We start from the raw sequence: 72,089 nt of genomic DNA on the forward strand, positions 1-72,089 counted from the left end.
TTCTAAAGAAATGCTGCAGCTTTGTAATTAATTTCAGATTGGTAAAAACATATTTTTACTTGACAGTTTTGTTACACTCAGTTTTTTTAACAGTCCTGCCTTTTCTGGTTTTGAATATTTCCAATCAATATTATCTCATTATTTTATTTTAAAGAGTTCTCAGTTTTGATGGTTTTCAATGTCTGACTTGGCTAATCAATTAGAAATACACACTGACAAGAAAGAAAATCCATCAGAAATGAGATAAAAAAATAACAACAGAAAATAGAAAACTTAGAAAGGAAATAAAATTTCATGAGATACTATAAGAGCAGCTGAATTCTAATAAGAAGCAGTCCTTGCAAATATTTCAAAATATTCTGAATTAAATCGGAGTCAAAGTAAGGAATGTTTATTGCTGAAGTGGGAGAAAAGATGTTCTGGACCAAAGGCAACATCTGACTCATGAATTTTTATGCCTTCTTTAACCCATAGAAGCTTCTGGTCAGTGTGGTACTAAAAATTACTTGCCTGTAATAGCAGTAATATATGTATCAAGGTGATGGGGGCTTTGGCAATCATCAAAGAAAACTTTAGAGCCATGCCTGCAAGCCACTAGAGCCAATCAGACCATATGGCACATGCCAGGTGATGATCCTGAGCTGGAAATGGTACCGATAGTATTGGACTGTCAGACAAATCTGTTGGCAAGGCAGAGGGAGGCAGAGAGGTAGCAGATGCTTGCAGTAGTTGCATAAACTCATGGAGGAGGTGATGGTGAAACTGGAAGTGAGGTGTTGGAGGAGTGAGATAGCGTAAAAAGGCATTTTAGGACAATCATTGCTTTTCGTTTCAAGAAAGGGACCATTTGTGGACCTCCAGGGAAGAGCTTGTGGCTGTTGACCTGAGAGAAGCAAGATGCTGTCCTGCATTATTGCATACAGGGTTAAAAAACCCTTTTGCCCTCAGCAGCTCACCACTTACTGTCTGGATGTTTCTCTGAGCTGGATTTTCTAAGGCACTCATCTTTCAAGAAATTACATTAACCATCATGCTTCTGCTTGGGGCTTTACCTTCAACCCTTCCCTTTCCTTTTTCAATGAAAATAATTTCATAGAAGAAGTAGCAGAAAGTAGCAGAAAATGTAGGCTGGGATTAAAAAATGGTCAATGTAACTTGTTCTGGGGCTTCCAGATCCATTTCTTTCCAGGTTGTGTTCAAGATTTTCAGCTTGTGTTATGAAACCTACTATGCAGACATGTGGACCAAGACAAGCAAAGCACTCATCCTGCCTGGGATTTTCAGACCAATCTGACACTTTCCAGATGAACACAGCTATGCCAGAGTGGTTAGAAAACAGGAACAGTTTTATTACAGTGTTAATTTCCATGGGTTATATTTCGCTTTCTTGTGGGTGAAATGAAATCGATTGACTTTTTTTTTTTTTTTTTAAACTGAACTTTAAAAAATTGTATGAGTTAATCAAAAGTCTAATTGCTTTTGTTCAAGTATTGATGGAGCTGTTGTACTTGTGGATGGGAATTCTTACCCAACAATGCAAAACAAAACCAAGACCTATTTCTGGTATGATGTTTTTTTTTTTTTATTTATTCAGTGTCTTTCACTGGATGATTTAACATAAAATACTGTAGATAGTAAAATATCCATGAACTTAAAAATTGTCCTGACAACTAATAGAAAACTATTCTATTGAAATGTCAGAAATAAAAATAAGTAACCTTTGGTTTAGGAATGAAACTGAGTTGCAAATGCTTACGTACTGGGAGGGTATACCAGGGAACTATTAAAATACATTAAAATACGTTGCACTTTCCTTGAGCAGCCTCATCTGTATGGATTGCAGTGTTGGTGTTAGTCAAGAGTTATATGCTTATATTTCATCTTTTTAAAAAAGTTTAATAAGGCGGTTGCAATTGTATCCAGACCTTACTGTTATGGCTTGTACTGTCCTTCATGGAACAGAAGTGATATGACTTAGGTTAAGTGAGCATAAAGAGCTTTTCTTGTTGAAGCTGCAGGACACAAGCTGCAACTTATGAGTTTCTGTTTCTTTATGACCTTGAGTGAAAGCTAAGTGCACCTCTCTCTGATCAGGGCCACTATTCAGAGTTTTCGTTAAATTCTGGTATATGGAAGAGAATAATGAATAGATTCACAGAATAAGTCAGTCTGGAAGGGAGCTCCACAGGTCTCCAGTTCAAACTTCTGATCAGAGCAGGTCTAACTTTAAAGTTAGACCAGCTTCCTTAAAGATTTACTTGCTTTCAAGTTTCGAATATCTCTGAGGACTGAGATTTCATGATCTCTCTGGGCACACTTCCTAGTGCTTAATCAATTGGAATTTATTTTCCTCTTGTAAAAACAGAAATGCTCCTTCTGCAACTTGCATCTGTTGCTTCTTTCCCTCATACTGCCCACTTATTAGAAGCGTTGGGAACCCTTTCAGGAGTGGAAGAAAGCACTGAGAGTCCTTTTTAGCCCTCTTTAGGCTAAAAACCCCATCCCGTTCACTTCAGCCTCTCTCAGCAGTGGTTTTGATAGGCATCTCATTAAAAGATAAACTACCCCTGCACTGGGTGAACCAGCTGGATCCTTCTCACAGGCAACATTGAGCATTATTACCGTGCCTGAAGACATACGATACAGCATGAGACAAACATGTTGAACTATTACATTGCAGAGGCAAACAGAGATACTGTGATCTAACTGCCTGTGGTTGGATCTGGTGATATAATTTGTCTGTGAAAACTGGAAGGGATGAAGGTAGATAAGCAGCAGAGGCTGCTCTGGCTGTTTTTACAGATTGGGTGAGGTGGGAAGCACCCTCCCAGCACTGATCTGAACTGGCTGCAAAGTATTTGTGTACATTTTCAGTCTGTCTTGATAGTGCTACACTTGGTATTCTGTAGAAATGGAAACAACACTGATAGCAATCTCATGGCAAATCAAAATGTTGATTATAGCATATAGATCTCGATAGGGTTTTTTTTTTTTTGTTTGTTTGTTTTCTTAGCTGGGAGCTTTGTAATTGAAAAGTGTCCATAAATTAACACCAATACCAAAATTTAGTAAGTAATACACAGAAATGTACTCAGTTTGGCAAAAATTTCACTTGGAAAGGTTTCTCTTGGGTGAGATGTAACTTTTTTTAGGAGTAAATAAAAGTAAATCTCACAGCTTTAATGGGGGCTTTCAGTGTTGAGGAAAACCTCACTTGAAGTCTATGCTTGGGGCCAGGTAATGTTGCAAAGTATGTGAGGTCTCTGAATTTTTTATGCCTGGATCACTGAATTGATATATTTGCAAGTGCACATCTCTCTTTTTCTTTGTGAAACAGTGCAAAAAGCCTCTCTTTTGTCTCCTGCAAAATTAATCCAGATAGTGAAGGCTCAATAGTTTATGCAAAACAGGATTATTCTTCCCTACTTGACTCTGATATTATGCAGTTCCAGGTTTCCAGTATGTGTCCACAAGATACAAGTGAATAATTTCCAGCAACAAATCAATGTCTTGTTATTTGTCATTTTGTTTCAGTTGTTTATTTTAGAAAATATTTTTTTTATAAGTGTCTGTTTTATCCCCTCAAAACTGGATGAAGCTGCTTGCATAGGAATGATAGAACAGCTACAGGTCTTCTAGTAAATAAAGAAGAGCTTAAAAAATTATTCTTCTGTTAGGAAAGCTGCATTAAATTAAGCTTTTATCAACAATAAATGGAAGTTTCACAGTCACATTTCTTTCTCCCAGATTTACTTTACCTCTAGATCAGTAGAATATTTCAGCTTCCAGTGCTAATAATCTGGAATCTTTCCTTATCACTTATATTCACTTGTTTATGCAAAGAAATAGGAAACAGGCAAGGCATGCTGCTGTATTTTAATTTTAATTACAGCATTCAATAAAATTCCAGTTCCAAGACTGAGATGAAGCACCAAATTACACTGGCCTTATGTTTCTCTATACCTCCTGTTACTCCTTGGCTTTTCTGAATTCTCTCACCTTGGCAAAAATGGAAGATTTGATCTTTGACCATAATTAAATGTGAACCGTGTAGAGAACTGCGTTGCATTTATAGGTCTTACATTTCTGAAATCCATTTTCCTTCTTAGTGTGAAAGAAATCACGAGTTTAAAAAAATCTTATGTAAACCATGTCTGATATTTACTTGTCTTGATTTGATGATCTGGAGGTTGTACTTTGATGGGATGGGCTGTACTGAGAAGCAGGAGACCCCAATTAAATGAAGCCCTGTACTATGGAAGCCCTCTGTGGATGATTTTCCAGGGCAGCTCCTGTTCATATTTATCACACTGCTATTAAAAATGACCTTTCTGCTAGAAAACTTATGTTTTCTAGTGCTTATAAAAATGCGTATTTTCTAGTGCTTGTAAAATGTGGGGCATCAGGGTGTATCCTGCAGTGTTTTGAATCAAAATTGATGGACGACTGAGTGCATGTTACCATCCCCTGCATCCAGTGTCTCATTTTTCACAAAAGATTCAAAGGTATTGAGGAAGCTGATGATGCTGAAAGCTGTTTAAAGAAAACACTTTCACTGTTTTTCCTGAAGCTGGGTCACATAAGAATTCAGCTGTTGCTAATTAATTTTTCTGTTAGTCTTCTGTCACATCCAGCTTATCACATGATGGACCTTAACTGTCAGTGCACATGCTACTTTGCACTCGACTGTGGATCTCAGCAACTTTATGCCCAGTGTCAGGCATCTTTATTAGCATCTTTCATTTACTGTATGTACAGTAAGCTGGATCATCTGCTCTGACATTATCAGATAAAACCTGATTATAGTGCCTGCCTCAGAGGTGACCTGGCATAAGAAGCAAGGCATCGTTCAGCCATGCAAGTGGTAATTTTACTTAAGTTATTAAAACAAAATAAAACAAAACCCAAAACAAATCCAAACCCAAAGAAAACCCCAACCCAAAAATATCACCCTGAACCAGTGGGCTTTCCTGGAGCTTGTGTGTTGTCCTGGGTGTGTAGCTGTACAAATTGCGTGCTCTTTGCTGTCTATCTAAGAGGGGAGGGATATATAGACATGTGTCTTCACTGGTAGCACCTTAAATTCCCTTTTCATATAGCTACTGTCTACCTCACTACAGGTCAAACTGTAGTGAGGTAGACAGGCAGCATGATGAGGGACCCAGCAGAAAGAAGAATATTTCTGACCATTTTTGGCTTTCACGTAAGATCTAATTTGGTCGTGTACGCATGTCTTGGTTGCTGTTAGAGAAGTGCTACACCACCTCCTGCCCAGACTGCAACTCTGGGTTATGACTCTGCCTTCTTCTGAATATGGTCACTGCAATGGTAACACTGATATCATCTGCACTGGACCCTCATCAGCATGACGCCTAATCACAGCCCTGGTAGAGCAGGTAAAGTTCTCCCTTGATTTATGGAAAGGCTCTCTGAGATTTACTGCCATGTGTTATAACAATTTCACTGTATTTCATGGTGCAAAATGAAGATATGCATATATTTTGCTGTAAATCTTAGAGGACCTCAGAGAATAGCACAGTCTTCGATTTGTTAGTTACTGGCATGATGGTAAAGTCCATTTTTGTAACAGTAATTGAAGTAGAGTAATTGTAGAGCACCTGTAGTGGAAAAATTACCCTTTATTTGTTTGAATAGCAAAGACTCTGGGCAATGTATTAGATCTTCTTTTGAGGTCTTTTCCAGCTTATATTTCTAAGCTTCTGAGACTCTATTGGGATGACAAAAGCTAAGGACAAAGATTTGTCTCCTCAGAGCTTACAGTAATTGCAAAGCAATTGCTGAATATGATTCTTATAGATGAATTTTACAGCTTTCGGACAATGGGCTGCTCAATTCAACAACTTTTTTCTTGTACTTGGTACTATTCCTTATTCTTGATAAAGTGCTCTCTTGGTGGTGCATAATATCATGTTTCATAAGCAACAATTGGAGGAGCATTAAGTGCATAATAGAAAAGGCCTGATCTTGTTCCCAGAGTGGTGTGGGTAAACTTCACAGCTGACTTATGTGTGAGCTGAATTTGGCTCCAGGGACAAGATGTCTCTGAGCAGAGACCAGCAAACACTTGTTCCATTGCTCAGACTTGCACCGCAGAGTGTTATTCAGCTGCACATGGGGCAGAGTGTGCATACAGATCCCACCCATGGGACAGCAGCCACCCACGTGCAGGGTGTTGAGCGGAGGAATCACTGAAGTACCAGTGTTGACCCGATAATATCAAAATGGTATTTTCTTGTTATGGGCCTGTCCATTTCTTCCTTTTTTCCTCAGACAGGCAGTTTTGTGAGGTGCAGCCCCTCACTGTGGAAACAGGGCTCCTGCCTCTCCTGTTGAATAACTGCAGAAAGCGCCAAGTTGGTTCCTTTATCAGCCCCATATCTGCCATGATAAGGCTTAGGTTTTCTGTTCTCACTCTAGCTGTGGGACACTGTCAGAAACATTCTTGACATATTTCCTGTGAACCTGGAGCTACCCCTACCCCAGAGTAAATACCCGAGAATTATTGTCTAGTATTAACTTGTAGACGAGTTTCCAAAGATCAATTTAATTTCAAAATAACTTTGCCACAGAGAATTTGGAGACATTTCCATCTATCTGGCATTCCTTCCTATGTGTTGCCATGGAAGAGTCCTCCCCTTCTAACTGCAAAGTGAACATAGGTCTTGTTAATTGTCTTATGTTGAGTTCCTCACTTGATTCCTGAAGAACAGGACTGAAAATTGACTAAAAATTCTCCAGGGAACTGAGACTGTCAGGATGAACCTAAATTTTAGATTAATGGTGAAACAATCCTGCTGGAAGTAAATATCTCAATTTCTTGAGTAGACAGTGTCTTGCAGGATCTGTCTTTGAAGGCTTGTCTTTGTCCTGACTGACATCCTTCGGCACTGGCTGCTTAGGCAGGTGCAATGTCTTGCTGGAGATCCTTCAGAAAGGTTGGTTTTCCAGGCACCAGAGAGCAATTAATCTTGTATGCTTGTATTTCAGGATAGGATAAATTACCCTCTACTTCTTTATTTTCATTAAGAGCACCATGATCTAAATCCTCAATCTAGATGTCTAGCCTTTAGAGGTCAGAGACCTTCTAATGAGGTCAGAGGAATCCACATCTCCTGAACCCCAGGCTCATCTACTGAGAGAAACTTGAGGCAAACTTTTATTGACAGGCATGTTCATAAGCATCCTTTAATAAGGTTTAATACCTTCCTTCCTTTTCTACCCAGGTTTTGTAAGGCTTATACAAAATTATATCTCTTCCTTCTAAACAGTTCTGCAGCCAACCCACCTGCTCCTGTGCAAGTGGGACCTGCTTGGCTTATCTGATGTTCTTCCTTCCTGGCCTGAGAGTCTATATCAGATACCTGATTCAGTGTAAAGAATTTGGTCAGTCATTGACCAGTTTAGTGATCTCAACCAGAATTGCAGAATTCTTCTGCAGGCATTTTTTTTCTGAACTATCCCAGATCATATGAAAAATAATTATCATTAAATAAAAAGCTGAATAAGAATCAGCCACATGCCACAGATCCTTTCGTGTGTAAGACTCTTGTTATGGTTTCCGTTGTGCATGTTGATGTTTTAATTAACTTCAGGAGTGTTCAGGCACAATACTAACATTGAGAAGAGCATGTCTGTCATCTCTACTTAGTAAAGTTTGGGAAAGTAAAGGTCCATGTATCATGAGTCCATGGACAAATAAAATAATCTATGAAGTGCTACTAAGGAAAAACACAAATCTTTTTGCTCTCCCTCTTCTCTCTCCTATCTCTCTCAGACACACACAAAGTCATTTGCATAATTTATATAAGGTATATATATATATATATAGTGAAGTGCCTTGTAGTGCAGTCTGGAAGCTATGCCTTTCCCCTTTAAAGTTTAATGACAAAATCAACAATATATAGCATAGATTTGTTACATCTTTGTCTTATTTTCCAGTCAAAACTGAATACTTGCTTTATGCTGAAAAAATATTGGCCCTCCTTAACAATCAGTAAAATTTGTTCCATATAAAATTATTTTGGAACAGACTGTGATATGTTGGGCAATGTGATATAAAAATGAAAGAACTGATTCAATTCTTTTGCAGGTCATGTGTGGCTGTGATGTTTCAGGCTGCTTGAACAATAGACTTGCTTCTCTATATTTTCGTTTTGACTTTCACTCCCTGCAAACCTTCAGGGGACCATTACTGCTGAAATAAAAAGTGAGCTGGAACTTCATTGACGTTTACCTTTAAAAATAGCATATGTGATGAAGTAACAAGACTGCATTGTTTTTCAGCCTAATCTTTTATTTGTCATAGTCATCAGCTTCTGTACCTGGAGGAAGAAAAGGCAGGTGTGTTAACCAGATGGACAGATGGAACAAAATGTCACTGAATTGTGCAGGCATGAAAACAGAAAGACCTAGGACAAATGGCATTTTGGATGGAAGGTGACCCAGTCAGTCAGTTGTAGGTAAATTATTATTAATATTGAAAGAGACTTCTAGAAAACAAGTTGTAAGATGCAGGGAATTCTGCTGAATATTTGTTACTGTTGTGTTGGAAAAAGCAGGGGACACAGGCAGGTCTAAAACTGGAAGCTTAATACACAAAAAACATATTGGAGATCATCCTCAGAGAAATATGATGCTATTTATTTATTCCCTTCAGCCACCTTGGCTTAACTAGGATATCACTTTTAGTCATTCAAGACCTTTGGGAAACACCCCTCATTTCAGAAGAACTCTGTGAATATCAAGGATATCTTCATTCTCCTTTAAACTCTAACCTTTTTGGACCCAGTTCTTCTACTTTTCCCTCCTTGACTACAACAGCTCATATCCATATGCTGCTTCACAGGTTCTTATTCTGACCCGTGATCTGGAGTTGAGGGGTTTTTTACCAATAACACAAAAACTGCCTAGCTCATGGCATGCAAGAATTTATAATAATGACTTCTCTATTATTACTGCTGTGTGCAGGATTTTATAGTAAAGGCCTTTTCAATTACTACTGCTGTATAATGATTACAATGGTAGTCTGAAAATAGCAACTATAGTGAGATTTCCATCTTGGCTAGACAGCAGCATGGAACATGGCATTCTGGCACTCAAATTGTTGTTTCTGGGAGGCCACAGAGACCCTACAATTGGTTGTTTTTCACTAGAATTCTAAAATCTATTTTTTATAGACATAATCCTTGAAAAAATCATATAAAATATAAAATTAACCTCAAATCTTTCAATGCCAAGCACTAAAAATAGATTATTTTTTTCCATAATTAAAATGAAAAAATAAGTAACATTGATGATTTGGTATTGGCCCAAAAAAGAATAAAAGAAAATGTGTTGGTCTTGGTCCTTTTGCAAAGTGATCATCTGCCCAGTCTGGCATAATTAAACAGATATGCACAGAAACAAGCATGCTAAATAGCCTCAATTTTCAATTCAAACACATGGATGCAGTGACTGAGTCAGAGCAGAAGCCCACAAGTGACTGGACTGTAATGAACTATGAATATAAAGAAGGCTGTTCTACAACTTGAAATTCAGACCAAAGGTGACAGAAAATACAAACTAGCAGCTCGGCACATATATGTAGATTTCATCTTCATTCAGTTGGATCCATTTGCACTTTAAAAGCAATTTATATTCATACAACTGATTGGGTGGTTTCTTGGGTGGTGTTTGTTTTTTTTTTTTTTTTTTGTTTTTTTTTTGTTTTTTTTTGTTTTTTTTTGTTTTTTTTTGTTTGTTTTGTTTTGTTTTTTTTCTTTTTGTAGCTGCATTTCTTGATGTAAATTTATTAGCCAAATGAAAGACTTTTCTTCTGTATTTGTACAGAACATTTACAATGAGAAGGTTTATAACTTAGCATGGAAAAAACATTGATTAAGGTATGTATGTTGTGTGTGTCATTAAACAAAAAGCCACTTTTATTCCTCTTCAGGAAAGTGGAACAAATGATTATCCATTGTAACTACTATTGATAATTTTTACTTACTTCATCCCATTTAATAACCCTTAACTTTTTCAATGCAACTTTTATGTTCAAAGACATTAGTGAGATAGGACCACATAGTTATCTTGTAGTCATTTAAGTGTAAAGTAAGTGATCTCTATTTTTCTGACAGCTTTTGGAGGCTGCAACACAAGGTATTGTAAAACTCTAAGATACCTATTCACACTTGTTCTTTTTCCTGGGGGTTTCCATCCCCTCAGTGGTGTTCAATGTCAGTATCAAACTTTACGTGTGTCTACTCTAATTATGGGAGATGGGAGGCAGGAAGGCAGAAGCAGCTTTGGTGGCAGGGAGAAAATGGTAATTGCTTTTTCACTTAGATAGAAAGTCTGTCAATTGCAATTCTAGGGCAAGATTAAAAATCCTATTTTGTAATAGGCTGTTTCCAGTCCTGTTCCTGTCTTCATGTGGATCTGCAAGTTGGCACTGATGACCATCCTGACTGCTCACAGTCATCTGTTATGGGCTTCAAAAAACGAGTTTCTCAAAAATATTAAGAAAATTAGCTTTCATGTATTTTAGGGGTAGGCATACTTCTACATCATGGACCTTTCAAGCCAGGCATATCCTGAAACAGCCTGTTCCTCTCATGATTCACTTAATAAGTTAAGTTTAGCATTGTCACATTGTCTGGTGTTCCTCTTCCCTCTCTGACAGGGAGTCAGTGATTAGGTGGAAGCTGAGGTTATTTCAGCAGATCAGAAAGGATAAAATCTACTTTATCTTTGGGTAAAATCACCTTCTACAACCCAAACTCTCCTTCAGCTGGTTCCACTACCTATAAAAATGGCATGGGCCCAATTTTGAAACAGTCAATGTCAACGATGTTATAGTTATTAACAGGGACCATCCTCTGTCAGCTGAAATAGCTGAGTTCCTTTGGGACAAAGAAGTCTCTGAATCTGGAAAGAAGACTTCCGTGCTTTAATTTATACTAGTCCAGGTAAAGAGCTCATTTGAGGTCATGTTGTCTGAGAAAGGATTTCCAAGGTAATTAACAGTATAACTAAAAACCCCATTGTTTATGTAGAGCTGACCGGGATGAAGAAATGGAAAACAGTGGAGGGCACTAGTAAACTTTCTATGTCCCTTGCTATTTGTACATATCTTTTAAAATTTTCCCAGCCCGTAAAGCACTAATCTAACAGACCTCAATAAATTAATTAACATTAAGATGGATGTCATACTCCCCTGAGTGTATCCCAGCAGGCCTGGAGAGCAGAGAACAGGCAGAAGAGGCTGAAAGACATTTTCAGAACGAGAAGAAATTGTCCTCAAGCTGCATCAGGGGAGATTTAGATTGGATATTAAGAAAAATTTCTTCACTGGAAGGGTTGTCAAACATTGGAACAGGCTTCCCAGGGCAGTGGTTGACTCACCATCCCTGAAGGTATTTAAAAGATGTGTAGATGTGTTGCTTAGAGACACGGTTTAGTGGTGGACTTGGTAGCGTTAGGTTTATGGTTGGACTCGATGTTGTTAAAGATCTTTTGAAACCTAAGTAATTCTATGATATTGAGAGCAACAGAGGAACTTTGAGATGGAGGACGTGATGATACACTGTGGTGGTATGCTCCCCCCCTTCCTGTATTTCTCATATTCAAGTATTTCAAGTGATAACCACCAGTGGCAGTTGTAATCTGGTCGTGATGGCTGCATTCTGCTCAAAGTGGATTTGGGGGAGACAGATAACAATAGAATAACCAAGGGATAATTTGAACAATGCACCCACCTAATCATGGTGCTGGTCAATGTCCGACTCAAAACATATTTGGAACTTCTGTAGTTGGTATGTAAATATGACTATGAGTCAATTATCTTACTCCATAAATAGTGGACATCCCAGGGCAATTAACTCTCCTACACAGCAGCAGGTTGCACACCAGGATCTCCCCTTGAGTAGGGACACCTCTCAGGGTTACTCCTCGAGGTTGAGAGAGTCACTGTCACAGCAGATTCTTGGTAAGTGATTAATAGCATGATAAACTTTGAATTTCTAATTAAGTGATATAAAAAATTGATTGCGCACATATAATCCTTTAGACAAAAACCATTAACCACATCTGGGACTACGAGTGGATCCAGATGCACCTAGATTCATCTCTGAGAAAGAGTTTAGAAAGCAAAATGGTCCACTCTGAACGTCATAACTCAGTGGGAAGGTCTCCCTGACAGTTTTGTCTGACCCTGTCCTCTGTGCAGTAAATATCAAATGAACCTTGCCACCAAATCTTGTTAAACCACTGTTGCATTTACTATTAAACTTTGCTAAATAGCAGGTTTATATCAATAAAGAGAAACCCTGACCAGGCAAACCAGCAGAACCTGGCTGGAATGTCTTTGAGGGAAAGGGAGAAGATGACCTTGTTTAGCATGCCAAGTGTCACAACAATGGGATGTCCCTGTCCCAGGGTGAGAAAATACAACAAAACCAAACACCTTAAGAGGGTTCAGGAGGACTTAGAAGTGATCTGTCTATATTAGGTTATAGGGAAACTTCTTGCTTTCATAAGTTCATTAATGGTTAACCCTCATTCCTTTATTCCTCATACACTGTTTTCTGTTCCCAAAAAATCTTCCCACCTCTCCTCAATTTTCCATCCTTATCTTTGGGGAGGGGGAGATAGTTCCTGAGATGGAAGTTGTTAGATTTATGTTTTTGTCTTTGATCCTCTGATCTTGTCACTCCCTGCCAGACAGTGCTATTAGTACTGAATTTCTTCAAAGACAGCAGCAGTCTGGAGAAAACACAGTGAGGAAACATTAAGGACAGGTAATGAGAAACCCAGATGCTGGGAAAAATATCCCAAACATCCACTGTCATGGGGGAGTCCTGTACATCCTTGAAGAGGGACGACATTTGAATTACAACATGGGGGAGAAGCTGGATTTGCTTCTGATTTGATTGGGAAAGTATTTACTCTCACATCTCTACTAGTAAACTATCCAGTGCCAGGAGCTGTTGTGGAACCTTGAGGCCAGCCAGCTCAACCAGGTCGTGATGTGCCATTCACCTCCCTCCGACATCCAGTGGTTGATGGGAAAGGTTCCTGGTCTGAACTGAGTCCCAAACTGTGATCGGGAACCAATTATTTGGGAGGCTGCTGGCTGGTCTGGGCCAAAAGCAGCTAAGGGATTTTTTTTCTTTTTAACATCATGGATGTTGAATTCCTGCACCTGTACCCTGGTGCTTTTAAATTTACTGCTGCAGAAATAGACAATGGCAAATGAAGAAAGATGATCAGACTCTGGAGGGGATCTAATATAACATTCCAGGGGTGCAGGAGCAAAACTGCAAATATATATATTTTTCTCTCAATCCTGAGAGAGACTGTATTTAATATCAAGTGCTCAGTACCCCAGTAAAGGTCTCTTTCTTCAGTAGTAGCAATACTGAAAAGAAAATACAGAGCAAACCTCATAGTCCTCTGTGGTTCACTGTTCTAGCTAAGCACTACAATGCAGGCTTCTCATTTTTTGGGGGCCACCTGCCCATCATTTCAAGGTGGGAACACAGAATGTGAAGCACTAGGAAATCATGCTGCAGCACCTTTGTTTCCCTTGTAGCTCTAAGGCAGTGAAAAGAGGACACCAAAAGTCTCTTCTCACCATGCTTGTATGGATTTGATATTCTTTAGTGTTATCAACAGACAGGAGAAAATGCTGCAGGTGTTTTCATTGACATTGAAGTGCTTTTTATGATTGATATCAAATGGATATGTAGGTGCTTAGATTTCTATGATTTCTATTCACACTGTTTTTTCTCCACAAAAATACCCAATAAAATAAAACATTTAAAATTCCTGTAGAACGTACTGCTTAATAACTGATTACATTCTGTGATGAGAAAACAAGAGAAGAACAGTGGATGTTTGTCTTCAATTTAGCAAGGCCTTCAGCATGATCTCCCACGGTAAACTTATGGTCAAATGTAGGAGATAAAGTCTGCACGAATGGATGACAAAGTGTGAAAAATTGTCTGGACCACTGGGCTTGGGGAGTGATGTTCAGTGGTACAAAGTCCAAATGGAAGTTGGTTTTATGGGCAACCCTGAAGGCAAATTACTGGGGTAAATACAGCTTAATATCTTCATTTATAATCTGGATGATGGGGCATCACACTGTCTGCAATTTCATGGACAGTATCATATTGGTGGTGTGGTTGATATATGGATAGTATGGTTGCTATACTGAGGAACCTAGACAGGTTAGATAAAGGGGCTGACAGGAGGTCTGACTGAGAGAAATATGAAGAGAAAACATTGCCTTTATAATTTGATAATGGATGATCTGAGACCAGTCCATGTCACATTACAGTGTGGAACAAAAGCCATCTTTAAAACATCAAATTTGGAGTGAAAGTTATGAGTGTTCAGACCAACTGAGTAAAATAAGAGAGAAAATGTTACGGATCCTAGCATGGAATAGGTAACTCCAGGGTTACAGGAGATCTCCTTTGTATTTGTAGCACTACTGCTTAGATCTTACACTTGCAGATATTGCATATTTTTAGCAATAGAGACACTGGGTTTGGAGTGTGATATTATTTTAATGAAAAAAGATACCATGATCAATTTGTTGTCCTTCATAGTTGCCTGACATCTCAAAAGAAAATATTCAGATATTTGTGGAGGTATTGGTGATTTCTGGAACAGAATTCTTCATGTGAACAGTACTAGGAGGTTTCTATTCTGATACTCATAATTTGATAATCTCCTTGGTCAAGATGCAAAACCCATTTAATTCAATGGATATCCTTCACTGTCTTCATTAGGATTTAAACCAGGCCACTGTTTCAAACACTGAATGAGGGGATATAGATAGCTGTGTGATCCTGTGCATATGATGATTGATTGAAATGGATACTTTACAAATCATACGGTTATTACTAGAAACTATGATTTGTGGGTATTTAAAATTCATAAGTATGTTAGATGAGAAGTCAAAGCTTCCTGTGAATGGTTCATTAACTGGAAAGGCATCTAAAGTCAGTTATGATCATAGACCAACTGAATTTGGTCTTTCTTTGCATTTTAATGATTTACTACTATCTAAAGCAGAATATTACATTAACTGAACACAGACTCACATTGATGAGATTCAGCTCACCTTATTCAGGAAGGGGACTCCATCCTTCTGGTTTTGTATGTCTGCAGTGTAGATGTCTGCATCTGAAACAGTCATCTTGGACACTTTATGCATGATGAAAAGCGATGGGCTATTTTATCTATTTTAGCTGTCTTTTGTTAGAGTGAAAGAAAAGGACTTTAAATGGTTATACTATCCATTGAGATCAGAGTGAGCCTCCATTAAGTTTAGAGACTGGACAATTGGATCAAATATTGATATTTACTTTGTAAATATCAGCATGTGACCAAAGGAATCAAAAGTGGTATCTGTTAGTCCAAGGTCCCTATATGATCAAGAGGAACAGGCACAATCAGTTGGAGATCCGTTCACCATCACTCAAGATGGGAAGATCTCATCTACACAGGAGTCTGCTGCTCTGAATTGCTCACGAAAGCGGCCAACTTGTTCTTTCAATTGACTGCAGAAGGATACAAGCCTTTTTGTCTTAACATCATGAACACCTCCCTTCCTTCCTTCTCTCATGTGGTAGGATAACAAGGAGTCAATTTATACGCTAATGGGTCTGGGCCTATTTATCACACACAAACCTAAATATATCCAATATTAGGCAGATGACTTTGGATGCAAATTGTTACTGTTCAGGCCACTGCAGTCTCTTATTCCTTTCTGTCCTTGTGTAGCTAATAGTGTGTCTCCACTTGCCAAGGGAAGAAAGATGGATGTGTGACATATCTTTTCATGGTAGGCATTCCTCCTGCTCATCTCCTCATGTCTCCACAGGAGTATACCTCTGCTATTGTCTGCTCTAGTGGAGGGAGGATGAATGATAACCACATTCCCATCGGGTGTCTTAGCGTCTTCACGATGTTCTTGAATCCTGCTTTATTCCTGAAATGTCCTATTTTCTGTAGAGTTAGTAACTGCTGATGCAACATGTGCTTGTGGGAAGGTGACCTTTGCAGTTCTTTTCTTAAATTCAAGTGACGAATACTCAAAAAGCTGTAGATGTATATTAATGACTATAGTCATTCATAGCTGGAGTAGAGACTGACCTCATCCTCTGAGTCTAAAAATCTTTGCTCTGTCACTTAAGAAAACAGACCACTATGGCAGCACTGCAAAATTAAATTCTTGTTAAACTCTGCATCCAGAGATACTTCAGACTTGAGCAGTTCCTTACATGTATTTGAACTGGGCTGTATGATAATTCTCCCTTTTATGACAAGTATCATTGCTTGGTGATGTTTTGGTCTCAGGATACAGACTACAAATCATGGACCACTCTATGACAACAAATATCCAAAAGCAATATCATACTACTAGGGAAAAAAAGTCCATGGGCAACTATACAAAATAATTTTACGTCTGTCTTGGGAAGCCACTGACTGGCAAATCACACAAAAAGAGGAAATTTTCTTCACTTTCTGGATTCTAGGTGAGGTAGAGTTTTGAGTGAAACTGTCTGCTGCAAAAGACAACATAAAACAGCATAAATATCAATAGTTTGAAAAACATGTCCTGACTTATTTTTTTCAGTGTAGTTCAATTAAATAAATTATCAAGACACAAGTAGGTCTTCCTTCTGTTATGCCCAAACAGGACTGGTTAGATGGGAAGTTAGACTGCTAACCAGTTTTGTTACCTTTTTCTACAGTAAAAATAAAATGGTTGTCACCCTGTGCCTTATGTTAGCTTGCTTGTAAGAGCAAACAACTCTTAAACCTCTCAGAAAGGAAACCCATTACCTACAAAAGAACACAATAAATGTTTGTGCTCAGCCTCCATCAGAGTGATCCATATCTGTACCCCAAGGTTACTCATCAATTACCAGGCAAAATAAGGTTCCAGGGATTTGTTTTCACCATATCCATTTGCAAAATTGCTGTGCTTAAGGGATGTGAACAGGAAGCTGGCAAGCTTCTGCTTGCAATAGTTAAGTTTTTCATTGGCTTTAATTTGATCAAAGAGGTTACTGTTGAAGAAGAAAGCATAATGGGTGTAATACAATGACTTGCCATGTCAGGTCTGTATTTTCTCCAGATTCACCTGGCAGTTAACTGTAAATTGGTTTTGAGGCACATTAGTAAATAGATAAATGAGCCACAAGTTTTAAAACTGAATTGTTGCAGAACTGTTTTGTTAGTAGTGAAGAGGTAAGGATAACGCTATTACACTGCAGTGCTATTACACTGTATTTTATGTTCTGTATGAGATCTAACAAAAGATCAGTGGAAATAAGGGTCTCCAGTCACTATTAAATATGATAAGATATTTTACTGTTGTCATGAAAAAGTAATGCTGCTGGTTTTTACAAGAAGTAGTTTCACATGGTTTAAAATCAATTCATATCCAAAGCAGTATATTGATAATGACATGTAATTAACTGACAATCCCTGAACAGTACATTCAGGTTCAATGTCAATTAATTCAATAGATAAACCTGAATAATGCAGTTAGGATTATACTAGGGGTGCAGGTCCCCTCTTGCACCTCCCTCCCATGGTAGATGTGGGTGCTCCAGATGTACATGTGTTTCTATGACATGTGCTGGGGTAAAATGCCCTGCAAGGTCACACACAGCACCTGGGGGTCCCTACTCACCGCCCCTGGCTGTCCCTTGCTGGAAAGGTGTTGTATCCCCATGATCTTCCAGGGAAGGATACTTGTCCCAGTCTGGGCAGGGTGGTGATGGCATGGGGTGACTGCTGGCAGTACCAAACGAGGTTCAGACTGCTGCTCTTCACACTGCAAGGTCTCTCTCCCCCCATCACACACTTCCAGGCTTCTTCTACACTTCTTTTCAAGCTGCCTCTATCTATGTTGACAGAGTCTCTTTGCTCTTTGGAAATCATATGTGAAGATAAGCAACTGGGAATACAGCCACCTCTTGGAGACTGAAGGATCCCTTACCCTGTACCCGGCAGAGGAGTGGGTGCTCTCCTGGATGGGCTGCAGTGGAGGGGATGACTGCATGTCACAGGGTTGAATGCTTCATGGTGTCAGCTGTTATGTGAGAGCTTTTCCAGCTTTGCAGGGGGGAGAGGAGGAAGAATGCATCTACCACATCCATACATCATATCAGTCTGTAGTTTTTCACTGCAGACCTTCTGTTCGCTTATTTATGTGAAAAAGCAGAATAGGTTGGCATATCTGGAGACCTGTGGAGGCCTCCCAACAATTGCACATTAAACAAATGCATTAAACTATGAAGTTCCTTACAAATGCTCTGAAATGACCTTTTTTTTCTGAATATAGTCTTGATCTTGCCTCACATAGCAGGAAAGTGCATCTGTGCCTGAATGTCTCTTTCTCTGTCAGCCAAGCTGTCACCTCGGCTGCAGTTGCATGTAGCATGTTGCCAGTACTGCTGGCATGGAAGCTAGAAATACTCAAGATTTATGACAAGTTATCAAAAGAGTTTATAATAAATAGGGGCAATCACATCTGAACAGAGCAGTTTATTCCTGTAGTAACTCCACTGCATTACACCTGGGATAAATTTGGACCATTATTTATTGTGTGTTAGCAGCCCAGTACAGTAACTAAGATAGCATGTCTGGGGATCCAGATGAAAAAAATCAGTGTGGCTTTTTTTCCCCTGTTTCTAATATCGTTTACAGATTTTAGAATTTTAGATTTCTGCTAAAAATGTATAGTGAAGCTGATGACTTTGTTTTTATTGAGCTGAACAAGTCTAACAACTTGTTTTTCCTTCTCAGAACATTTATTTTGGCCTATCTTGAGACTGAGAATTAAACCCTACAGCTGTTCCCAGTACTCACCGCCAGAATCAGGAAGAAGACCATCCCAAAATCATGAAACAGTATCACAAATTATGAGGCTTTTACAGAAGGAAAATGTCTCCTAAGGATTTTAAAACTTTTGAACTTTTTGAGTCCGAGAAATATTCAATATTTGTTTCCTATGAAATACCTTCTGCCAGACATGTTGGAAACACATGACAAACAGAAGTTGTTTGATATTTCCATACTGTCTTTGTTCTTGGAGCTGGAATTTTAAAGTAAATATCAAATACAGCTAGGGTTTTAAGAAGATTGTCAGGTAGGTAGCACAGCCTAAATAGGAAGTGATTTAAGGGTAGCAGTCCCATTTTTTCTCTTAGACAATAATCCCAATCAAGCAATTCCCTGTAGGGAATGCTATGTTTTGTGAGGCGAGTAAAACTTCTCATGTTGTGAGGTTAGAAGTAGCATCACAATTTCTTAGGTCATTGCATTCCCTGGTAGTTGGGATGTTTATTACTATAAGACCTAGAAATACCATTAAGCACAGGCACAATGACTTTTCTTATTATCATATGAGTACAGCCCTTTCCCATTACTTCAGAGCTGTTCCTGATTCAGCGGGGTTGATTGCTGCAGCTCAGGTACAATGCAGTATTATCTTGAATTTTTTTCAGTCTTGCATTAGAGCAGCTGATTTAGGAAAGTTGCAGGAATTTGCAGCAATCCAAGTTTTCCCTTCTCTAGACAAGCACTCAGGTTTCTTGTGTGTTTGATCACTTCTACCAACTAAACAGACCCAGATGTAAGCGCTCTTTGCAGGTTATTTTCTTTTTTCACTTCAGTCACCATTGAACAGCAGTCAAAGGGACTATCTACTGAGAATTTGTTCCTTTCTGGTTATTTTATTTTTTGCTGTGGAAGAGTTTAGTCCTATTTAGCTTTCTTTTTTCTTATAGGCTAATCATAGGAAAGAGTAGTTTCATTTATCAAAGTCATCCACATATTTCACTTCTTCTCAGAGGAGCTACTGTGCTGTCATCTTTGAACTTGAGCTCAAAAAAAAAAAAAAATCCAAGAAGGGAAGGCTCAAAATAGTCCTACCACAGTCTGAATGTACCACTTATTTTTAAGTGTCTTCCTTTCAGACAGAATTTCAATGGGGTTATTTAAGTAGAGGGTTTTTTTTAACTTTTGAGTTTCTGCTCTTATAACTAAGAATGCTCTGAAAAATGAGAGGAAGGCTGGGAAAGGGCCTGTTTGTGTCTATGCTGCATTTTAGATGTTCATGAGGAATGAGAGGAGAGGAAGGGGAGAGCAAGACAAAGAGATGTGAAAGGTTTTCAAAACAGCAAGACTAAAAGGAGGACATCCTCAGCTGTAACTACCCAAGCCTCTAAAGAGCCATGACTGACATCGGGCTGATCGGAGAGGCGACAACACTGAGGATATTCAAGCAGGAAGTTTAATAATTTCTAAAGTCCTTCCAATTCAGCTGTTTCTTTGCACATGGCACCAAGTCATAGCATTACTTGTGATGGTTTTGGAGTCACACCCTGTCTTAAGAGAGATGCTGAGAGATAACAGATGACTCGACAGGAAGCAGAGTGGGGGTGGGAGGGAGGGAGTAGGACCAGAGGGACTTGGACAGACATATTTTAGGACAGCAGGAGAAGTGGCAAACACATGAATAGCCTCTCCCACTTCTCTTGACATGTCTGTGTGCCCTGCCTTGGGCAGTTAGAGATAGGCAGAGAACAGAAAATCATTTGGCCCTTGCTCCTTCTGGAGGAGAAACACCTAAATGTCTCTGGTGATGGGCTTGTCAGGAGCATTTTCTTCACCTCTACAACATGAATGATTCTGCCAGGAGTGTGGGAGCTAACACTTGCGAAGAAATAATTCCTGATATTACTGAAAGCCATCAGCATCACTCCTAAGCTCAGCCTGTTCCTTTACCTTATCTCACATGCCTGCAGCACCATTGCCTGATCTTTTTGAGAATGTGCTCATCAGTTCAGCATGTCCGCAGCCTCCCGTGCTGGCCCAGGCTTGTGTCATAGCACAGAAGTACCAGTCACTCCTTATGGCAGAGGTGGCAATCCTGTGTCACAAGGGATGCCACCTTTAGCACTTTCTATTCATGTGTGTAAAACAGTCTATAAAATGTGTGCTACTTATGTCTGTTGCATGCTTTAGTATCTTATACATATGAATCAGTAAATGGCACCTCAGTTGCAGTGATGTTTACTATGAAACACTGCAGGTATACACTTGACTGGTCCAGCTAGATTAATACCAGTTCACAATGCTTTGGGAAGAAGATAAAAATAATAGAAGAAGGGGGACACCTTCACTGCATGACTATGGACATGGCATTGGGAGATTGCATGGCAATGCTGCTGAAGGTCAGTAATATGCAGTGATGTGATGAAGTGACTATTTAGTAGTAAAAGTGTAGGGAATACTTAGGGTCATTTTCATTGCTGTATATAAATCAATGCTGTATCTCAACCTTGATTCCTACCTTTTTATACTGTATCATAAAAAGGATATAATGGAAGTAGAAATTGTTCAGAGAAAGGTGATCAAAATGGGCTAAAGAAAGGGAAGGTTTTCTTTTGGGATCAGGCCACTATGGTACTTTCAGACTGGCCACAAAGAAAATATGCTTTGTTCAAAAAGAGGGAATACGATTATATACAGGGAGTAACTGGATAAAATGAGCTCGCTAATGTTATCCAGATGGTCAAACCTGGGACCTTATTAATCTACTAAAGTTTTAATGTGGCCAATGACAAATTGCCATTTATAATTGTATTATTCCTTCCAAAAAACCCAAACAACCTTAAACTCAAGTCATCCCACAACAGATGATATTGTCCTCAGGTGTAATGGTCATTGTGGAGTCTGCAACTGAATTCCTTATTTATTCACTGCTACAGTTGCCAATGATACCTACTCTACAACTTGTGCAGATTAAGGACCAAGGTACAAACCTCTGCTATTTTTAAATAGGGCTCTTTATTTAACTCTAATCCTCTTCACTTTAAAGAGATGGACAGCACTGTCTTTGCAAAACTAGACCGACAACACTTTGGTTTCTCTTTGAGACTTCTAATTCTGGCTTGCCTGAGTTGCTACTTCTTCTGTGATGTCTGTGGAAAGGTGCTGATTCATATTACATAATAGCCTCGTCTTTTCTGTTCAATGTCTATTTCCAGTGTTTTCTGCCTGAATGACTGTTTGGCCTTTTTGCTATTACAGCATCCAGAAAGGGTGGAGCCTTGCTTAAATACAATTAATGACCTTCCTTCCTTGAAAAATTGACATGGAAGGCATTGAGATACAAAGTCCAAGTTAAAAAAGTGCAGCCTTTCCTGACTGGTATCACATGCTTCCCTTTTTTCTGTCTGTTATTAATGTTTTAGCTTAAGCATCATAGACTTGTATATTTTTCGTCCTTGACTTGAGTCATTAACCTGCACCTCTCTCCATGTCCCTCTAATTGGGTTTTAAACTGGTTGGTTCCAAATCTTTTCTATGTCCCTCTAAAAGACGATTACATATAGACTGCTGAGAAATTAAGCCAGATCTGCTGCAAGCTTCTATTCATATGAGAACAATAGGATTTTGTACACTATATCATCTGTACTACAAACAACATTCTCTCATCAGTCATCCCCTAATACTCCAGAGACAAAAAATAATATGGCAGAAAGAAACAGTGGGAAATAGGAAGAAGGAAATTAATGAGCAGAAGCAAGGGAAAAAAGAGGTCTTCTGAAGCACAGATGTTTAATGAGATGGAGAGGTGATGCATTGATGAGACGTGCAATATGCTGGGAGGAAAAGGAGATACAGGAAGGAAACATCTTTTTACAAAAACTGCCTGCTCTTTAATAGAAGGAGGAGTGAGTACTGCATTGAACTCACTATCGGTAATATTGTTTAAATTGGTCGCTTTGTGATGTTTATGATATACAGGGGATAGAAATCTCTAGTGTTTTAGTAGTGTCTTAGGCAACATAACACATAAATAAATTTGAATAGTAGACCTATGGTTTAATTACATTTTATCACAAACAGCCTTTAATTCCAGATCCTTAAGAGTGTTAAATCAGGAGCTGTGCTTATATGCTGGTGGTGGCAGTAAGACAGATAGCAAGTTTAGAAGGAAACCTCTTTTTCCTAGCTCTATTTAAAATATCTAGAGGAAGACTTTGATGTTATATATGGAAAAATCCGTTATAGTCAGTTACCAGTAGCATGGTTCTCTAACTAGAACAGCCTGCCTGGTTTTCTACCAGGGCGGGACATCACTGTGGCACAGAGTAGGACTTTGCTTTATATTTGAGGATTTACTTGTGGTGACGGGTGAAAAAAACTGCACTGGTAAACTACGTCTCTGCCCATTACCTGCATCAGATGATAATTTAATCAAGTGGGTTTGTCAGTAAAAGTTAATGACTAAAATTTTTTGTACAGATTTCACTTACTGTCTGTTTTTTGTTTTATGCTGTGATACCTTTGGCTATAAAACCAGGGCTTTTTTGGTAAGGTATCAATAAATATTCATGAACCCCAAACAAAAGCCAGAAAGTTAATTCCATTATTTTGGTAAATATGCTGGAGCAAGGCAGGCTTTTTAAAATATATTTATGTGCAACAATTTATTAGCAATTTATTATCAACAACTATTACAGGATTTTTGAGTTTATTCCAGAACCTAAGTGTAACCCACAGTCTGCCCTGCAGAGGGTAAAAGTATCCCTGCAAAGTCCTAAATATCTTCAACTTCCTGTGCCTTGTTGGAGGGCCTGATCTGCCATTTAATCAGAACAGCCAAGTTACAGGAAGGCTGTCAAGATTAAAGGGACTCCAGTGGGACCACTATCAGTGTAAGGGATCCACCATCTGTGCTAAAGGGGATGACAAGAAGACTTACATTAATGCTATAGTAAAGCAATATATAATAAAGCAATGTGGATCACAGGACTGATTTTTTCATCCCTGATACCACAATTGACTTTGCATGTTTATGATCTTGGAGATATGGAGAGTATAAACATCTGGACTTACCCAGACTTTTGGATCATTCAGCTGTAACACTGGAGAATTTGTGCTGATGTAAATTCTAAAGCTACTTTAAGAGGCTAGGGGAAATCCCTGTCAAAGTACAAAATGTTTTTATTTTCGGCTTCTGTAATGAAACTCAAATGAAATGCCTTGCACTGCTGGACACCAAATATGAACCCATGATGGTTCTGATGATGCTAATGCTCAGTAGGTCAGCAACAGAATAGTCTGTAGAAAAATGTGATGCATGTTTTTCAGCATTCAAGACCTTATTCCTAACAATGGTTTATCATGGCTGAAGGACGTAATATCAGTGCTTCACTGACTCAGAGGCAAATCCCCAAAGAAGATGCCCTAGTATTGCAAAACTCTACTGCATCCAGCACCTTCAGCTTTTCAACTGATGGTCACAATTGGAGACGACACACACCTGCAGGGTTTGTTGTCAGGTACCTTGTAGCAAAAACTTCAGAACATAACTTGACTAGAACTGAATTTTATTTTCTTTTCTTGAGTTTGCAAGGAAAACTTAGTTTGTTGAGAGACTTTTTTCCTCTTACAGAAGTTTCAAAGAGCATAAAATTCCTCTTCCCTGCACCTGCAATGTTTATTTCTTATTCACAACTTTCTTTTTAATGTTATGCATGGCTTTTGACCTTTTCTCCTGAAAAATGACCTCACTACTGATAACAAGAAATCGAAGCCATCAGGTGCATTTCCTCCTCAAGGAGAGATAAAGACCATGAAATTACCATCATCAAAGACGACTTTTATTTGCCAACAACTTGGAAAGAGCTTTGAATGATGAAAACGCCATCACATCCTTATGTCTCTTCAGAATGATTTATTTTCTTTGTCCTTTAACATCTAACAGTGATCATGATTCAAATTGAAAAATTATCTATCATCATTCACTTTGTAGTTGGGTGTTAAAGGACAAAGAAAATACATATAGTAGGGAAAAACGTCAGAGTCAAGTCTTCATTGATTTTTCAGTTGCTAGCATATTTATTTGGTACTTGTTGGAAGGTTGAACAAAAAAAAAGGTTATGTATTTTAGGGGGAAAGAGGAGCACTTAGTTAGCTCAGAGAAGTTAGGAGTTTGCTCTCCATTTCATCTGCAATTCAGTGCATGATATTAAAGACTTACTGAATCCAGGTAGGATATGAAAGCTCTATTTCAAATCTATCTCCGGAGCAAAATTCTGAACACCTGCCCATGCCTGATGTAGGTGAACAAACCAATTTGAGGAAGGGATGAGGCAAATAGCCCCTCAAACCCTGGTTCAGAGGCTATTACTGCCAAACCAGAACAGGGAGCATCATATTTTGGGATAGGTATATGCTAGCAGCAGCGACTCTTCTGGAGGAAAGATTCATACTTCGGGAGAGTATTAGGTTTTTTGTACAACGTTCAGCCTCAGCGCTGACTTGGGTTGTCTGCTCTACTGCACTGGGAAGAAGTTTGGAGAAACCCAGTATTTGCCCAAGAATTTTTATCATCTTTACTCACACAAAGTTCCCCTTAACTCACCCATCAGTGGCAACAATATAAATCAAAGTCTTGGACCTAGGAGCTGTACACATTGTGGACTCAGTTCCTCCTGTCTTGCCAGCCATCATAGATAAGGCCCATAATGTACCTCTGCCACAGTTATCCCTTTTCCAGAAGCCCAGATACATTTGTATAGAAAGGGCAATCCCTCCCTGCAGAGAGTGTTTCTATTTTTAAGGGAGCTGTGTACTTGCTTTCCCTGCTCTTGCAGTCTCATGCTTAGAGATCCTCTGCTCCAGTCCATTTGGCAGCTGCACATGGAAGTGAAGCCCACATGTCAAGCACTGCTGTTTATATCTTAATTATCAAGGGAAACCTTTTGCTCCAACATATCTGACACAGAGGTAAAAATGGGAAACAACCATTGTTTCATAATCTGGCATATAATTTAATGAAGTAACTTTTCACAGCATAAAACCATATAAGAATGGAAAGAACAGTGGGAGATTGAAATCTGTTTGTTTCATAATCACAGGCAGACTGTGTTATGGACAGCTAGTTCAAAGGATCCATGCTATATAACGTGAGTTGCAAACTTTCTGGAGATTGCTAGCAAACCAAAGACAAAAAGACTAGGGGTTGCATTGATGCCTTTTTTGTGTACTCAGTTTAAGAACAAAAGAACACTGTTCCATGTGAATGATTTGGAACCTTCAGGGTCCCACAGAAAAGGGCATTGCTGATAATGTAGGTATTGGGAATAGGAGAGGATTTATGCATTGAAAATGCCTGTATGATGTGTGTCCTCTGCTACAAAGAAAGGAGAAACACTTTCAATTTTGTGAAATTTTCCTTTGCTGAGTAGACCTTAGCTGCATGGATAAACTTAATGCAAATAGTTCTGTGTATTGATGTACCAGCATGTGAGGCAGACTTACTAATATATTTAATTGGATCCAACAAGACATCTCCATAATTTACAAATATTCTTTGGGTTTGCTCTGTATGGAAGCAAGACTTCGTTGTGTCCAGTTTCTCAAAACTGTCTGTCCTGAATTTGTACTGAAGGTACATTTCTGTTTCCCTTTACCACCTGGGTTACTACTGTCTTCACTACTGAGCATGTTTTTGGCTCAAGAAATAATTTATGTGTGTTAAACTGAAGCTCAAGGTTTCACTTCTTGTTACTGATGGCTCACCCAAGCATGTAGTGGGATGTGAGCACTGATGAAGCACACTGAATGTCACTTCTGGGAATATCTGTGGAAAGAGTGGGAAGGATGGACCCACTCCAGTATCTTTTTGTGCATGGTCTGAGTGATTTGTATATTTTTGCTTGCATACAGCAGCATAAAATGCTATCAGTGGAAACACTAAAAGGAAAATTATGCCAGGAAAATTATGATTTAGATTAATTTTGTGAATTCTGGTTTACATTTTTTTTTCCCTTTGTATTTCATTGTTATTTGAGCTTATCTTTTGGACAACATAGTCTGATTTTTTGTTATTCAGTGGTTAACTATCACGTTATTCCTTCTCTTGATTTACCCTCATTCTACTTATTCTCTAAATAACTTTACTCTGGTAATTTTTGAGTTTCCATTGTTTCTTCGACTATACAATCATCTTTAAATATGTAATATATCTGACAGGCAAATATGACAGTACTTTTTTTCTGACTTGGCATTGATTTTAAAATACCATAGAAACCTTTTAAAATAATATATATTAACAGGGAAATGGTGCATAAAATTTCATATTGAATATATTTTTTTTTTACAAGGAGTAGTTGTATCCCAATGATTGTTTTCAAAGGCATTTTCACAAAGCCCTTGCATTTTAATAAGAAAAATTTGAGTAGTCAGGCACTGAGAAAATGAAATATGAACTTGTAACTTGTAAGTATTTTTTGGTCAATACTTGCCAGTGCATTCATTAATTATAATTGTTATTATTGCTTCTAAAAGCACCTTCTAAGATTAATCCCAAATAAAGTTTTTATATCTAATCATTTTTTCTTTCATATTATTTTTTTTTTTTGCCCTGCAGTCATATAATACCCAGTTGTAGTATTTATTACACCTACCTTGTTCTGTTTAACAGAGGAATTAGTCATGCAGGAGGCCTTTTCTACTAATTAAAACAATTCCATGTTAACCACTATTTAAGTGGAAAAGCTCATATGTGAAGTGCTCAAGGTGAAGAAGATTAGGAGATGGGGTGAAATGAAACGTCTGGTGTAGCCACAGGATCTGGTCTTGGGTAGGAGTTATTCTGGAGGCATCACCTTGGACTTCTTTCTTGGAGTCATGTTTCTTCTCTTGGGATTGCTCCTATGCTTCATCTGCAGGGAGAATGCAGGAGCTGAGACATGGTTCAGTATATGAAAATATGTTCAAGCTTAGGTGAGAGATTAGTGGATCTCACTCAAATGAAGCACTTGGTCTTGTTCCTGCTCTGCAAATATAGTATGAGAGGGCATGGAAATAGCACTTTCATGACCAGCTCTGTTGTGGGAGAGGGTTCATGTTGATAGACAGTTTAATAGGTTCTCTTAATAGAGAGGAGCAGGAAAAATTGTTTCTGCAGTGGGAAGGTGTTAGAAAACTTCCCAATCTGCTCTGGGAAATGTCAGTAGCTTTTGGGGGATTTTTGAGTATCTGAGTGAGAATTCTGGGTTACTGGCTGTGGGCTGTGTTGGGGTAGGGAAATGGCTCCAGTTTTCAGTTCTGGTTTGTACCAGCTTGGTGTAGCCTTGTCTGTCATATCAAAGTTGAATGCCTTGAGCACCAGACTGTTCTTGCATTTTCTATTGCTTCTAGAAAATATCCATTGCTGATAGAAAAAAATAATCTATACTCTTCTTTGTGGACACTTTCACTGGTAAACTTATTTTATAAATAAATCAGTGTCTTCTTACTAGAAAAAGCCACAAGAAAATTCATAACTAGTTCAATTCCTTGATAATGGAACCTCATCTATATGGTTGTCTTGGGGGATTTCAAAACATCTTTGACATGAGTCACTGGACAAATATGAGTTGGCACTATCCCACCTAAAACATTGATATAGAGTTTCCACAGGCAGAGTGAGCTTAGCCCAAGCCATGGTCTTAAAGAGATGAAACATCTTCATCAAACAAGGCTCTTTTAACTCAAAATCTAAATAATTCTGGCTGTTATTTAGATCTGTCTTGCATATGCTTGCAGTTGCCACAAGAAAAAGTACCTTATGATGCTGTGGAAGAGATGAGGAAAGAGCATACCTTAACAGCAGGTTGCTCAGCCCTGCTCTTGCTGTAGTGATGGACCATGGCTCTAATTCCACCCCTCAGAGAACATAAGTGGCTTTATATTTGTGCAAGGCACGCAGGCACTGAGGCAGGATAAAGAAGGATTTGCTGTGTGTGTTAGAGTAACAGAAGCAACCTGACAAATGCAAAAGGCTGGAGGGGGAAAGTGTTGATGTAGAGCATAGATGTCTTCTTTTCAGGTAGAGAAAGTGCTCATGGATATTTTTATTATTTAACATTAAATATCCACCCCCTTTTTAGAACTTGCTCACAGTGGGGGATACATTCCTTTCCAAGGTAGTGCTTTCTCTGCCCAGATGGCTGGGGGTTTGCAAAATACATTGGGCAGGCGTGGGAGCCAACTATCATCTCTTGTGCTTATGCCAAGGCCAAAGGCTTCTGTTCTAGCAAGCTCTGCATTGGGAAGAACATTTGAGAGCTCCCTTCAGCAGCTGCTCAGAAATGCCAGGAAGGAAAGTCCGGAAGTAAAAATCTCTGTTTCAGAGCAGTAAGTTAAATAGATCTTGATTGACTCTTTGGAAGATGGCAATGCTACAGATTGCCAAGGGCAAGAAAGGTAGTGCATCTTCCATTTTCAACTGGGAATACAATTTCAGCTTAATTCAGCTGAATGGGAGAAACTTCTGTTTGACTTTGGTGGTATCAGGTTGTCACCCAAAGTGTTGATGTGGTAACTATGTCTTCAGAGGAGAGCAGGTTTGTGCCACACTGTGGAACAGCACGTCTGAGTTACATTGTGTGCACTGGTTTGTGCCATAGTGGTAAAACACACAGCGGTGATGAGCAGATCCCAAGCTGCTAGGTTTCCTGGGGCTTATCATCACTACAGATGGTCAAAAGACACCTGGAAATTTAATTTCTCAGGAAACTTACACTTCCTGTCCCAAAATAAAGTTTAAAGTGGTCCTGAAAAAAATGTTTCCAGGCAGAATGTGTCATGGTACACTGTGAGAGGAAGGGTGTGAAAATGGAAAATTGATGCTTGATGTCTTCTATGCTGCATGCTGATGCCTTCTGCACATCAGCTGTTTGTGAATCAGACTGGCTGAGTGGTGTTTTATGGGGGGTAACCAGACGAACTTCGGGGTTTCTCCATTTCCAGCAATCCTGATAGCATCCTATGTATGTTTAAGGGGATGAGATGAATTAATTCCTCTGTGATTCAGACTGAGAACTCCTCTCATTTCCTGTGGACCTGTTCATGGAGACATAAAGATTTACTGATGACCACCTGTCATTTCATTTGCTATATTTCGTCTAACTGCTCCTAATTATTTCATTAGGGAACATGTGCCAGTTCCCCTGTCTTATAAATGGTGATGTCATCCTTTCTCTCTGTATAGGATACATTCATGGGATGAATGGAACAAAGGGAGATCATGGGTTTTTTAAATGTTTTCTGAAATCTGTCCTCTCTTTAAATATTTCAGTGAAGTTCTGGGGTATAAAAAGAGTAGTTTCAGTTCAGACAAAATAGGTCATTCTCTATTTTTATTAGTGTATAATATAACATTTCAAAACTATAAAATGAAAAATGGTTTCTACAAGATAAAATGGCAAATTTTTGTTCTAAAAATGATGAAACTGGACAATCAAAAAACATAAGAGCTGTCCTACTTGGTCCTTTACTCCCCTTGAATCTCCCTCTGATGTGATTTCAGGAAGTGCTTGCTTGTCTATTGAACAGGATTTTCTGTTCAGACATGTTTCTGTACACCTTTTTCTGTCATGCTGAAAGAGCATAGACAAAGGTGTGAATGTGTACAGAGATTCTTGTCAAGTAACTCAACCTCATCCCATCTCAACTGCTCTGGCCAGCACTAAACTTCCTAAGTAAGACCAGAGCTTAATCAATGTTTATTTCTTGGTGACTGGTCACATGCAGACAGACTGACTACTAGTTGTGCATTCAGAAATAATCAGAATTTCACAGGCTCCTTTGGCTTCTTTACCACTGAATTCCACTGGGGAACGACTGCAGGATTTAGCCATCTGAGTTAGCACATGGACTTCTTTGGCTTATTAGCTCCACTAACAACAGAATGGCTGAGTTTCCTCAAGCCTTTAAATCTCAACAGCCACAGCTCTTCCAGCCAAACTAGCAGTTACAGGAGGCAAGAGAGTGGCCATTCTGATAGAAGATGCTGCACTATTTTTCCTTTTTGAGAATGGAGCAGAACATCATGCATTTATATATCTACAAATGAGCAGAGTCATATATCCTTCATGAGCAAATGATCCTTGGTGGTAATCAGTGGGCAGCTGGTTTGGAAATGAATATATTATTCTCATACCAATAATTATGCAGGGGAGATAGCATAATTTAAAGCAGTGGAAGTAAAGAAGAGTTGGTAAGACAGTAGGTTTTTAAATTATTTTATTTTGAATAGGCACTGAATATGTCTTGATTACTGAGAAAAGTGTGGGGTGAAAGAAAACACCTTAAATTGTGCATATATCTCTTGATGTTGACAGCTTGATCTGTACTTTTTTCTTCTTATGTTCTGGTTATTGCTGGATTTGAAGTGCCTTGAATTACTTTACCATAACCAACAAAAAAATCATAAGACAGTTAGAATCCCTGAGTGTCCCTTCCACACATTAAGGTTAACTATTAGGGATGGACTAATATACACAAACTTGGTATTTTCTCTAGCGTATTCAGGGAGGTAAAGAGCGGAAAATTGGGAAAAGATCCTCACTGCTCATCTGATTTGCTTCACTGCATACATGTGAAAATACTCTTAGCAAACTGATATGAAAAAGGTTGGTTTTCCACTCAGAGTTCCTAAATAAATAACACAAAGCCACTATAAAGCCTAAAATATTGTAAAATCATCAAGAAGCCTGTAGCCAGACAATCGGAGAAAGGTCAGTCTAGTGAAAAGGAAAACTGGGCTGGGTAAGGTCCAATAGTGTGTATTTACCTAACCTGGACTATGAGAGGTCTAGAGCCAAGTCCCTCTGCTGCTGGCTGCGTGTGTGATTGTGGATTATTTTCTTTGTATCTCCATTGACTCAGACACCTCCTTAACCCCTGTAAATTGATTTATGTACTTAGTAAGAAATTTGGAGTATTTATATTTAGTATTTGTCTAATAACCAAAGACAAAGCAGTAAAAGAGATCACTTTGGTGGGCTTGGCTGTATCTTCATTAGTTAATTAAATAGTGAGAGAATAGAATTGAGTACTTGAAGCCAACTGGCACAGAATGACCCAAATCTATGTTATTAAACTATCTTAACCTTCAAAGCAGGGTAACTGCAATCCAAAGTGCCGATTAGGAATAGTTTCTGGCTTATGCTACCTTCTGAACCATATCCAGGAGTTGTCTGCGGGAGCTGCATTTGGCCAGGGACCATTCTAACAATTTAACAATATATAGACAACTGGGTTTTAGCACCCAAGTGTGTTCACTAGCACAGATTAATTTTCCGGTGTGAGATTAGCATTTAGGGTGCTAATAACACTCTTAAATGCACTTGCAGCTTTTGCAAATGCAAAATATCCCTTTCCATTGGCAAATGAAGATTTAGAGCATGCACTCTGAGCTATTTTCAATCAAATTCTACCTTTTACTTGCACAGTGCATTGAAATAATGACAGCATCCTGGATTATGACCCTTTCCATAACTGCTTACTCCCACTATTTAGAAGGCCTCTCTAGTGTTACAACATGAAGTTCAAATACTGTTCCCTAGTTTGTCTCATAGAACTGTGGAGAGGTTCAGGGCTCTCAATAGAGCAGTTTTAATCAACAGCTGCTTAGTTTGCAACTCTTGAACTTCTGACTTTCTATAATGAAGAACACTCAAGTATTCATTATCTGGTACAAATGTGTGAGGGTGATTGCATGTAGAAATGGATGTGCCTACAAATACACAGCTTAGGAGAATTGGGGAAATATTTGAAACTTATATGTTAGAATCAAAAGTGCAATTTGGAAAGATAGAGACAATATGAAGATGGAATGCAAAGAAACTCTGAGGACTGAAGTGAAAAGAAGTCACTAGTTCATTTATAAGAAGTCTATTCTTTGGTAGTAATTAATGACTTTTAACAAGTTCAAACAAAATGTCACAAATATAGTAGCAGCTAAAAAATCAAACTTTAAAGATTTTGTGCTACTAAGGAAGTCAGCAGTTTCTTCTGTTATTGGGAAATCCAACCCAAAGGATGTGTTGAATTCCTGCCCATTCTTTACTTGCAGTTTGCAGAAAATATTTTAAGATCTCTTTTATTATGTGTGAAATCCTGTCAGTGCATAGAGTAGAATTTTCTTTATTAACTAGAAGCATTATTCAGATCTGATGCTAGGGAATGGCAATTATTTATTAACATCATTCACTATCTGGACACAAGGGTCTATGAAACTTGCAGTTCTTGTTTCCATGGCAGGAGGGGAGGTTGCTCTTGATCCATATCATTGCTTTACTTCTAGTCTCATTGGTAACTAGGAGGATGAATCTATCACAAGAGACAGATTAGCTGAGGCTGATTTGTTCAGCCTGACAAAACAACATGTAGGAGGACGTAGATCACTGGAAAACGAGGCGAGGAGAAGCAAGCAGTGGGGTGTGACCACCGAGGAAGTGGAGACTAAAAGTTAACAAACACCACAAATATAATACATAGTTGAAAACTGGTTGTTTGGCCTATAAAGAGGAAGACAGCTGGACACTTCTATAGAGGTGCAACGTGTAGCGCACTTTCTTAAGAGGAAGCAGAACTAGAGGCAAAAAACCCAATACACTCAGTGGTGGACACCAAACGAATGTCCACCCACCAGCTTTAAGGCCAGATAGCATGGAAGAGGTAACGTATGACACTGTCAGGTGTGTCTGACTGCCACAATATGGGGGACACCTGCAAAGGTCTTTGGCCTGTTCTGGCTCTGACCTCTTCTTCAGAAGGAACTGGCATTCAAGAGGAAAAATTAGTGAGGGACTAGTCTAGAAGGTAGTAGGAGATGGATTTCCAACACTTGGGCCTGGCAATACTTAATTTTCTAATATGGACACAGTCCTAATGTCTTCTTTCTTGTGATCCCTTTGAGTTTTGAGAGCAGAGCCCAACATATCTTTTATCACAGGGATTATAACATTAAATATACAAAACAATAACCTCATATTTCACACAATTAATCCCCGTTTAAATGTGATGCTTACAGGGCAGTAATTGAAAAGCAAAGGAAAACAAGAACAGCTCTTCATGCTGTGGGGGTTGCATCCGTTATTTGACTAGTTAGTGACACATAATGATCTGTATGAAACTTGACAATACAAAAGATAATTTAATTCTGGCCACTCTATGAAAACATCCCAATCTCACATTTCTATTTGTGACTGCAGAGAGCTGTGTTAATCTCTGTGCTGGGAAGCAATACTTCAGAGGAAAGATACACTTCAAGGAAGAAGGTAGAATTGCTTTGAATGGATACAGACACATTTTGCTTCGTTTCATTTGCAAACAGTATGAGGAATTTCAGCCTCTTCTTCTTCACATGAGCCTGTACCAGACTTATTTTAGTCCAATGGACTGGGCACGTGCTCAAGGGAGAGCCCAAAGTGCAGAGGATATGGGAGGGCTCCATTATCTAGGACACTAGAACTGGATGTACTTGGGATCCCTGATATTTTTATCCTTGTTTGTTTTGGTAGAGCTTTGCTTTTAGGTAAAATGTGTTTACCCAGCATGTTATATTTAGATACTGACTGATCTTATCTGGTACTAAGGAAGAAAACGACTATCACAGCAGAAACTGGCAGCTGTGAGTTAATATTTTTCTTACATATATTGATTACAATGTCAAAGATTCAAAATCAATTCACTTAAATGTCTCTCTAGGAAAAAAAAATATGTATTAAAAAAATCTGTCAGTGCCGTGGAATATTGCCAAACTAAAGGAAAAATAATCCTGAACCTTCCTAGCCCCTGAATGCATGGATTCATATTGTCCCAGTAAGAGAACACTGCCTTGATATCAAGAGTAAAAAACCAGAAGGATGAAAATAGATAAGCAAAATATCCTATTTTGGCAATATTTTTATTAAAGTATATAATGAGTTCAGAAATTATCTAAAATCCTCATTGCAAAACTTCCTGACCGCTTTCACAGCTTCCTTAATAATTCTCTTGCATCCTCTTTTCTCTGTTGCAGGTCTATAAGCTTGCTGTCCTTCTGTTATCCCAACAACATCATCCCAATTTCCTTTCTTCCAGGGATCCAGACTTACCAGCATCTCTGAGGGGATTTAGTGACAAAACCCTCCCCATTGCTTCAACAAATGCTAAACCAATGATTGCATTTGCTCAAGTTCCATGTGTGTTCTGCACCCTGCCTTGGACGGTACCTCAGAACCTGTGTGACTGTCCCTGCATTCTTTTTCCTTCCTGTCCTTGCAATCAGAAATTGAAAAGGAAAGTCTAACAAAATACTAAAAACAGAGAAAGGCAATTTGCTCTTTGCTTCAGTTAAAGGATCAGTAACATTTTGCTTGTTGGCTGCTCACACAATGGATTATCAATGTCCTCCTGGATGATGAAAGGTCTCTTCTGTTCCCATGGAATCAACAAATGCTCCATGTACTTGTTCCAGATTTTGTCTTCACACCTCCAACCATCAGGGATAGATGGTGGTGAGGAAAAAGACAGAAGGAGCATTTCTTACCAGAAAGTTTTCAACTGTTTCAAGTTATTTTGTGTAGGTTGGATGTGATGTATTGTTTAGTCTGGTTCTTGTTTTCAATCAGCTGGTTCATTCATCCCCAACTAACTCATGTGTATGTATTAATCTATGGGGTTTTTTTGTAGAGCAACTGTATCTTCTGCACCTTTTCTCATGGAGCATAAGTCATAATCACTTTCCCTGAAACATACAGTGTTCTGAAATTATAATTCCTGATGTAGAAGTGAAGAAATCTAAGCTCTCACTGAGCAAGTCCAACTTGCTCGATTGCCTGGTGTAGTTTTTTCTGATGTTGCCCTGACTTTATTCTGCAACCTTAGGGCGAGCTGTGATTGTGTTTCCTTAGAATTTAGTCCAGTGAGAGAATCAACAGAGTGGGTTTTTTGGAAGTCACTATGATTGTCTTGTATCCTTTGCACAACTTGCAAAGCATAAAATCTGTGATACTACTGCATGAATAAAATTGCATGTGGACCATACTGAGATGCTACAATGGGGCCCCAAGATGTAAACAACTGTTATTAGAAGAAGCCATTGACTTTGTGTACCCTACAGAACACACCTGGGACATCATTTTCCTGGACTTTGCAGTAAATGGAAATGCATGATTATACAGTGCTACCAGTGGCTGCAGGTTTATGATCAAATCTTTAGAACTGTATAAGCCAGTGGCCACTAAAGCAAAACTGCAAAAATCCCCTCTGTGACATTTCTCCTCGATGTTGTGTGGTCTAGGTTTTTTTTCAAAATGGAATCAAATTATGGAATTTTTCATTTTAGAGAAAAGTTTGGTCTGGATATCAACAGAGCAAACCTTATCAATATGCTAATAATACAAAAAAACAACAACAAAATCAGTTTAAGTAAAAGAATTGTCTCTTAGAAAAAAAAAGAAGAAAAAAAGAATCAAAACCCAAACCAAAATTTTCAAAACAATGTGTTTTGAACTAGACAAAGCTTCGTATTCAAGTGAAAGTAACTCAATGTCCTGGGTTTGAGTGATTTTTGGTGGCAGGGGAGGGGGCTACATCTGTGGCCTCCCCATGAGAAGTTTCTTGAAGCTCCCCTTCCTCCAAGTCGGCCCCACCTCTGCACCAAGGCCGAGCCGATCAGCTGCGCCTCTGCAATAACATATTTAAGAAGGGACCTGGTGAGGAGGAGTTGGAGTTATGAGAAGGAGTTGTGACATCTACGTGAACTCCAAGGTCAGTGGAGGAATGGAGGAAGAAAGGCAGGGAGGTGTGCTGAAGCAGAGACCCCCCTGTATCCTGTGGTGAGACAGCAGGGAGGCCCCTCCTGCCACCCATGGAGGTCTACAGTGGTGCAGACACTGATTTATGGCCTGTGAGGGGCCCCCACAATTAAGGTGCCTGCACCTGAAGTCAGCCTGGATCCTGTGGGATGAAGCAACCCTGATGTTGTAGTTCGGCGCTGGGAGGATTGCAGCATGTGAGCGTGTCCCATGCTGGAGCAGCTTGGGAAGGGCTTATGTCTGAAAAATGTTGTGGAGGATTGTCTCCTGTGAGAGGGGAACCATGCTGGAGCAGGGGGAAAAAGTTCCAGAAGCTCCCCCCACCAAAGATGGAAGAAGTGTCAGCACTGACTGCACCCCACATTCCCTGCCCCCCTGCGCCACTGAGGGAAGAGGTAGAGATATTGGGAACAGAGCTGAGCCTGGAAAGAAGGGATGGTTGGGGGGGAAGAAGTTCTCAAGATGTGGTAATGCTTATCACTGTCCTACTCTGTTAAGTGTTGTTAGTGTCTGTAATAAATCTATGTTCTTTTTTTCTTCCCCTAACAAGTCTGCCTTTTGCCCATGACCGTAATGGGTGATTTATCCCTCCCTGTCCTATCTTGAATTTCAAGCCTTTGCTTATTTTCTCCTTCTCAATGCTGGGAGGAAAAAGGGTAGTGTGTGGCTGCGTGGTGCTCAGTTGCCCTCTGAGCTCAAGCCATGATGCTGTACTTTTAGGCATATTTAGGTGTTAAAATTTAGAACTACAGCAAGTTAATTTTGATTTTAACATGTTAAATGTTTCACTAAGGATATGTGGGTATGAAATAGTTAATCTGCTTTTTCTGTCAGAAAAGCAACATGATACAATCAAGACAAACTTGCCAGCCCTCATTTCCATATGTGGATGAGAAATGGCTTAACTAAGACTTGTTACCTAAGTCCAGTCTGGACAAAGATTTGTTGTTGATGACAGGAAGGTTTTTTCTCATTCCCAAAAGGCTTCATGATCTTGGATGTTGATGGGTGGTGAGTAGGAAACTGTTGCTGGGGTTGGGAACTCTCTCAGTCCAGTCCCGTACTCTTGTTGTATGCAGGATGTACAAACAGTGCCGCTGGGTTACGCACCTGTTTTGGCTTATGCTGCTCTCTGCCATCTTGTGTAACCTTCAGGGCACTTCTAGCAGCCCCGAAGCAGTCTCTGCTGCTAGGTAAAATACTTATTCTTGCTTTTTTTTTTTTTTTTTTTTCTCTCTGTGGACAAAACTAGGCACAAATGGGTAGAAACAGGCTGAACAGACTCTTATGCAAGTCTACTGGCAGAAGGGTGTTTGCAGCTTGCCACATAGAGTTGTTCTCTGGTGCCCTTGCATCTAGAAAGGCTTTTATGACTTCCATGAAGGTGGTTGCAGGAAGACCTCTTCCACTGGTATCTCTGGGCTTCTTTAACCTTTAAACATTGCTGACACATCCATCCTCCAGGGAATTCCCCAACTGATTGAAGCTGGGCCAAGAAAGTGAATCAGGACTGCAGCAGACAAGGCTGCTCCCAACTCCTGCCTGCATTTGCTGCTGCAAGCAGCATGCCAGCCAGCGAGGAGAAGCTTAATACATGTGGCGAGGCATTAGGGATGTTTCAGACTCCCTCACTGCAGGGGAAGTGACAGCTATGGAAACAGTCTGTTTTTAGCAGCGGGCCAGAGAACCCTGACTTGAATTTTTTCTGGGGAAGTCAAGCAGGCAAGTTCTGTGTACATTTATTGAATTTGCTTGAAAATGGGTTGCAGGGGAAATGAAGCTTTTTGTGAAACTGTATCAAGTAGCTTTACTAAGAAACGGGAGAAATGGCTTAAATGTTAAAAGTCTTGTTTTGATTTAGATGAAAAAATGTATTGTTTTTAGAAACAGCAGCTCATCTCAAAGTCAGCTGAGTTGAAAAATATCAAAGGATATTAATAATTTAAAATGAAATGAAACATGTTTTAGTCTGATGCAAAATGGATTATTCTGAGGGGAATTCTTGTTGGTTTCCTTGATTGAAAAGAATAATTGTCTTTGGGCTCAAATAAATCTCCTTTTCTTTCTCCTCTCCTCTCCTCTCACTTACTTCTGTGGATTGACCACTGAAATTAAATGTTACTCTCCCAGCTTTTCAAAAGGATCACGAGACTGTCCCTGCTCTGGAATTGCAAGAAATTATGTCTCTACAGAAATTTTTTGTCTTGAGCTCTATAGCTCAATTAATATTATTCCTGCTGTGCCTAGGAATGGACCAGGGTCTAACTCTCAAACTGATGACAGGAATGCCATAAATGAATATTGAACTGCACCTTGTCACCGGTAAAGATCAGCTATTGACTCTGTATTCCCTTCCTGTGCAGGGCTTCCTAATACAGACACTGTCCCATTGCACTGTCCCACTGGAAGAACTTGCATGTTGCTTACGAGTCAAAAATAGTTTTGATTGACAGCTGTCTGTGATGATGGTGAGGCCAGAAATTGTTAGTGATGATAAAAAATTGTGACCTGCAAGCAATTTGTTCTAAGCAATGCCTAAACATGTTGGGTCAATCATTATAGAGAGCTATTACATTTTTCAGTATCGTTATCTAAACCATAGGCCACTTGATGACCAAAGAGCTATCAACCTAATTATACTGTGATGAATTCCTTTCAAATCTGTAGAGCATTTAATGCATTCTTAAATGAAGCCATCCATAATTAGAAGCCTTCTAAAACACACACAGGCATCAGAGTCCAAGAGAAGCTGATTAATTGTTAATGAGGATCCTTCACTTACTAGACAGATTGGAAGAGGGGAGGAAGCAAAGCTAGAGACAGAAACTGGCATCGCTCTGCAGATTCAATGAAACTTTGCTATTTGCCAGACCAAACCTCTGTTATGTGTCTTCTTGTCATCCAAGCCCTGACAGCCATTTTTGGCCGTTAGGGAAGTGACTTCTACTTTTCCCATAATTCCAGTAACAGAAGAAATGAAAATTGTCCCAACTTGACTGATGTTTCTGGAAATTGTAGAAGAAGGTTTTTGTCAACACACTGCTAAATTCATGCTCATCTGGACAAAACCAGTGATGTTTTTGAAAGTGTACATACACATACACATTGACCATATATATTGTAAGTGCTATGCTTCCAGCAATTATCCAGCTTGCTCTGTACACACTTGGAACCGATGACACTGACATCAGAACAGGCAGTATAGTCTATCTGGAAGGGGAAAAGTAAGACCAATAGGTGGGTATACATGGAGAAAGCATATAAAGGGGAATGGGCTGTTTCAGAGTAAGAAGCTAGAATTGGGTCCATGGATGCTAGATTTGTTGCACCATTTTGGTGTCTGCATTTTTTTGCCTTTTCCCAACTATTTCTCCTTTTATTTTTCTGAAAAGAAATGAACTCTGAACTCCTCCTCTCATGCTGACCATTCAAGAGTCAAAATAGTATTTCTTGTGTAATTTTTTAGACATTTTTACATTTCCTGCTTAGTTTTGTGACTGCCATAGCACTGAATTCACAGCAAATTAAACTTAGACCTTGGGGAATTTAGAAATGTCTACTAAAATATATATTTTGTCTCTCTAAAAGTATTACGAGTTTCAGGCTAGATAGTTGAACATTTCCCAAAGCAAGAAGAAAATGGTGCATGCTCTGGTTTTGTTCCTGGCATGTACTTTCTTCAGTAAATAGATGCTTGGAGCATAACATCTGAGGAGAACACCTGAAATGAACCTTTGAATCTCGGGTATTATTTACAAATAAACTTGGAAGGGGCACAGGCTTTAAAAAATGTGTTCCTAATGTGCTGTTTATGTTCAGCTGTTTGAGTTCTGAGGTGTCTAAATGAATGAAAGTCACAGACACAATCAGAGTTTAGTATAAAACCAGTCAAGCTATATAACTGAACTTTTATTTCTGGAAAAGGTTCTTACTAACTCTGCATTTCTAATTATTCTTTTAAATGAATGAAAACTGCATGTTAGAATAATTAATTGAAGATAAATAAAGGGAAGTATTTATTGCTCCCATATCTTCCAATATATTGCAGCAAGCTGAAATTCACAACATGTCTGTTCAAACAGCATAGATAATGCTAAGAAAAGCTATTCTAACACAGGGAGATGCCTCCTACAATTTCATTTTGAGGAGCTGTAACTGAAACTGGAGCAAGTTATTTATTTATTTGTATTATTTAATTGTTTTTTCTTGCCTGAGTGTTGGAAGATAATAACCATGTCAGAGTGATGTAGCACTAACTCCAGGCACCAGCCCTAATGGTGTCATGGCTGTGTCACAGCAGACAGAACATTGGCGGTGGCCCTGTCGAAGGGGAGTTGGTGCTGTGGGTGGCCCAGGGTGGGTATAAAAAGGGCTGTGCCAAAGCAGACTGGTAGGCAAGTAGGCAGATGAACAAGTGCTGACAGGAAAGGGCAGAGGAGGGATGGGCAGGGTCTGCCCATGGCGATGGAGGGTGGCTGCTCCTCCATTGTTGCTTCTGTCTCTTACAGCTGGACACTTGGACAGGGACATGACCAGACCATGACACACTCTAGTCCTCTCCCTCCTCCAACAGTCAGTGAGAGAGCTCTCAGTGCACTACAGGACAGATAAGCTAGCTCCAACCCATACCCTGTTACGGTCTTAGAGGGAGCTGGGAGCCTCCCTATAGCCATGGCAAATCCATGCTCCCTTTTTCCCCAGGTAGCCCAGGGCTGGGCCACACAGGAGGTCCTGGCACCAGCCCTAGCATCTAGGTTCCAGTGAGGAAAACACTGGTGGTAGCCCATGTTGTAGTGGGGTTGGTGACACGGTTGGGCCAGGACGTGTGTCTGTTAGGTAGACATGGGGTGGACAGGCTTGATGTGAGTCTAGGAGAGCCACAGGAAGGGAGGCAGGGGATGCTCCATGGAAATGGGGGGTGGTTGCCTTGTTCTTTGGTGCTCCTGTCTTTGACAGACTCATCCCTAGACAGGGACATGACCAGATTATGGCACACGTGTCCACTCCTTCCTCTACCACTCATCTGGGGAGTGTTGCCACTTTCTACAAAGACATTGAAAGATAAGGAAGCACACATAGCCCTAGTCTGTACCCTGTCATGGTCTTGCAGGCAGCTGGAAGCTTGTTGTAGCCATGGAAAAAGGGAGCTCTGCACCACCTACCATCTCTGTGCAAAACTTGTATCAAAAAGAATTTGAGATTCATGTTTTTTTGGGGGTAAAAGGACTGGAAGGCATATCCTATGAGAAACAGCTAAGGTCTTTGGGTTTTTCTAGTTAGGAGGAAAAGAGGATGAGGGGTGATCTCAGTGCTCTTTGCATCTTCCTGAAGCAGGGATGTGGAGAGGGAGGTGCTGAGCTCTTCTCCCTGGGATCCAGTTATAGAATGTGTGGGAATGGTTCAAAGCTACATCTGGGGAGGTTTAGACTGGATGTTAGGAAACATTTCTTTACTGAAAAGGTGGTCAAACACTGGACCAGGATTCCTAGAGGGGTGGTTGATGCCCCGTCTGTGAGTGTTTAAGAGGCATTTAGGCAATGCCCTTAAAAACATACTTTAGCTTTTGGTCAGCCCTTATGTGGTCAGGCAGTTGGACTGAATAATTATTTTAGGTCCCTTCCAGATCAATTTTTCTATTGTATATTTGTTCTAAAATAAAATGGGAAACATAGCACATTGTCTCTTATGCTTCAAAAAATAGAAATTAAATGAAGTTGTATTAGGTGTAAGCATGTGTATGGGGGTCAACCTTGATCAAATATATATAATTCTTGATTCAGATGAGCGTAGAGATCCCAGCCTAATTGGAATATGACCCATTAAAAACTGCAAAGGTACTAATTTTCTTTGCTTCTCTTATGCCCTCTATAAACTCAATTATATGTGCTCTTTGGAAGACTGCTTTACAATTTAAAATTTCCTATTAAATTAAACAGTTTCTAATAAAAGGCTTTTATATTTAAAAGACCTGTCTGCTTTCATGTTTTCTATAACATCTTGCCTAGAAGATTAAACTCCATCTGTGTTCAAGGTTTGAGATGCTACTGAAACAAGCATATTCATAGTATTTTTTCTGTGCGTATTTACATTATCATCTTGAATTGTTACAGAAGTGGTATTAATGATGACTTTTGATAAAATACTTAGATTGTCCTTTGTTATGTATATGTAATCAAAGCACTACTGAAAGCTCAATATTTGGAGAGGATTTAAGTTATTTCAGCCTTATCTAGAACATCCACAAATAGAATACTGTAGATGAGGAATTCACTAGAAAATTAACAACACCCCAGCTCGAACGTGCACACACAGTATTCATAGCTGTCCATGTTGTATTGACATCATAGTTGTTTGCCAGTTGACACTGTGCTGTATATTATATTGCACTGATTATACTTTGAGAGGTTCCTGATCATTTTAGAGCATAAGTGAGATCAAATCCTGTCAAATGACAGTAGCCAATTACATAAACACAAGGCCTGGTAGATACACTCCAGCAAAGCTAAAGCTGCAATCTGTCTTTACCAGTGGTGACTTTATAGCACACAGTCGTATACTTAGTCCAGTTCACATTGATCTAGAGGGCTCTTTCACTGCACAGCTATGCCAGCAGCCCAATTAAGAGCACGATTTAATATGAGAGAAACTTTATGAATCAGAACTTATTTAAAATTATTCTGCTTTATCTTTCAATTTCCTTTTTTTTTTTTGAGTAGGAGAATCATTTAGAAGCCTTTCCAACAGCAAGAAACATAATTCTGCAAATGATTTTCTATCCATTGATAAAAATGTTTTTAATAAGATCCAGCAATCCACTGCTTTTGGAAGCATAGCTTGAAACAGTTTATCATTACCTTTTTAAAAACATAAAAGGAGTTAAGAATAGATGTTCTTAGCATTGAAATACTTATTGCAGTCATAAGGTATGTCAGAGTAAGTACTCTAATAGGGAGAAATTATGCCTTGAGCTTTAGGGTTTTTGTGCATGCAAAAAGTCAAAGATAGTATATTATTTTGTGCAACTGTCTCTAGGGAACAAATGACCTGAAGTAATCCCTCGGATAACTTTGCTCCCTCCCTGAGGCATAAATTCACTGCAATGTTTTCATTCCTTACTGTTAACAGATATTTTTAAACAGAGGGGATATTTCCACATTTGAGGAAATCTTCTACTATTATTTTTGAGCTGTACAAAACATGCAGATTCTACTATGAGATGAGCAAGAAACTTAACACACATGGTCTGGATGGAGCCTTAACTTCAAAGCCTGAGGCAAGGCAGGCAACCAGGCAGGGAGAGGCATCAATTTAATTTTTGTTAATGCATCAACATCTTTTTATGTGTGTTTTCCTAAGGTCTTCCTTTTTTTCTCAGAAAGAAATATATTCTCTGCCCTTCTTGTATGGATGGAAACTTATTAATAGTGTTTGTCCTACTTAATAACAACAATCTTCCAACTTGTTGGTCATACAGGGCTGTCTTAGTCCAGCAGCAATACCAACTGAAGCTTTATACCATTGCCTGAGCACCTAATTCTGCCCCCCTAAAAATATAAGTTAACTGAAATGGACAGAAAGAGGAAAGATGTTTGGGACTTGGGGGAAAGGAAGATTTAGGGAAGATATATCTGCAGCTAGATGGGGAAGACCAAAATGTACAAAATGGAAGAGGTTTTGGAACCAAGTTGAATGACAAAGCATTTTTGGGGAAATAAAGTTTGGGAACTCTTGAAAAAAGAGGAATGACAATTAAAGTTAGGGAGAAATTAATTGTATGAGTGTGTGAGGAAAAGAGAGATATCAAGATTTACTTGAGTACCTGAAGCACAGCCGAGATCAATTACTTGCTGCTGTCAGCATCGTCAGTGCGATGTAAGAAAGATTGAATGTGTGCTATAAAATGCACCATTTAACAAAGTTCAAGCTATTAAGTAATTAGAATATAATATGTGAACATGCTGAATATGCTTATTTAAATGTAAATGGTTATTCAATGTTTATTTTTAGTACAGGAAAATTATCCCGCTTATTTAGTTGTCCTTGCTGTTTCATATAAAGCTGATCTACTGAATGCCTCTAAGCCAGCATTCAGAGGTAGCTGCTCTTTTATCAGTAGCATCCAGGGACTCTTCTTGAAAGGTGCAAAGTGCATGAGTTGCAAAGGAAACAAACGCAAGGTGGGTAATAAATATTCTTTGCTCCAGTGGGCCGAGAGAATAGCAACATTACATTTCCACTTATAGAGAAATCACTAATATGGCCATCTGTCAGTGATGTTAAAGGACAAAGCCTGAATGCCTAATCAACAGATATTACTCACACAATGGGAAAGATTAGCCACAGGAATAAATGGGTTTATTTGTAAGATAGGGAAATAGTTCATTCAAATCAGAAAAAGTAGAAGTTATGCTGTTGTGTGCTGGCACTTAGCAGAACAGGCTCTCCTGAGTCTGCCACTGGCAAATTGGAAGGCTTTAGGTAGATCATTTCACCTATGGCAAAGCACTTTTCACCCATAGATATCAAAGCAATAACTACTGTAATTACAAAATGAAGACCATAATTTTGTTCCTAATTACAACTTCCAAAACAATCATGAAACATTGTTTGTCTGCAGGGTCTTTCTGATGGTAACACATGCTGATCCAGTAGCTGGCAATACTAGTCAGACTTTTGCTCTTGATACGGTTAGTCCTACTGATTTTGTTAACCCCAACACTTTCAAATCAGAGTTTATCATCATCCAGTCATCTTAGAAGGGAGGCACAGAAAATGCTCATCTGCCTGGAAAAAAGCTGTAGAGATACACCCACTGTCCAGTAATACAAACAAATAAATCTGGGTGCAGATTTTTGGGAGGTCATATTTAAAACCATATAGTGAGTACCCAATTTAGTTCTAAGGTCTTTATTTAAAGGTCTCTGATGTTATTAGTCTTTTGTGACTTCAAGCTGTTCACTAAGTTCCAGATTCTGAAAAGTACATGAGAACCGCTTCGTCAGCATCACCTCCTGAAGCATCGTGGCCTTTAAGGTCCCTCAATCTCACTTACGAAAGAGGTGATTTGTACTTTGCTTGTGGTTAGTATCAGAAAGGAACAGCTGAATGTGAATACACTATTCCAACAAGAACCACAATGTAATAACTAAAAGCCATGACAATATTTCACCTCAGTCTAAGCTAGATGCTCTAAAAAATTAACATCTTGATGAAGGAAGAATATTCCAGGTGTTATGGAGTAAACTTCAGATAGGGGAGTAGGCGCTGACGTTACTACTCTGTTACAGACTTTCTGTGTGACTTTGGGAATACCAATATCTCTGTCTGCATCTCTTCTAGGTAATTAACCAGCAACAGTGAATATCCCTGAGCACTGAAACTTGATACTTTCTACTGTTAAATTTTTAGCAAAGTGCTTGGCTTGGTTCTGCCTGGACCAAATGCAGTCTTTCAAACATTTCTCAGACACTGTCTGGAAGTCAGCAAAGGCCAAGGACCATTCCTAGAATAAATTAGGTTGGAAGGAAAATCTGGAAATCACCTGGTCTAACTCCATGCTTGAAACAGGTCCAGTTAGAGCAAGGTGCTCAGGGGCTGTGCCCGGTCAAGACCCAAACATCTCCATGGATGGGGTTTTCACAGCCTCTCTGGTCTCCTCTTTGAGTATTTAATTGCTCTCAGGGTAGAAGAGTTTTTCCATAGGTAATTTACATATCCTGCCAGTTCCTAGTTCCCTTCTAATTATATGAACCCCCAAAAGGCAGTTTGGATATGTTACCCTGTTGTAAGGAGTGTAACAGTATGGATGGATGCGGGCAGACTTTGCCACTTGGCTGCAGGGCCAGAACACAGGTTAATAGAGATGTAAACTCCAGGTCTTGGCTCTCACCAGTGATTTGAATATAATAGCACTTAATTGGAGGGCTCAGATCCCATCATTGTTGCCGAATGGATGGGTACCACAAAGGACCAGTCCTTGAGCATGTGTATGCAGAACACACACTGAAAAGTAAGTAACTCTCTTTGGGGGATGAAGAACTACAAATCCATTGATCTGTCTTTCTATCTTTAAAAATTACTTTTTTAAAAGTCAACATGGGCAGAAAAAATAACTCCTGTTAAACACTTTATTAAGTGCAGTCTGAGCCAAGCAACTGCAGTCAGACAACTAAATAAACCATCTGTGGCCCTTTAGAATATATTTGGGCACTTCAGGTAACTTAGGTCTGTGTGGGAATACTTAAAAACATTCAGAAACATGAAGAGATTTATTGGCAGATGAAGCCTACCTTTTCCACTGTGTTTGTTCCTTTGTAGTGCTATCAGGAATACATAGGCCATGGACAGGGGAGGGACTGAAGTGCATGCAGTGTGGGACCATCTTTTATATAAAGACCAGTACAAAATCTACATATAAATTCAGTGGTGCAGCGGGCCTAATGCTTTTTTCTCTATGTAAATATAATTGTATCTTCAGAGAAGAGATATTTTGAGTTGTGAATTTTCATTTTCTTATATTGTCATGAATATTCTGCACATAGAATATCACCGATACAAATGTTTGGATTTTGTAAACAGAAACAGCTGATGCAGTGGGTGAGGATGCTGGAGATATTGGTGGAAGATAGTGATTGTTTCAGGCAGCAATAAAAGGACAGGAGGTTTTTTTTAGAATAGAAATTTACTGACAGACTTTACACTATGCCACATAGCTGAGCACACAACTCACTCCAATGAGCACCGAATACACAATAAATATGACATTATGAGACACTTGCCACATAACTCACGAATGTAGCGTAAAAGAAGCTTGGAGGTGAGGTGCATATGAAACAATTTGAGGAAATGCATTTCACTCTGCCAACTCTGAGCTAGTAGACCCACCTTGTCCTTTACAAGTTCTCAGATGATGTGTGGTAACCTGTTTTCCTCGATCAGTCCTGATGGATAATCTATAGCCTAGGTTGGAGGTATCTATGGTGCCTTATAGGATTTCATGCTTGGTGTCTCAGACACTTTGGCCACTGCCATCAGTCTGTTAGTTTTTGAGCAGGAATGCTCTAATTATAGGAAGAGTGTTGAATAGAAAAAAGCTGTGTCACTTGCATTATAGAAATCCTGCTGCATAGTGAGAAAACGTTAGGTAAAGAAACAGGTGGAGAAGAGCCAGATAAAAAATTATGTTTGCTGTTCTTCCGTAAATCCTATTTCTAATAAAAGATGACATTCTGAAGTGATTCTGTAGAGCAAATTCTCTGACAGTGGAGGATGACAAGAGACTGATTATATGCTCTGCAACACTAAGAAAGAGATCTCTTCCCTCTCTATTTTGATTAAAAGTATAGGCTTTTCTTTGCGTCTGTTTTTGTAAACATATGTTTAGGGTACACTTTATAAAAGCCATGTACAAAGTGCTAGGACTTTCCCAGGCATCATTATTTCCTCCTGAAATTTCTTAGGGACTATATGGAGACTGTTGTTTCGCTGTGCTAGATCTTGCCTGAGCTGTAAGTAAGCCCTGTAGCTGTGGCCCTAGCAGTAGTGTGTAGGTCTTCCCTTTTGGTCTTGTAGCGGGAATGTCTTTTTTGCCAGGTACTCCCCCTCTATTAGACTCGAAGACCAAAACACCATTAACTGGCACCATCTGACTTTATTTAGATCTGTAGGAATTGAATGTGAAGTGCATCTTCTTGCTGGTCAGCACTGGATGGACAGGATTCAATGATATCTAATTGGAAAATAGGAATTAAGGGAGTTGTGTGAGAGGCAGAAGGAATCTTATCACAGTCTCTGCAAAAGGAATTACAAAAACATGTTCTTTTATCTTTTAAATAAGACAAGAATGTCAGCAGATCATTATAATTCTATTGTGTCTTGTGTCTGAAAGGAAAATCCAGTGTTTGATTCATAATCGCTTTCAGTCACATTGAAAACTCAAAGATGGGGGATTTTTCTGAGAAACTAAAATTGAAGATTTTCAAAGGGAAAGATCAGAGGGAGCTGTGCACCAAGCTCCTTTGAAAGTTCCACTTTCTGACCTCTAATAGTATCAGGTTGGTGAAATTGTTCAGTGGTAACACTGAGAAGCTTAGGGAAAAGATCAGCACCCATTTGTTCTGCACATAGAAACAAAATAGCCCCGGAGGACATACAGACTGGGGACAGTGTTAATGATCAGGCAATGATTGGTCCCAGATGGCGGGTAAAATGGTGCATTTTAGTATGATTTAATATGTAATGCTACTGAGTTGATAAAAGGATCAAGGCTCTGCCACGGGAAGTATTATGCAGTTATGTAGGAAATTGGGATTTACGTACAATTTCCAAAGAATGTTTGTTGAAAGGGTTCAGCAAAAGCATGACATGGGTATTTAACTGCATAGTCCAATGTCATGTTTTTTTCAGTAAGTTAGGCAAGGAAAGGAGAAAAGAAGCTGGAAATGGCAGACATTGATCATCTTCAAGTTGAGGATGACCAGAAGGTGTCTCTAGGTGGAAAAGCACGAATATGTGCAGAGACAGGGAGAGTGAAAGGGAAGAGAACTGGGTTTTGGAGAAGCAAAACAGTTCTGAGATCCTGTTCTTGACATCAGAAAGTGTGTGTGTGTCAGTTAGTGCTGGTCTGAAGGACACACTAGATTGGAACTTGGGTGTTAGCAAGGAAACAAACCCACAAAATGCTCTGCAAGGAGCAATTGGGCACTGTGAGCTTAATGTCCTTCTCTTTTAAACTTCTTTCAATGTGTTTGAGGGCTTTTTCTGCTTGCTTTTTATTTTTATGATGTGTCAGCATTCAAAGTTTAAATGTATAGTATTGCAAAGTTATAGCTTGATCCCAGAGGAAATACCAGGCTGTGACAACTCTATGGGCTGTGTGTATATCAGCAAGACAAAAAACATGGCTCAAATAGCTTTCTTAATGGCAGCAGAGTCCCTTTAGACAACTTACAGACTGCCACCCGAAGTAATTGCACAGTCAGCTTCTAACATATTGCAGTCTTTGTTTTAAATCAGACTATCTTTCTGTATTGCTTTTTTACTGCAAACTCATCCACAGGTACTTCATTACTTGTGTATTTTGTTCTGACTGTTTAATAACTATCAAACTGGTGATTTAAAATTTCCAAAGCACATTTTGAACTAGACTTTTTCAGTCAGGAAAAACTGTGAAATAATGTAAAGTACTTCTAAGAAAGACATGCTTCTTCCAGTATGGAAAGACCTTTGAGGTGCTGGGATCTTCTGATGCACAGAATTATAAATGTAGGCTGAATGTGGGATACGGAAATTAAGAAATTTTCTAAATCTTCTAAAGAGGAAAATAGCTCTATAATTTTTAAACGTTACTAAATGGTTTCAGTTCAATGAGACTTGTTCAGCTTTGCTGTTTCTGGATGCTTTTTCTCAGTACCCTTGTATCTCCTTTTCTCTGACCCACTCTTACCCCAAATCACCAAGACATCTTTAATTGCTTTTTTTTTTTTTCCTCAAAAGCCCCGGTTTGCTACCTCCATAACAAAGTCTGGTATTCGCAAAGTTGTTACCTACTGACACTAGACATACTGCTGTCTGGTATTGCTGACAGGTTCCCTAGACACTATGGGCTTGCAAGGCTCTACTTCCCAAAACGTCCCCTTCAATTATCTGTGAAGTTTGTCCACTTCTCACATACCTTTCGCTTGCATGGTAAAGGAAAACTATGTGACATGGCAACCCAGCGATCCCTTACGGTGCTGTGACTTTTGTCAGCTTTTCATATTGCTCTTGTCTTGTCCAGCAATTTCTGATGTCACGTCCAGCAGTTTCCCATGTCTTATTCAGTCAGCTTAACCTCAGCCCGGGGCTTAAGGAATGATCCAGTCATTTCCTCGCATCCCTAACAAGGTCCAGTAGCTGTAGAAAAGCTGTGAGAAGACTGTGCTCTTTAAATTAAACTAAATTTAATTAGATTAAAAGTAAAATAATTTAAAAGAAAACATGAGTATCATAATTGAAACAATATCTCTGCTTTTTTTTTTTTTTTTTCCCTTCTTACAGCTCATGGAAGTTGTATGAAATACAGTTTTAGAGAGACGCCTGCTGTACTGTGATTTCCTCTGGTATGTTTTCTATCTTGATTCAAACCTCTAAATTTTTCTCCCTCTACTTCCTTAATTAATTTTGTAACTCTTCATTTCGTAAAGAGAAATTCCTCAGCTTGTTTTGATCCAGAGTTACTGCTCATTAAGAACAGATGTAAACATTAGACTTTTAGGATATAGACTTTCAGCTACATGCTGGTAGGAAGGGAAGAGAAAATGTATTTGTGAAGGCAAGAGAAGATGAGGACCAGCTCTTAAAATCTGCCAACGATTCCAAGATCTTTTGTTTTCTACTCCAACCATGGAGAGAGTAGGGAAAGGAACAAACCATTTACAAGTATAGCAAACCAGAGCATTAGTTAGACATGGATAGTTACTAAAGTGACTGTTTTCAATGTTTAAATGGAAAACCAAAATATTTTCTTCTGCCTAGTATAGTAGAAAAAATTTAATGTAAATGGGACATTGCCAAAAGGTTTATTGCATATTAACAAATGTTATTTTTGGATCACTATGCAACTAGGCAAAACCCAATTCTTCAATATAGCACCTCAGTAAACAAAGTGTGGGTTGTTTTAAATATTTTGATGGCAATAATTTGCCTGATGCTGGGTGTCAATTCTGCTGATGATCAAATCGATGGATAAATTACTAAGCAGTAGTGATGGACAATCTTTCAGGGGTAATTACTTCAACAGTAATAAAAATGAGTGTATAAAGTGCATATGCTGACACCTTTCTAATGGCAACTGCTGCTTTTGGGAGCTCTCTCAGCAGCTATGCCATGCTGTACCAGCACATTTGCTAAAATAATAGCACTCTAACATCCGTAGAGGACAATAAGAAATCCTGGATGAAATAAATTTGGATGTTCTTGTCTATTTTCATATGGCAAGCATCTCTTTCAGGAAAAGACTATCACTCTTGAGGATCTTGTCATTATCATTGAAAGAGTCTAAGTCCTTTATCCTTGAAAGAGTCCAAGTGGAACTGGAGATTGAGCCTGGGAAATATTATCCATTACTACCAGACCAGTGAGCTGTTGCAGCATAGGAAGGCAGATATTGCTATCCTGCTCCACTTGCCTGTTGAAAGGGTGTGAACAGCTGGGGTCACATTTCCATCCAGAGGCTCTGTTCTGCATGCATATGTCTCTAGAGTGTGTTCATTGCCATCAGTGGAGCATGTTCCTGGACTATTCTAAACAATATGCTTTGAGGCAGTACCTGTGATCAGTGTAATCTCTTTCCTGAGGAAGATATTTGTGCAATGAGTTCTTGATTTGGAGATATTTTAGCTTTTTCCCAACTGACAGCTCTTTTGGTGAGAGAGTATGGATTCATTGCTGGGGAAATATTTTCATCTTGCTTTATGACTTTTTCGGGGTTCTTCATGTCACCAGTTCTCTGCTAATGCATATGCTTTGATCTGTAGTCCCTTTGTGACCTCATGCGTTATCTGCTTGTGGTCCACAATTTTATTTTCGGGGGGTTTAATATTTGTGTGACTAGGTACTTTAGGATGGTTTATAGGGAGCCTGAGAAATGCTTGACAGCAAGCAGCAGGTCAGAGGGGCTTACCTACCTGCTGGTCTCTTTGGACCTTGGTTGCTACTAAACTTGTTAAAACTTATTCCACTTACACTGGGATGTTGTGATGATAATCACTTTGTACTTGGAATCCTGTGATGCCTCAGAGTCTTTTGAGCCCACCATAGAGTTTTGCTGCCCCTTCTTCCACAAAGATGATTTTTATTTATCCCAGAAGAATGGGATACATCAACTTCAGTTACCATCCAAATCTTCCTGGTGGTGTCAGGTAACATGTTTTCTTTCAGTTAACAGAGGGAAGGTGGCCATTTGCCTTGATGAAGCTGACAAGCAGTAAGTTGTTAAACTGCAGAAACTCCATTTCTGTCACTCATATGTCAGAAATGATAGATTTACAGGGTTACAGACCTCCAAGCACTTTGAAGCTGAGGGCTTGGCTGTATCATGTTAGCTATCCTTGATAGCATGAACAGATTTGGATCTTTATGTGTTTCTACACCAATGTATTCTATTTCCTTCTAGTGACTGGGACATACCCTTGAATACTGGTGTATTAACACTTCATTATGGTTTAACTGCATTCATATTTAGTAAGTCACTGACAAAGCCTATGCTGGCATAAGGAAAAATAAAGCATAATAAGAAGTAGAAGACATACAGTAGCTACCTCAGTCATCCCTAAAGCTAAAAATAACCCCAAAACTCAGAAAAACAAAAAAAAGAAAACATGCTTTTAAATTCAGGGATTCTTTCTACCAGCCCAGAAGAATTCAGGATAAAGATCCCGTATTTCTGCTCTAAAACTATTTATGCATTCATGGATCCCTAGTGTGCCCAGTCCCTGCATCCAGCAGCAGAGCCTAGAAGCACCCTGGAATATTGGGAGAATCCCCCATTCACACTGACTTCATTTTCCCCCTTGTTTTGCATGAACAGAAGCCCTGGGGGTATAAACCACAAAGGGACTTTGGCCAAGGCCCCATCAGGACAAAATGGGGGGTTCAAAGCTGTTGGGGCCAAGGGTACTTGTCCTATGGCCTCTCAGTCACCATTTGGAGCCATACTAGAAGCACAGAGGTAGAAGGGAAGACAGCGTCTTCTGTAGAATCAGTTAGTTCTGGAGAAGGTAGTTTTTTAACACACAAGCTCCTCTTCAAATATGCTCAAAAGATTTGTCTGTTTTTTTGCTGGTTTGTTTTAGGAACTTCTGTTTTTAAGCTGTATGAGTTAGTTTCTACACATCTCTGCTTCTGTCTTTAGGATGGATCTCATTTAGCACACAGCCAAAGTGCTGCTGCTGCATAACCTGCCGGACTTGTTTTGCATTTGTTTCTGTAGTCTTTAAAAGAATGTTAAGCAGCATATTATTGATTTATCTTGTACATTAGGTGGTCCAAGAGCAAGAGGTGCTGAGAAGAAGAGGAGGATAGATATCTTCTCAAACATGCCTTAAGGGAATCTTCTAAGGAAAAGGAAAACGAGACTTGTTAGGTTGCTTTCATCGCAGGTGGTCTTCATAGCTGTAGCTGAGAGAGCTTTATGTTTGGTTTGTATACACTTCAAAACCATGGATGTCTTTATTACTGAACCCCTCCTGCAAACTGAGGGAATTCTTCTGCTTCAGTGCAAAAAATGAATCTACATTAAACTTCTAGAGGGTGAGTCTGAAAGAGTATCTAGAAGAAATGAACCTACAATAAGAATGAAATAATACCATGCTTTCTCTTTTTGTTTTGCACATGAGTCTCTCTGTTAAATCTGTGCTATGCTTTCAATGCCTTTCTTCCTCTACCAGGAAGATGAAAACTGACCCATTCACACTAGCATCAGTGAAATGTTCAACCAATGTAAAATTTCAGGTTTTCAGTAGCTTCTCTATCCACCCACTGCTCCTGTTGGAATAGCAACACCAGCAGTACTATTCTAGCACTTGTCAGTCCATATAAAGAACTTGCGTGTAAAACTTGCTGAGTATTTAGTCACTTATACTTCTTGTCATAGGTATATATCATCTTACTAATTCTGTAATATTAAGCATGGAAAATCCATGGTAACTATATGGCCATACAAGAATTGGAGAAACTCGTGCAGTCACGGTTTGTGCTCACACCCTCAGCTTACAGTGATATTAAGCGAATATGTGAGTTCTTCTTTCAGTTTGTATTAATTAGTGAGATTTGTTCCCTTCTTGGTGCCCAGCATGGCCCTAAGGGATTGAGTTTCCAGTATTCTTGGGTTTACAGTTAAAAGTGTGGGCACTCTTAGTGTTTGACATTCATCTGTTGTCTTGAGGTGAGTAAGCTGTTAAAGGGTCACAAAGATGATCAGTGGCTGGAGCACCTCCCTAATGAAGATAGGCTGAGAGTTGGGGTTTTTCAGCCTGGAGAAGAGAAGGCTCCAGGGAGACCTTTAGTAGCAGCTTAAAGGAGGGTACAGAAAAGCTGGGAGGGACTCTTTATCAGGCAGTGCAGTGATAGGACAAGAGGTAACAATTTTAAACTGAAAGAGGATAGATTTAGCTTCTCTATAAGGAAGAAATTCTTCATGGTGGGGGTGGTGAGACACTGGCACAGGTTTCCTGGAGAAGTTGTGGATGCTCCCTCCCTGTAAGTGTTCAAGGCCAGGCTAGACAGAGCTTTGAGCAACCTGGTCTAGTAGAAAGTGTCCCTGTCCCTGGCAGGGGAATTGGAACTAGATGGTTTTTAAGTTCCCTTCAAACTGAAACCATTCTATGATTCTATGATTTCTGGATAATAAAGATTATCCTCACTGTCTGTCAAATGTCTCACTGACAATGAGGAACTCTAGAAGGATCTAACAAAACTGAGTGAATGGTAAAAAAAATGGCAGAGGAGGATAAATGTGCAATAGCTCATCTGTGGAAAATAATGTAAAACATGCCTCCAATACTTACAGTTGGTTCAGAAGAGGCACCTTGGCATCACTGTTGGCAGGACTCTGAAATCACTGGCTTAATGTGCAGTGACAGCAAGTCAACATGAAAAGAGGTACCATCAGGAAGGGTACTGAGGAGTAGACAAAGTATGTCTCTTTGCTTCTGTATAAAATTTTGATGCACCCACACTATGAGGACTTTGGGTGTCCATATCTCAAGAAGAATGTCATGGGCTTTTGAAAAAAGAGAGAAGAACAATGAGGAACCAACATCTATAAAATCATAAAGGCAGTGGAAAAATTAAATACAGAGCTCTTATTCATGAAAACCTACAATACATGAACAGCAGAGTATTCCTTGAAACTTGTAGGACACCAATTTAGAAAAACTTCAATGTGGTGTGGTTGTTTTTACACAGTGAGTAGTGAAATTCAGAAATTTGTTTCCATTACAGTGAGGATGTCTGTGGTCTGTTTCTGGTAGACAAAAAAAAAATTACAAAGAGATAAATAAGTACATAAGCAGTAAAAAATAAGGCTCTTAGTCACCTCTAGCCTGCTAGTTAGGAGCTGTAGGACATGGCCACATTCTACTTTTCAGGGTAGAGCATGTTGTGCAACCAAACAGCAGTTTTTTGCCTAATTAAGCTAATCTACACTAGTAAATCAAACAGTGCTTGGTGATTTCCTAAGCACCAAAACTTAACCCTCTACACTGTCAAACTAGCATTATTCCTGGCACGTCTTTATCATGGTCCCACTAGCAGATTCCAAAATATTTTTTATTTTATTTTTGGAGTTATCAGGGAGAAGGGACCATTTTCAAAGGACATTCTGGATACAGCCACCCCAGAGTGAGTGGCAGGAGAGTCTAGAATCATGGATATGACCAGATAGATCCACTTGGCCTCAAGGTAACTCAAAAAACAAGTGCTGGCACTGTATAACCTACTGGAACGGATGTAGCTAGAGTATTGAAGATCTAAGAGTCAAATATTACTGCTGAGAATGGACCATGGGTATCATGGACTTAAGAAGACTCGTAGTGGTTCTGTACTTAAAGCTACCTACTCTGCTGAAGCTGCCATACAATGTGGGTAACAAGGCAGGGAACAGAGTCTGATGAATTAGCTGTTCATTTCATGTAATGGCTTGTATTTCTGAACATTGACCTTGGTTTTAGTTCTGAAGGACTTGGTAACAAATGCTCTTTCTGCCCCAACGCATGTTTGCCAATTGCGTAACCCCAGCCATGCATATTACTTGCATAGCTAATTTTTGCATCGACAGCTTGCCAAGCCAACTGTCCCATTTTTCTTGTATATTTACACAAGAGGGTAGTTTTGCACAGCTCTGGTTCAGTGAGCTTGTAGAGTAATCAGTTACCAGGCTTATGGATTTCCATTGCACCTGTGCTTCTGGGAAGCACCCAAAGATTTCTCTGTGTGGAGTCCTATACACCCATCTCCAATTTGTTCTGTAGCCATGAACGAACATCTGCTTCCAAGTCTGTGTAACTTACGAAGCATGACTATACCATTTGTGCAGGATGACAATTTTAGTGAGGAAACCACTTTGATGGGTCATCAGGGGGAAGGCAAAATTTAAATAAAACCATAAAAGACTATCTGAGACAAAAGCTCTGGAAGAAATTCTGGAAGTGTTTCAACCAAGGAAATAAAAAGATTTTGAGTTTTGAATTTGTCTCCCGACAGTAGTTTTCAAAATGAATGCACATATAATAATGAAGGAACCATTCAGTGTGATATCTGGCATACAGGAGATGGGTGCTGACATCCTTTGTTTATGTCCCCTATAATGACTTATAAGAATCAGTTAACAGAGATTATATTGTGCTGGGTGGAACCTATCACAGTTTTCAGATGTCAGGATAAATATCAGCCTACCAGAGGGATGAGAGTACCATGTGTACATCAGAAGATGATGAGTAGTTAATTAGATCAGTGTGTCATTTTTTAGTATCTTGGAAAAATAGTATGTGATACTTCTCACTTTTCAGTAACACAAGAAATGTCACGAAGGATTTTAGTCTTGCAGCTGTTCCACACTTAAAACTGCTGCACCAAATCAGGCCTGAGGATTACTCAGATTGGTTTCCAATCACTGCCAGTTGGTAGCATCAAATGCCACAGAGTGATGCTGAACAACTTTTCTCCTTCTTCCAGCAGCTAGATGTGGAACAATCTTCACTTACGTCCAACAAATACAGATAAGCTTAATATGTGAAGAAAGGTAGTTCCTTTCCAAAATGCTCAACATAGCCACTCAGGAATGATTTAAGATAGTCTTTTTGTGAAAATTATCAGGTCTTTTTCATTATGGGCTAAATTCTTCCCTCGACAAATATTTTTTGCCTTCAGACATCACCTTGAAATTTATTCCTGGAAATCAGCTTTGCAGAAAAGTTCCTGGAGATCCTGGTGGACACCAAGTTGAACGTGAGCCAGCAATGTTCCCTTGCGACAAAGAAGGTTAATGGTATACTGGGCTGCATTAGGCAAAACACTGACAGCAGGTCAAGGGATGTGATCCTTCCCCTCTACTCAGCACTGGTAAGGCCACACCTGAAGTGCTGTGTTCAGTCCTGGGCTCCTCAGCACCAGAAAGACATGGACCTACTGGAGAGTCCAGCAAAGGATCACAAAGATGAAAGGATGGGGGACATTTCTCTCCTATGAGGAAAAGCTGAGACAGCTGGGACTGTTTGTCCTGGAGAAGGTTCAGGGGGGGATCTCATCAATGCACAGAAATACCTGATAGGAGGGTGCAAAGAAGATGGAGCCAGGATCTTTTCAGTGGTGCCCAGTGACAGGACCGGAGGCAATGGGCACACACTGAAACACAGGAGGTGCCATCTGAACATCAGGTAACACTTCGTTACTGTGAAGGTGATAGAGCACTGGAACAGGTTGCCCAGAGATGTGGTGGAGTTTTCATTCTTGGAGATATTCAGAACTCATCTGAATGTGGTCCTGGACAACTGTTTCTGATAGAGGAGTTGGACCAGATGACTTCCAGAGGTCCCTTCCAACCTCAACTAATCTGTGATTCCATGATCTTATAGATAACATGGTAATTAGTTCTAACACTATAGGGAGGGATGCACCAGGGGAAGTACCTGAGTGAGAGCATGTTACAGGCATACCTGAACTGACATCTCTTAACTACAGTGTGAACAAGTATGACTGAAACACGGGCTCCACAGCCCTCCCACTTACTGGCTTTAATGCAAAGTCTTGCACTATTGCATTGTCTTTGTCACTTCCTCATTAACAGTAGTTCCTAGGGCTACAAAACATTTCACTCTGACCATTAAGAACTGTAAAATTCATAAAGCTGTATTAATTTATTTGTTTTCTATAATAGATTAAACACAATGCTGGTTTTATGAGTCATGCTGGCCATTATATCAGTAAGACTAGTGCTTAAAAATATGAGTATAGAAATGATTTCTGAAATCTTTCCATGTCTTGGGCATGATACTCCCATGGGGTAGTATAGTCATGCACATATATATCCATATTTTCCAGTCCAGGCATACCATCCTGGTTTAAGGTCATTGTTCTTTCTAGTATGAGAAATGAAATCATTGCTGTGTAGGGATATATATTTCTGTGAATTTATGATGGTGGCATCACTGACAATTCCTGAATAAGCTTGGAAAGTACCTAAACACATGAAATCAATTCCAGTTATAAGTAGTTAGGTCTTTTACATAATTAACCTACCCAATTTCACATCAAGCTTTCAGGTCATCCCCTCCTACTGATTTAATTCAATAGAATTGAGGATCAGCAGAGCTGGACTATATCCTGGTTATTCCTGTGCATAAAATGAATCATGCTAGGTGCCGGAGACCGATCCTTCTGCAACAGAAATATCTGCACTGAAAGATTCTCTGTTGATGGAAAGAAGATTTGACCCATCCAGGCTAAAATTTTGGATTAGGGCACAGGCATGTAACTGCAAGTAGTTGTGCTGCTGCATCTTAATTAGTTACTGTTTCCCAGGTGAACCACAGTAAGTGATAAGGTGCATTCTGCTCCTCCTTTCCATTACAGCATAAAATACATTGATGTTAGTGACCATAACACCAATATTTTTTTCCTCATAACTGCAGCAGACTAACAGTGCTTAAAAAGTGCAAGTTGGTTGCTCTGAACCACTTATCTGTACTCTTCCTATGTCAGTGGTTAAAACTTCAATACAGTTGAAAATCTGAGTTAAAAACTGGCAATCAAAGATCAATCATGTCTGTACACCATCTTGGCTGTTTTCTTAGAACAATGGTCTAAGTAGTGTTGATCTTTTGTATTAGCTGAAACACACTTTACAGTGAATTTTTACTGTTCTGTGACAGTAAAAGTAAAAAGTAAAAAAAAAAAAAGCAGTACATATAACCTCTCTGACCTGCTAGAATTCAACTTGACATTTTTCTGAATTATTTACTAGCTTTTTTTTAGGCGACTTTGAAAAAACCTTAAGATAGCATAGAAATAATAGGTTGTAAGGTCCTCTTACTAGTAGAAATACCTTCCCCATTTATGTTCATCAATGACAGCATCTTTTCCTAACTTCTTGGTCCATCTCTTTCAAGGTGGATGAGTGTGTGACTTATAACTGTGGACATTGTGGAGACTGAAGATAAAAATAGGCTCAAAAAAGTAATCAGAGGAATTAATGGTGGAAAAAATGTCCATAATGGCTATTTAATGTGTGTAGTAATAGAATTTAACTCTGAAAGTCCCTAAACTGCAGCTTGCTAGAAACTTCTGTAACAGGTAGATTGTTCTGTAGTCACTTGCTTTCTTGTCCCCTTTGCTGAGGCTTATGCTACAAGCCTTGAATAGAGACTGAGATGAGGATGAGTTTGGTTTGACATGGTATAGCCATCCCTAAGAGTCTTTACTTGTGGTTTACACATATCTCCTATCTTGCTTGCTCCATATGTGTACTGTTACCATGATTCTTGGGACTAGGGCCAATTTCAGTGTCCTATATGTCAAACAGAAACTATGCTTCAAAGGGAGAAGTTGAGTGAGGGTGTCTTGGTAAGGCAATTACATAAAAAATTACAGCAGAAAAGAAAATTAAAAATAACAAGGCTATTTTAAGGATGTGTATAACAGAGATGATATTGTGATGGTTAAGTAAAAATGAGGGATGAGGAATAGGGGACAATATAAGCAACAGTGTTTTTCTGTTTTTAAAGACAGAATTTGTTGCATCTGAAGGTCAAATGCAGGATACTGTTATTAGGTATTAAGGATAAATTTATTTTGAAGAAACACCAGATGCTTACTAAGTATCAGTGGAGGGAATGTACAAGAGATGAAAAGAACATTACTAGCAATGACAATAAAGGAACAGAAGTAGGAAATAAAAATGCAAATAAAAAAATGCTTTTTGCATAGCATACGGCATTTTACAAATACAAAATCAACCTATTTGTGAGTATACTGTTAGCAAAAGATGCTTTGCACTTACATCCTACGGAGTTAAATTAATGAAGCTACTATTATAAACAATATTAGAGAAATGCTAACCTTGAAATGAGCATTTAAGCTAAGAAGAATTTTCTTTCTCCAAGTTGTATTCTCCCTGCAATGAAAACACCCTCTACATTTAAGGAGCATGTTAAAGACAAAAGACATTATTTTTCTGCCTGCATGTTTAAAATGTAAAGTGCCATCCCTCCCACTGCTACATAATTCACTTTTCTACTACCTTTCACAGAAAACATGGTCAAGTACCAATACTGAAGGGAAAACATCTCCATTTGAAGTGAGATACATTTTTTCTCAGGCTGTTAACAGAGGACATACCCCTGCCCTTTTGAAAGGCTGAAGTCAAGAAAACCTTTAACTGAATATGTTTCTTCTTTCATAACAATGCCTGAATTGTGGCTAGTGGTTGCCCATTTATTTCCTCTTTGATTGCCTTGCTGGTAGGCATTAATGAACTGGTTGATATTTTTTTCACCTTGGCCAGTACCAAAAAATGCATGAACTGGAAAGCTCTTCCTAACTGAGAGCTAAAGTGGACTTTCTGATGTCTTTGACTAGCACTGCATTAATGTTGTGGTATCCAGCAGTAACACAATATGTATTTAGGTTTCACTTCATCTGTATTGATGTGATGTCTTCTGCTGATCTAGGTGTAACCAAAGTGATATAGGGGGTCACAGAGGATCCATTCATAAAGTGCATGTATTTAAGCACTTGTTAACTTCAGTTCTGCTTTGAAGTCAGCTGCACTGGTAACTAAAAGACTGATATGCATCTGCTTGTATGTATTGCTTGATGATGATCCAAAAGCACAGGATTAACTACCTCCCTGTGTATGTCTCCCATCCTTAGGTGGTCAATTTGCTGCTCTGAGCTTCCATTTTCTTACTTTTGCTAAGTAAGTTTTACAACCATTTTTCAGTCTCTGAAGTCTTTTGAAGACCTTCATTTCTCTGACAGCAAGTGCTACAAAAATGCAAAGCACTGCTAGCATGTGGTAGCATGCTCTTGATTCTTGAGGAATTGAAAAGTCTGCATGGAGAGAGACCTGAGAGGAGAGGAGTTATAGGAGGGATAAAAATCAGCCTCTTCAAAATTAGTTCTGCTGACCTGTATAGAATAGAATAGAATGGAATGGAATGGAATGGAATGGAATGGAATGGAATGGAATGGAATGGAATGGAATGGACTAGACTAGAATCTCAGTTGGAAGGGACCTACAAAGATGATTGCCTTATTCTTTAAATGCCTTTCAATAGTACCCAGTATAATCTCCATGATTTTTCCAGGAACTGAGATTAGACTAACAGGTCTGTAGTTTCCCGGGACTTCCCTCATGGCCTTCTTGTAAACTGGAATAACATTCGCTAGCTTAGAGTCAGCAGGGACCTCTCCAGACTCCCAAGACCTTTGGTAGATAACTGAGAGGGATCCTACCATAACATCAGTATCCATATATTATTTTTGATTGTATCTACTCTTGAGGCTTTGCACCTCAACCTTTCAAATATAGGGCTTCAGGAAAAGGGGGACCCATTGTATCATATGACCAATCTCCTGACTTAACTGAGCCAAGCAGCATGCTCTTCCCTACTACACAGCAGCTTGTGTTCCCCACTTGCATGCAGCTGTGTTCCCTAATGAGTGCTGAAGCCAGGACTACAATAGTTGTACAGTGTCTTGCTTCATGGTAGACTTCAGCGTCCTCTGGAGGAGAAACAGCCTGGAAACAGAGGAGACAAACAAAATGTTATGACCATCAGCACTGGAGTATCAGCACTTTGGAAAAAGTAGAGACTGTTAAGCACTTCTGGAATTAGAGCAGCTATCAAGGAGGAAAAAAATCCACCCTTTTCTTCGGTTCAAAACATTTAATCAAATATTTTAGTTGTTTTTTATCCAGAGCAGTGCTGAGATTGGTTTGCTTTTTTTGAATATAGAGCTAAAAGAATAGCTAAGTCTGTTGCTAGCAGTCTTTGCTTCACCCTCTTTTTTTTTCTCTCTCTCTACCTGCTTGAGGTGAGCAAGATGGATCTCTGAAAAATCTCTCTTGTGCACAAGAACTTTAACACATCTATTAGATATTATCACTGCCCTTGAGAAGTGAAGTTTTCTATTGTGGGCTTCAGTACTGAGCGGGAGAATTCTGTTGCATGTTTTGCTCAGGACAGCTAAAAAATGGGTGACGAGGAAAAGGAAGAGCTTCAGCAAAGGCAGCTCTCCATGGCAGCAAAAAGTTAATGTGTTTTTAGTTCCTTCCATGAAATTCACAAAAGACAGGACACTGCCCTGGCCTTTGCAGAACTCCCTGGCTGAGCTCACATAGGGAAGCTGAGCTTCCCTTTGCTGATTTGCAGATACAACAATGTCAATTTGCCTGCTCAGTGAGCTATCAAGGACTCCTCTGTTTGGAGGGCAATTCTGCAGAACAAGTCATATCTTTCCTGTTGCTTAGTGAACCGATGCTAGGGTATTTAAATGGATCCACCCGAAGGAAACCACGTGAAAGCTGTTTGTCATTAAAACAAAATTCCTAGCTTTCGTGTTAAGCAAAACAAATCAACAACAACAACAAAATACCAGAACAAATTGAAATAGCTAATCAACAAACTGGGTAGATCACATCTCTCCTTCTCCCTTTTGGTTACCTGTTAATTCACTTCAGAATCAATGCAGAATGTTACGTAGAATCCACCGCAATGAGGAATTGGTTCCTGAATTTGGAGTGCTAGTATAATATTAGTCACTAACCAAAATAAAAAAAAAAAACTTTTACAAAGGGATGAAGTTTTCTTACTGTTTTTAACATCTTTCATGTATCTTCATTAAACCAGATTAATTTCTCCTTGCACTGGACTGACATGGTAGGGGTTTAACTTTTATGAAGAAGAGAGACATAGATAGTGTTAATAATTTCTTACTCAGGCAGGGATGTGGGTAACAGAAGTGTAAGATCCAGAGTTGAACTCTCAGATGCTACGGGCTACAAAAATGGAGAAAAGTGGTAACAAGCACTGGTGTCTGGCTGGACCAAATCTTCGTTTGATTCCCAGCCCGTGGCCATTACTAAGTCTCGCTGATCACAGCAGGCTGCTGAACCCAGCTTGCTAAGAATTACTGCTATCCCCAGACCAAGAACACATCATTGATCTAATGAAAATACAGCACAGAGTAAATGGGAGCTGCACAGTGCTAGGAATGATCACCATGAAGAAAAGAAGATTGATTGAACAGAAGTGTTATTTGGGATCCAGGTGACCTGGGTCAACATAGTTCCTCTGACACTAGTGGTATCCTCAGTAGCTCACAGTAAGTATCAAGATCGTGTTGTCTAGAGATAATTATGCTTTTGGTCAACAAATCCATCTTTACTGAGAAGTGCAATGCACCATTCAGCCATCATTGTGGGGTGGTAAAAGAGACATTCTACCTGTAAGGTGTACAGTAAGTCACCATGGGGTCCTATATAAACATGACAGATATATGCTGCCTGCTGATATGGCTTTGTAACTATAGCTCTCACCCTGCTTCTTAGGCAAAAATCTATGCTCTCTCTGCCTACCTGCTTGCAAAGCCTTGGGAAACAAAAATCTTCCTCTTCACAATGTGCTAATGGCTCACTAACTCTCAAATCACTGCAGTTCCTTAACAAAGAATGGCATGCTCCAGCAATAAAGGAAAATAAGTTTATAGACAAAGTGTAATTAGAACTGGCAAAGCTGCTGTTTGGTATTCAGGAACATACTTTACTATGTTTTCCTGTTGTTTACTTATAGTCTTTATTTGTCTGAAAGAATGGGTCTGAAAAGGGAAGAGGCACAGTATTTCATTCAGAAAAAAAAAAAAAAAAAAAGGGCTCCTCATGGACACATAGAAACAGAAAGAACCGAAATTGCTGTTGAACTCTTCTTGGAGAGCTGAACTGGAGTAAGATAATGTAACCCCTTGGCTTCAGCATTATTTTACCAAGGGATGATCACAAGACAGAGTCCCAGGTACACCCTAGATCCTTGCTGATTCTCTTCAAATTGGCCATGCATGGTAGGCATCTGTTCTCCAGAGTGTGACGTGATGGTGTCTGTGTGTCCCTAGGAGTTTTGTCTTGCAGGCAGGCAGTGACGTGGGTAGGTAACTCCAAGGTGGGAGTGTTCTTTAACCAGAGATCCACCCCATGGACAGTCTGTGGACAGCCGACCTGAGCAATATGTTAAGCCTAGTGGCTACCTATGACATTGGATGCAGACAGACTGGTGGGTCCTGACAATAATATAAGTTATTTGTCTCTGGGGAACAGAGCTGAAGTGTGGGGAAAAAAGGAGACTGTAATGTAGAATGCTAAATCACACTCAGATCCCTTCCAAAATATGATATGTTTGCCCTGGTAATTTTGAGATCCATTTTTGACTTTGCACCACAGCTACCACCTTTTCTTTTTTCCTGCCTTACCCTCAGTGTCTAATGTTCTCCATTCTAGTTAAAGAATAAGAGTACACCTCCTTTCTCATCTTATTTTCTGCATTTCTGCATCTATCTTTCTCAGATTTAAATTCTCTCCCTGCTGTGAAGGGTGTTGCACAGCTTAAGGCCTGACTTCATTTTAGCTAATTTGGTTTTATGGCTTTTGGTTTAGCAAATTTTTTGACTAATGACTATATAGTTCTTTCCTGCCTCTCTCCCCCTCTCTGTCCTTTCTCTGCCTCCCTCCTTTAATCCCCAACTTCCTGGGATGAAGGTTATTTTAGTCTGAATGCCAGCTGAAATGAATTCCTTTTTCCTACCACTCCAACGCTGATCCCCATGCATCTGCTATCTCATGTGCTTTTTCAATCTCTTCTTCAAACTGTTGGTTTCTAAAACTGGGAACACTTTTCATTTGCAAATGGCTTCAGTTCTCTCTGTCTTTTTGAATCATCAGCTTGCCTTCTATAATTTACCATAACTTTCTGATAGACATGTGGCTACAGAGCACTTCCAGTGACTCACCAGATGAAACCTCTGAATTTTAAGGTCTTTGAGGAAAACACAGTGATTGTGTCCTAATTCTGCAAAGTGCCATATATAGTGCAACACACAGGTTATAGAAAAATAATCTTGGAAAGTGAATGAGGAGCTATTTGACTGGAAATAGTGCAGTGAATGTTTAAGACCACCTGGGAAATCAGTGACCACTTAGTTTGACTTCAGTAGGATACAATGAGTAGCAGGGAACTGTAAAAATAAGTATTTTGAGGAAATGAACCTGCTGAGCAATAAGCACCACGCATTTAAGACATTAATCATGTCTGACAAAAACTGTAGCCTCTTTTGATATTACAGTGTGGGTGGGTGAAACACATATGGTGGATGTAATCCATCTTTTTTGAGTAAGGTATTTGATACATTGCAATCTAAAACTCAGGATACTGCAGAAAGATGATGGTGTGATTAACATTGGCTGGCAGATCACATTTGCCAGCAGACCAAATTGATAATGGAAGTAAGGGTGGAGGTGCTGAATATTTGAGAAATATCTTTCAGTAAAATTACAAGATGTAGTGAAGTTTGGATCTCAACCAGAAGTGATCTCAGACAAGGTCCCAAAAGTAGATATGGGATCAGGACTTTTCAGGTTATTTTCTTGGAATTCCACATTGTTTAACACAATACTATTATGTGAAGTGGTGTAAATGGCAGCCAGAAAGAAAATAAAAATAACTATTAAGTACCCTGGTGAGAGTAGAATAGAGGAAATCTTAACTGATATGAAATTTTAAAATAGAATCTGTGTGATATACATGAGTGCTCTGGAAAAATTACTTTTGAGTTTCTTTCCAAGGAATCTTTAGAAAATACTGAATTGCAGAAGTTATTTGAAATAGTGACCCCCTAGCAAAATTAAGTGCTCTGCAACCAAGAGGAGATTGCTGCAGAGCAGGAAGTGACCTACTTACAGCTTTGTTTCTGAAAGTCAGAGGTCCTTCAGCTGGTTAATATTGCAGCATTAATTAATGTTCATACAGCAATGTTTAATGCTCTTATATATCTGAGGCTGGTTTTAGAGCCCTTTAGTTTGCAAGTATCCTTTGGGGGAAAAAAAAAATCATGAAAATGGTAAAACATACGTTGTTTAGAAGTCAGTAATTTAACTTAATCAAAATGTTTTATACTTTGATTAAACAACTGAGCATTTTTTACAAGGCTAATTTGTGTGGGATTCATCTTATCCTGAGACACTTGAACTTGGTTGCCCAAGTTTGAACTAGATCCTCAGATCTTGTTACAGTCCATGCAGAGGGATAGATATAATCTGACATCTGCTGTGAATTACTGAGTTCACTCTAGGTAGGTGTCTGAGATGAATCAACCACTGGAGTTGCCCAACTCATTTTGTTTCCTCCTCTGACAATAGAGCTAGTCCAAGCAACTAAACTTAGATATGGAAAGTTGTTTTATGTCTACAGGATAAATCCACTAAGACTTTGGTTCTCAGAGTTTTCAGAACTGGAATATTATTTTCTTTTACAGCAATGTAAGCCTCACTTTCTCACTATAGGTGCCACTATCACTGTGCTGATAATATCTACAAGCTGTGATGATAGTTGATAGTCAGTACAGTCTATTCCTCTCTACAGAGTATTTTACATCTCAAATGGCTTGTCCCTTATAAACTTGACCTCTTCAGATCTTTTGTCCTCTGAAGATCTCTGTGCAGATTCTCTCCCAAATATCCGACATTGCCAACAAGGCCATTTCCCTTCTACAGCTGGTCTGACATTTGTTGACACAGAAATCACCAGGCAATTCTCTCCTTATCCATAGCATGATCTCACAGGTTCCTTGTCCTAACTGGCCAGCCTGGGTTCTGCTGGGAAGAGTAACAGTCTTACCTGGGATTTGCAAGCATACAAGACAGCACAGGCAAGGACAAAGGAGATAGGAAGAGAGTCACTTCTGCCTCTGCAGGTGATGAGCACATCCCTGCCTTCCAGGCTGCTCACACACACCCTGGCTCCATTGCTTCACAGTAACTGCAATGCGTTTCTTGTGGGTCTGTGAGAAAGAAACTTTTGGGGATGATAGAGAGAAGGGAAAAAAGGGAAGAAAAGAGAAAAAAAGGGGCTTGCAGGAATGATCATACCCTGATATCCTTATTAGTCCTGTCCAAGAATCTGAGAAATGCTACACTGTCGTCATCAGACAGCAATCCTTGTCCCAATCAAATCACGCCATCGAAGGTCCTACAATTGTTTATTTATTTTTTGTTTGTTCTGGTCAGCTTCTGTATGTCAGTTTTGTGATGCTAAGTATTGTTGGGATCCTTGGCAAAACACAACCCCTGTCTTTCCTCCTGACTCAAAGATTTCACGCTTTGTATAGATGACTGAAGAGAACTTTGATGGGAAAAGAAGAGCTTTTACACCTGCCATCCGGACTCTTACAATCCTACTTGGGATTACATCTACTGACCTGTTATCCTCTTCGTTGCTGACACTGTTTTCTGAGAAATGTGATGCTAACTCAATTTCAGGAAGAAAGGTCTTAGCACAACTCATGGAAAAATCTAAATCAATCACATCATTTTAGATGTGAATACTGCTCAGTCTTTGTCCTGTTAAATGAAGTATACTGAAAAACAGACAAATCAATTTAGAACATACCAAGAATGTATTTCTCAAAACTTTTTTTTCCAAGATTTGTTCTGGCTAAAAACCTTAAAGTTAGTAGGACTTTTATCAGTTATTTCTGGTGACTCTTACTTAATATGGATTTAAATCTAATAACTTCTGATCTTCTTAAGGAAGATGGAAAGCAGGCTGCTTGACCTCAGATCTGTGGGATGAAATGCTGCCTTTTGGTACCTCATCATTCTTTAAAGATATACTAGCAGGACTGTGTTTTCTTTGACGTATTAGAAATATTAGAGTTTATTATGTTCATTGCTAATCATTACTATCCTTCAGCACATTTTAAAGTCTTAATGCTTCTTGTGATGAAATAAAAGTAACTGGTAACATCCTGGACATTTTGCAGAAGCTTAGTGTGCTGTTAAAAGTTTCAAGTCAAGATCTGTTGCATGCATACTTATTGACTATGTATTAGGCTGTTAGCCCACCTAAAGCCTGAGCCCTGAAGATAGCCTTCTTAACACAAGCATCTGGATTTAGATGCTTAGATTTAGGTCTCTATAAAGTATGTGTCTACATGTGTGATAGGTGCCTAATATCCCATAACACTCAGTAGAAATGAGATGCCTGAGGAGACAAATCTGTTTTTACACCTCCTAGTGCCTAATTGCTTTCAGTTACAGCTGGATCAGGGAGCTGTTAATGATCTGTGAAACCTTCAGAATAGAACTTTAATTTGAAAAGGTAGTGTCCAAAGACTGCTTCATGTCCTAGTTGAACAACTGGATTTTAGGAATGAGCTTAGATATCATTTGTAATGAGCAGATCCTTCCCATCTATCAGCAGTCTGCTGATCATCAAGGCTTGTTTGTAAGCATTTTCAGCCATTTGATATATTTTAGGATATCTGAGACATTCATATGAGAGTGGTAGATATGACACAGGACATATATGAGACCTGTGCCACTATGCAAAGGCCTCTGGAGGCCACTTTAGCACATCTCAAATGACTTCACATCTTATACATGTGTAGCAGATTCAATCCTCAGCAGAGGTCCTCTACAACTCCTGTATTGCTCTAGTTTAATTTTGCTGACACTGGAAGGGTGTGGTTCTGAATCTATGCTTTTGTCTTTAAATTCCTAAGCCTACAAGGTCTATCTCTTGGGATACTTTTGCTCCATGAATCCCCATGAAAATCCTTGTGAATCATGCCAGCTTGGTACATGTGCTGTGGGGAGGTGGAACACTGTGAAGCACATGATGGGTTCTGTTGATAATGACTGAGTGGAGAGAATGCAGGTGGGAGAACTATGTGTCTTAGTTTGGGCTGAAATACAGTTAATATTCCTTTTCAGGGACTAGATGAGTGCTGTGTTTTGGATTTAGCTTTGGGTTTGGTATGGGAAGAATGCTGATAGCACACTGATGTTTTCAGCTGCTGCCGAGACTTCAAGGACTCTCCGACTCTCCATGTCCTGCCCGTGTGCAAGGGCACAGGGAGCAGGGAGGGAGCACAGCCACAGCACCTGACCCTAACTGGCCAGTGAAATATTCCATATCATGGAACGTCATGCTCACTATATAAAGGAGGGGTGGTTGGGAAGGAGCTCTCTCGCTTCTGGGATTGTGATTGTGGGATCTTGGTATCTCAGGGTTGCTAGCCGGGAACGGGCTGGATATTGGTTAGCGGGTGGTGAGCAATTACGCTGTACATCGCCTGTTTATATATCTCTTTTTGTTTTCCCCCATCATCGTTATTGTTCTCATTTTATTGCCATTATTAAACTGTTCTTATCTCAGCCTGCAAGTCTCCCTTCACCCCTCTAATCCCTCCCCCATTCCCAGGTGGGGAGGGGGAAGGGAGGGTGATTAGCTGCAGTGGTGGGTTGCCGATCAGGCCCAAACCACAACACTATGAAAAACTAAAACTGGAGTAGAATGGGTGAGAACAGAACAATTCTTTTTGTAATGGCACTGGATATGTTGTACAAATAAGAATAGGATGAAATTTAAAGGAATTTAAGAAATTTAAAGAGCAGCCATAGTGAGGTCTTTGTATTTGGCCTAACCCTACACCCCCAGCAAGGTATGTAAAGGTAACAAGTGAGGGGACTAGAGTGTAGCAATTCAAAGGTCAATAGGAAGGGAGAGAAACTTCAACCAAAACCATGTGCATATTGCCAGAGATGTGTGAATTGTTAATATTTTTAAGATATTATGGGTACCCAGATCATGTGGAGGAACTACACACAGGCATTCTTGGGGATGTAAAGTGGATACCAAGTACTGTTCATGAAAGTTGCACTTCTTCCTGGTGCATAACAAGGAACACACTGTAAATATCACCACCCAGAATCTAGAACCTCATTACTTGCGTGTACCAGTTTCCAAAACCAGAGTGGAAGACAAGGATTGTGTCACCTATTGGACCACTGAGAAGTGCTTGTATGTTCTGCCTTGGAAAGTGGTATAAAATCTTCCAGGGAAAAGGTTTAGATGTGCTAGATTTATGTACAATCGAAATGTAGGAGGGAATTTATAATCAAGAAAAAGAAATGTGGTTTCCTATAGTGTGCAATTAAGACTAAAACCACAATAAACTAAAAAATGGAACTGCCATCACAAGGATAATAATAATATTTCTCAAATTGCTTTGGACATCAAGGAAGCAATGTCAAACCTAATGGTGCAGTATTAGTAATATATAATAAACACTAGATAAAAAGCATCTCAGTTCAGTTTGGTGAAGGACCCTGTACTCATGTCCTTTTCAAGCTGTGGCAAAGGCCATTGTCAGAGGTGGCATTTGGGATTAGGTGTGCTCTATCTTCATGCAGAATAACAGTTTCTGTCTTCCTAGAGCAGGTGGGAACCAAGGTCATTTTTACATCCTTCCATGTTGTTTAGATAAAGTGAATAACTCCTGCATGGTGAGAATGTTTTGACTGCAGATTAGGTGCATAAGGGAAATGGTAGATGCTCTGTCAAGTAGGCAGTGGATGAGGACTGAATAAAACACTGTGGAAAATGAGGAGCACTAAGAGCTGCATTGATGAGGAAGGGATTTTTTGACCAAGGAGATATCTTAATTTCTCTTGTCACTTTTGCACATTCCCCTCATATTGTCTTGTTCTTTAGCAATAAAAGAAAAAAACATTTTCCCTATTTTACATGCAGTCATCACAGTTTTAGCCAGAAAGACTAGACTGATTAAATTCTGAGGTGACTTTCAGAGTTGTATGAGATACAACTTCATCAATTTTCATTGTATCTGTGTTATATCTATATTCCTTATAGGTTTAGCAGTTACTTTGCATTGAGAGCTTTCACTGTATGGTACTGAATTAATCTTCTTTCCCTGGCTTGTACAGTCACAATTATGAAAATTAATTAATTAGTGACAGGACAAGAGGCAATGGTTTTATCCTGAAAGAAGGTAGGTTTAGATTGGACATAAGGAAGAATTTTTTTATGGCGAGGGTGGTGAGACACTGGAACAGGTTGCCCAAAGAAGTTGTGGATGCCCCCGATTAAGATGGAAATATTCAAAGTCAGGTTGACGGGCCTTTAAACAACCTGATCTAGCTAAAGATGTCCCTGCCAATGGCAGGGAGTTTGGACTAGATGGTCTTTAAAGGTCCCTTCCAACCCAAACCATTGCATGATTCTGTGAAAATTGAAGTTCTGTGCTGTTGTGTGGCACCAGATCTGTTTCAGCAGTACAACACAGTCACAGTGC

The sequence above is a fragment of the Tyto alba genome, unplaced genomic scaffold (genome assembly GCF_018691265.1).
Source record: "Tyto alba isolate M040663 unplaced genomic scaffold, T.alba_DEE_v4.0 Super-Scaffold_40, whole genome shotgun sequence".
NCBI lineage: Eukaryota > Metazoa > Chordata > Aves > Strigiformes > Tytonidae > Tyto > Tyto alba.